The 72,089-nt window shown below is 44.1% G+C and overlaps 1 long non-coding RNA gene across 1 annotated transcript; it reads right to left on the reverse strand.

Annotated features, from left to right (window-relative positions):
- Positions 1 to 16,457: 16,457 nt before the first annotated feature.
- On the reverse strand, positions 16,458 to 46,204 carry LOC137335470 (uncharacterized). Its single transcript, XR_010966423.1, has 3 exons — positions 46,173 to 46,204; positions 39,995 to 40,044; positions 16,458 to 16,475 (listed from the first exon to the last, which is right to left on the reverse strand). It is a non-coding gene; the product is annotated as an uncharacterized lncRNA (long non-coding RNA).
- Between the last annotated feature and the right edge of the window lie 25,885 nt (positions 46,205 to 72,089).

Consider the following 72,089-nt stretch of genomic DNA (forward strand, 5'->3'; position numbering starts at 1 on the left):
TTTTTATTTTTGTTTTTCAGTAACCCAGATTGAACTTCAAAGCGTACAAGAACTACACTTCAGGCAGAACACTCCCAGCTCTTCAGTTCTCCCAAGTCCTTTGGCATATAGGTTGAAAACCTTATAATGGTTAGATGATATGTCATGTCTAAGTTTTATGTTATATACGCTGGTCCAGGTTCAGTTTTACTAAGAAAGTTAGTGATGTATTGCGTTCCTTATTATTTTTGTACATCTGAGGATGTGTAAACTAAGCATTCAGCAATCAAGTGAAATCTACTGTACTGATTTTCCACTGATGTCTACTTGCCACTTTTAATAAACCTGATTTGTAGTTTAAAGCTCAGGTCCGATCAAATGTTTATTCTTCTGTTTTTTGAAGAGTAGGAGAATACTAGAGGATCGTATCAATTTAATGAACTAATTATGGCAACAAAGGTTTCTGTTCAAGCCCCGAGCAATGCTATAATATAATACACTCAGTTCTAAGGTGTGAAGGAGAGGAAAAGTGACATTGGGTCTTCAATGCCTCTACATTGCCCAGGGATTTTCTGTGGATCCACTGATGGGGGTAGGGGTCAAATGCTTGTGCCTGGAGCAGGCGCAAGCAAGGGGCAGCCATGTAAATGAAGTGGGCAGGCTCTAAAGGAGTCTTCCACCTCATTTTGTTTGAGTTTCATTGGGCAGTCACCCAAATGCAGGGGCACCTGAAGAAGTTGGCAGTAGGCCTTGTGCCTGGCTCCCTCTCAGGTCAGAGGATCTAAGACGGACAGGTAGCAAGATTAGTGAGCCTAAAAAAGTAACCACTTTTTTTCCCGAGGTGCTGCACCAGATCCTCAGGGCTGGTGGGCTTCTGGCTGGTGTCCCACTGCTGCAGGCTTCTCGGACTTGCAGTGGCTGGCGTTGTGTCTCTGAATCCGGCTGCAGGCCCTCGCCAAGGGGCTAGGCCTGCGCCTGGGAAAGTCAGACCTTTTCAGATGGTCTGAACGTCGAAATCCACCTGTGCTCCACCCGACCTTATCCCAGAAGGAGAGGGGAGGAAAATCAGAGCCATTGTGCAGATAATGTAGTTCACTGGAAGAAAGAGGTCACTGCAGACGTCGTCTTTGCTGTAGAGCACAAGGTGAAGCCCTAAAAATGTAAAACTCTGTTATGTAGGGTTAACAACCCTGGTTGGACGTATTCGTGGAAGTTTCATAACATGACCTCCCATTTCTAACTGCCCCACCCAGTAAAACAGTCTTTTCCCCTCTAGCCAATATTTTTATAACTAATAAATGAAAGTGTTCAAAAAAATTGAAAAAAACTCAAGAGTTTTTTTAATGCCCCAATGATTTTTTTCGGGATTGCTCACAGAAGTCTCCAGGAAATTAATCTTCAATTCCTGGAGACTCCAGGGCAATCCTGGAGGTTTGGCAACCAATTGTTCAAGGACAAGAAAACCTACCTCTGATATGAAGCTTCTACATTTTTTTTGATTGCAGAGTCCACAGTCAGTAGACTGAAAAATTGTTAGCATGATACAACTCATAAGTACAAAACACTAAAAATGACTTAATCTTCTCCATCTTCTACTGGTTGGTAGACTAATGTCTTACAGTGTAGGTCTGCCAAATGTAATGCTATAAAGTGGCAGGTATTGGCTTTCATCATTTACAACAATCTTATATTACAAAGAATGCTCCTCGAAGTGATTGAGTTGGGATATATTTACATACATGTTGAAGCACTTCCTGTCGAATCTGTTGATTTGGCCTCTTCTGTTGAAAAATGAAATTCAAAGAGGGTAGGACATACATGATCCAAGCGCATGAAAGAAAGAACAAAAGAAAAAAGGAACGATAAAAAGAAAGAACTTGCAATTATACAGCACTTTTTGGAACCTCGGGACATCGTAAAGTGATTCATAGCCAACAAATTACTTCTGAAGTAGACTCACTGTGGGAAAACACAGCAGCCAATTTGAGCACAGCAAGGTCCCACAAACAGCAATGAGATAAATGACCTAAGATAAATGATCTGTTTTTCAGTGGTGTTGGTTGAGAGATAAATGTTGGCCAAGAAACCAAGACAACTTCCCTGCTCTTTTTCGAATAGTGCCATGGGATCTTTTACGTCCACCTTGGTTTTAAAATCTCCAAAAATGCAGCGCTCCCTCAGTATTGCACTGAAGTGTCAGCTTAGTTTATTATAAAGCACAAGTCAAAAATCTCTGACCTCAAAGCAGGTTGAATTTTCCTAATTGTTGCATTATGTTGCACTCTTAAAGTAAAACTTAAAGGAGACTACTGCTTATTCCATTTAATGAAACTGGCCCATCTTGTTTGTTAGGGCATCAGGAGTCTGTGTGGGCTGTAGCAGCAAAGGTCTTCAAAGGTAGTCCACATCTGTATCCATTTATCACTCTTCTTAAAGTGGTGCAGCGCATTGACAGGTGGAGATTAGAAGTCGTCAGTGAAAACTTTTCAAGCATCATTTGTAACAAGACTACATGACACAGATAGTGAATATTTAACAGGTGGAGGAGTTCCACCCTCAGGCACATTAGGATTCCCAGATATGCCTCCACGAGCACACATTATATATCCGTGATATATTTTAATTTATTTGGTCTGTGCCACAGTTTCCATCAGATTACTGCTGCAGCTGTGATTTTGATTACATTTTGAGACTCTGCTGCTGCATTTGTTTAACGTTAGCTCGGCTGGACGATATTTCCCGTTTTGTACTTGCTGCCAACCTTTTTTTGCTAAAGTTACGAGCAGGAGGGAGAGCATTTTATTCTGGCTTTACGAACTTCAATGTCCAGAGCACAAGCTGGACTGTCTCAGACATCAAAAAAGAGAATCAGAAAAACATGGTCTGCCTTGCGGCAGCCAGTTTATTATTATGGCCATTTCGATTTGAAGATTCCAGTGAAGTACAGGGCACCCTAACCAGATAGGAGCAGCTGTTTCCTTAGAAACATCGGCCTAGAAACTGGATCCCGTCTGATTTGGGTCGTGATCCCATTGCTGCACGTTTTGCGTGCGCCTAATGACACAGGCAGAAGGACCATGGCAAATTGACCCTCTGGCCTCATTCGGATAATACCAACGATCTGTGGGCACTAGTCGCGACCCCAGAGGCAGCTTGCCGATCGTGGGGTGGAGCAGGTTCGGCCAGCTCAAATGTTGGTCGAGGTCCTCAGGTGAGGAGGGGGAGGCCATCGCAAGGGGGCGAGGGGAGACCGGCAGCGGCCCAAGATTATAATGTAGAGGCGGGAGGGGCACTCCTGCTCTTCCGACTCCGCATTCAGGTAAGTAAAAAACTTTAAAACTTATCTTTACAGTGATAGCCTCCAGCGGTTCCTTTAAGGACCGCTGGTTTGGCTGCTATATGCCTGAGAAAACTGACCAAAGCATGCAAGGCACATGCTGCAGTCAGTTGCAAACAAATTTTACAAAGGGGCTTTAAACAAGTCCCTGATTTGAATAAGCAATGGGCCTAACACCAGTTTCAGGTGGGCACCCAGGACAACTACAGGGCTCCCTAGCCAATAAGGCGTGCAGCATACTTGCGTTGGGGATTGAGCACGCGTACGCCATATTGGGTCCTGAAGCGCTTGTTTCTCACCAGTAAAACGGGTGTTGTACGATCAAATTCCTAGGCCATATATTCTGAACAAAATTGTTTGTCTCCTTTCTGCAAAACATTGCTTTGAATAAAGTTGTTTTATTGGGGGTTAAATTGGATAAGGCCAATTATTGGGCGCGGCAATCGCGATCCGCGATTAACCCGCGCCTGATGGCCCCTGCACAGGCAGGTCGTGAACTTCACATTGCCTGCTAATTAGCATGATAGCTCTGAGCAGCCAGCGCTATCCGCGCTGCTGAGAGGCTGCATGGAGAATCAGGAAGTCTGAAATGGGGCGTGCTCAGCACACGTCATCGGCAGCCTGCACCTCTTAAAGGTGCAGGTGCACATTTTAAATGGCACCTGCACCTGGGAGGAGGGAAAGATGGCAGGAAGGATGGCAGGACCGATACCCAAGAACACGTGGCCGCACCATCTGAGGAGGAGGAGGAGGAGGAGGAGGAGGGGGACACTGAAGGCTCACCGTCACTCGATCTGACACTCGCATCCACCAGCTCAGAGACTCACATTACGTGTCCTTTAGGGGCTAGATTAGAGGAGGATTCTGCTTGTGGTAAGACACCGAGCACAAGTCTGCAGGAGCCGGAGCAGGGGGAACGGATACCCACAGGTGCCAGCTCGCCGGAGGGCAAGGTCGCTCACTAGTTCTGCTGCAGAGGAATCAGATGAGGACTTCAATGGGCCAGGCTACAGAAGACAGCTGATGGGCGTACACCACCAAATGCTTGGTGCATTGGAAAGCCTGCCAGAAAGCCTGTGCACAATGACAGGGGGCATGGAGGATTCCAGCTCCAACTTGGCTCAGGGCTTTGCGCAGAGTTTGGAGCCCATCCTTTCCAACATGGAACGGGTGGTCACCTCCATTAGCGCACCTGTGGAACCCACCATGACGCAGCGCCTGATGGCCGATGTCGAGGCTTCCATTGCAGCAGAAACCAATGTGATCAAAGGTCTGCCATCTACGGTTGCAGCTCAGACTGGTGCAATGGAAGCTCACACTGCTGCTTTCATGGCTCTGGGTTCCACTTGGAATGGGACTTCTGGGGCTCACGGCAGTCCAGCAATCTGTTCTCCAGCTGATCACCAGGATTGCTGAGGCATCGCCCCGTGCAAGTGGCAGTGGTGCCACAGCAGTCAGACCTGCTGTCCTCTCTCATGACCACAGCATTCTGCTCCCACCCCAGCCACTCTGCCAGTGCCCTTGTTGTTGCCTATCAGCCAGCCAGGCCAGACTGCTGTCGCCCATGCTGAGATGCTGTAGTCTGAAGCCGGGCCCTCCAGGTCCAGAGCTGCTTGAGGTCGTCCTCCAAGGCCATCAGCATGCTCCTTCATTGAATGCCAGCAGCCTTCCACCACCCATGCTCCAGCTACTGGGGATGCACGTCGTAGGAGCACTAGCATAGTGGATAGGTAGATAAGGCGGTTAAAAAGGCATACGGGATACTCTCCTTTATTAGCTGAGGCATAGAATATAAGAGCAGGGAGGTTATGCTTGAACTGTATGAAACATTGGTTAGGCCATAGCTTGAGTACTACATACAGTTCTGGTCACAACATTACAGGATAGATGTGATTGCACTATAGAGGGTACAGAGGAGATATATGAGGATGTTGCCAGGGCTGGAGAATTTTAGCTATCAGAAAAGATAGGATAGGCTGGGGTTGTTTTCTTTGGATCAAAGGAGGCTGAGGGGAGAATTAATTGAGGTATATAAAATTATGACGGGACTGGATAGAGTGGATAGGGAGGTCCTATTTCCCTTAGCAGAGGGGTCAGTGACCAGGAGCATAGATTCAAAGTAACTGGTAAAAGGATTAGAGGAGAGCTGAGGAGAATTTTTTTCACCCAGAGGGTGGTGGGAGTCTGGAATTCACTGCCTGAGAGGATGGTAGAGGCAGAAACCCTCAACTCATTTAAAAAGTACTTGGATGTGAATTTGAAGTGCCGTAACCTACAGGGCCACGGACCAAGTGCTGGAAAGTGGGATTAAACTGGATAGCTCTTTATTGGCCTGCACGGATGCAATGGGCCAAAGGGCCTCCTTCTGTGCCGTAACTTTCTATGATTCTATGATTCTAAGGCACACAAACAACACTAAGGGAATGCACAAGGGTGAATAGTCCAGTTTCCATAATTTTATTTGTTAATTGATAAATGTGACTTTGAATTTGCATTTGGTGGTGGTTTTTATTTGTGCGATGAGCTGAGGGGTAAACCAATGTTTAATCAGATGGAGGGCGATTTGATGGTCATGTGGGAGTGGACAGGCGGGGAGTGTAGAACTATTGGTGAGTTTGGGAATGTAGTTGAAATTACTGATAGTGGGCACGGATCAGGCAAGGCATGTGTTCGCTGTTGCACCCTTGCGTCTCACTTCCTCCTCCGGCTCCGCCCCCTCCTCCTCCTCAGCCTCTTCTTCTCAACCTCTTCCTCCTCCTCCTCTGGCTCAGGGTCTTCTTCGATCATCGGTGGCAAGGGCTGGTCCCTCATGATGGCGAGGTTGTGCAGCATGCAGCATACCATCACAAATCTTCTCACCCGCTCAGCGGAGTACTGGAGGGTTCCTCCAGAACGGTCCAGGCAGCGCAAGTGTTGTTTCAGGAGGCCTATGGTGAGCTCTATGCCATTGCATGTGGCAATATGGCTCTCATTGTAGGCCTGCTCTGCATGTGTGCGTGGATTCCGGACCGGAGTCATGAGCCACGGCATGAGGCGATAGCCCTTGTCACCCAGTAGCCAGCCTTTGACTTGCCGAGCTGGGTGAAAAATAGCTGGCATATTGGACTGCCGCATGATGAAGGCATCATGACTGCTTCGAGGGTAGCAGGCGTCGACCTCCATGTGGTCGCACACCAGCTTTCGGTTGACGAAGACAGCCAAGTTGATATGCGGGGCAGGCAGGGCAATGTGCATGCAGTCAGTGGCACCCTGCACCATGCGGATGCCAGCAATGCGAGCGAACCCCTGTGCTCACTCGTTCTGCTTGTCTCTGTCAAGAAGGAAGGTGATGAACCTGTTGCTCATCTCATATAGTGCGTCTGTGGCCTCCTTATGCAGCGGTACACTGCATACTAAGAGACATTGCACATGTCGCCAGCAGAGGCCTGAAATGATCCTGAGCCGTAGAAATTCAGCTTCACAGCCACAGGCAATGCTGTCCTTGCCCTGCTTTGAGGCTGTAGTTGTGGCTGCAGCAGTTGACAGCTTGGTGAACCTCAGCCATCGGATGCAATGCTCCTCGCTCATGTTGAGGTAAGAGAATTGGTCCCGGAAGGCCCTCATTCGATATGGCCTCCTGCTCAGTGCCCTGCGTCTCCACCTCCACCCTCTCCTCCCAGCTTGACCAGCTGTGCATGGCCTCTCTGCATGCTCCGAGTCGTGCTCAATGCCCAGCGGGAGCCTTAGCAAACCCTCCATGGTTGCCAGTAACGTTGTTCAACCATGGTTGTAACTTTCCGAATCGTAAGGCAGTACCTGCCAACCCACTCTCAAATGTACTCTAGGAACTCTCAGTAACTATAGGGAGTTTCAAAAAACACTTCCTATTCCACCAGCAGCCAGAAACAATAATCCAGCAACTAACCTGCAACACCTGCATGGTCCCTTTAAATAGCACTGGTGGGGCTCCTCCAGGTCATCTAAGACATGTTTAGGTGTGCATGGTTAAGACTGTGCATTAAGTTGCACTTTAAGTTCCAAAATGGTGTCTATCTCTTTAAATCAGCATTGCACACTGATTGTACGCATTTTGTCCCTACTTTACATTTTGCCGGTGTTCGGTATTTGCGCATGCGTTAATACCTACACCAAGATGGTGTCAGGCGCATGTCACATTAGAAATGTGCGTGCACATCCAAGACGCCATCTTGGCACTTTGAGAGGCCACGGAACAATGGGCGCTACATGGACCAATTTCTAGCCTGTCGTCTTTTGGATTAAATTTACTTTCTGTGTTTTAAAATTTGGTTAAGACTAGGTTAGTAAGAATAGTGAATAGGCTTGTTTATTAATGATTTCATATCTAGTCAATATAGAGACATAAATTTGTTCCTTTCACGCTGGCACAAAGTTCTTATGGAGCTGGGAATAATTGCCATATAGAGCTTTATATCAGTCCACCTAAAATTCCTATTTTAATTTTCTGCCTTGCACTAATGCTAGAAACTTGTGCCTTGATGCATTTGAGGGGCATGCCCGTCAGATCTAGGGTAGAGTGGTGATAATAGTGCCCAGGCCAGTATTTTATTTGAATAAATTTAAGTGCAACTTTCCCAAAACCATTTTAATCAGAGAGTTGCTACAAATGACTTTGCAAACAGAACAATGTTTACAAAACTTGAAGAAACAAGAATCAAAAAAGCAGGAAAGACTTTTTCTTAATTTTCTCTTGGGAGTAACGATGGCAAGACAGTATTCATTGCCCATCCCGAGCTGCCCTGAGGGCATTAAGAATTGATCACGTTGTGTGGGACTAGTGTGATTTGTAGGCTAGAGCATGGAAACATAGAAAATAGGAGCAGGAATAGGCCATTTGGCGCTTCGAGCCTGCTCCGCCATTCAATATGATCATGGCTGAACCTTTATCTCAATACCATATTCCCGTTCTCTCCCCATACCCCTTGACGCCTTCTGTGTCTAGAAATCTATCTCTCTCTTTCTTAAATATATTCAGTGATTTGGCCTCCACAGCCTTCTATAGTAGAGAATTCCACAGGTTCACCACCCTCTGAGTAAAGGTCATTAGTAAACCAGTTGGATTTTTACAACAATCCTGCAGCTTTCATGATCATTTTTTTCATGGTCACAAATAATCAGATCTATTGAATTCTATTTCACAACTTGTCATGGTGGGATTTAAATTCACAACCTCTTGGTTGTTAGGCCAGTATTATAACCACCAGGCTACTATACCCATATTAAAGAAAAGAGGGGCAACCCCTTTCCCTCCAGAGGAGGCGGTGGGGATTTCTTCCTGGCAAACCCTAAAGCATGGCTGCAGATGTCACACAGCAAGCTACTGTTGTATACAGTTCTAACGTTGCCCTGCAACATTACAACAGTGACTACACTTTAAAAAAGTACTTCATTGGCTGTAAAACGCTTTGGGACGTCCTGAGATCGTGAAAGGAGCTATATGAATGCAAGTCTTTCTTTATCACATTTACATTTAAATCACATTTTCTCACTACAGCACAGATAAAAATGCAATGCATTTTAAGTTGAGCTGATACGTTATTAGAATCGGAGCCTAGTTTTTGTCCAATACGTAGGTATAGAGAGCTCAGTTATTAACAACATCTTGCATTTATATTGCACCTTCATTGGAGATACAAGTCCCAAGACACTTCACAGAGGTCCCCAAGACAAAGAAAGAGAGATTAAGAAGAGCGATCAATATTATTCATATTTGTGTCAACACTAATCCTAACGCTGCATTAGGGTTAATGCAACCCTAATCCTAACACAAAATGGAACCATAACAAAATAATTATATTTTTGTTTGGTGCCGAGCCCTGGGCTGCATAATTGTAATTCTTAATGAACTGACTTCAATCCATTTCTTGTTTTCTCATCAGTGTGACAGAATTCTGACTAAATGATTGGAAGGAAATGTTTTCACATACCAGTGGAAACTTAACAGCCCTTTCTTCCAGTTACAATATGGCCAATTAACTAAGCATTACTCTCTATATTTATGTAAATCATTAATTTTTTGTCAAGTTTCACAATCATAAATAACATCTTGCTTGAGAGCGACTCTTTGGAATGCTCCAACAGGCTGTAACATGAATGGTGGGGTGTGAGCCAACGGCTGCAATTCCTCACCCAATTTCCCGACATTTTAATCCTGCCATAGTGTGGACTTGCCAAGTGTTATCTCCTTTGCTTTTTCTCACTGCAGCATGAGAGAGCAAGGTAACAGCACTGAATTCCAATTTCAGCAATAGAAAAGCAAATCAGAGCCAGACGAATGGAGCGATGCTGGAAAATAGGGCTGAAGGAAGTTGCAGAAACAGGGAGGGTTAAGACCATGGAGGGATTTGTAGATGAGGACATAGATTTTGCAATCAATGCTTTCGGGGATAGGAAGGCAATGAAGGTCGACAAGGACAGTGCTGATAGGGAGTGGAACTTTGTGACAGATAGGATATGGGCAGTGAAGTTTTGGATAAGTTGCAAGTTGTGATGGGTGGAACTCAGGAGGCCAGTTGTAGTAATTGAATCTAGAAGTGACAAAAGCATGGGCAGTAGGCAGTGTTTATGATGGAGAGGATATAGTGCCAGAAGCTTAGCTTAGGATGTCAAGGTTGCGAACAGTCTAGTTCAGTCTGAGACTGGCTGGGGAGGGAGATCGAGACACTGGTGAGAGTATGGAGTTTGTCCAAAGGGCTGAAGACAATGGTTTCCCAATGGTTAACTGGAGGAAACTGCAGCTCATCTGGATGTCGGACAAACATTCTCACAGCACAAAGGCAGTGAATGAGTCAAGAGAGATGGTGTTGAGATAGAACTGGGTGTCATCAGTGTACATGAGAAAGTGGAGCCCATGTCTGTGGATGATGTCGCCAAGAGGCAATAGTGAATGAGGAGGGAAGGGGGACAATGGCTAGATCTTTAGGAGACTCCTGAGGTAACAATGTGTGGGTAGGAAGAGAAGCCACGACAAGAAATGCTCCAGATACAATGGCATAGGTTAGAGTAGAACCAAGCGAGGGCAGTCCCACCAAGTTGGACAACAAAGGAGAGGTGTAGGAAGAGTAAGGTGTGGTTAACCATGTCAAAGGCTGCAGAGAGGCTGAGGAGGGATAATGCACCACAATCACAGAGAACGTTGTTCAGGAATTTGTGTACTCATAAAAAATCTTTTATGTGAAGGCTGTGGACTGTTCAAAATTTCTGAAATTACATTATGGAAAAGATTGAGGTTTGCTTGTTATCCTGTTCCATGTTGAATAGCTCAAAATCTTCTGATCTCTTATCAGAAAAACTCACTTCCCCATCACATCCAATAGGACAGCATGTTCCCTTTAAGTAGTTCAGATCCCCCCCCCCCGCCACCCCCCACCTCCACCACCACCACCACTTGCTTTATTTCACTCACACCACTGGAGGAAAGTGTTTCTACTATAATTACTGCCTCTTCACAGAGGGGAGACAAAACTGAACGGGGAGTCATTGCTAGATTGCCATTGTGTGCCACCAAGTAGGCAGCTGAACACCAACATTGATGGAAGTCTGGAACCACTCTATCATCTACCAGCCCTCTCACCCATTTATCCTTTCACCTGCCTACCCTCTCACCTATCTGTTTTCTCAATCACCATCCTTTCACCTGAGTGAGACGCTGCTTCGCTGGCAAGGTCTTAATGCGAAGAAAAAGGGAGCAAAATAAGGATTTTATACCTCCAAAATATTTGGATTTTAATGTCACTTTACGTTGAGGATTTGGTTGATCTTTGTACTTTTTTTTGTTTCTCTCTGATTGCTACTGCAGCGTCCTGACAGGAAACAAATGTTTAACGTGATATAGCTTAATCCTGTTGTGTATCTATTATTATTAGGCCTTTATTATACTAGAAGTGACTTGTAACTAGACTCATATAACAACTGATCATATTACATCTTTAATAATCTCATCACATCAATTTGCACTTGTATATCAAGAGTTGTTAGCTGTGCTCATGGATCTACAGGTGCATCCATTTTAATAATGTTGATCTGTGTACTCATTATGGTGATAGCTGACAGTGATGAAGAGTGGAATATTTTTCCACTTTGCATCTGCGGAGGTTATTTAGTCCTCATCATATGTTGGTCAGTGATAACACTAAGCATCTCTTCCATAGCTTCTTCCTCACTGCAGCAGATTAGTATAACATGACATTTCCATTTCTCATGTGCTTCAAATATTCCTTTTAGAACCATGAACAGTTTTACACTCTCATAGAGAAAAAAAGTGCCATAACAACTGCTTTACAAGTGTTTGGGTTTAATTTTGTTTCTCTGTCCCTTCTGTTCTGAACCATTTTCCATTCAGGATGGTGAATAGGACCCAGGCCTTCCCCAATACTGATCTTTATCCTGCTGCTGGGAGGTGTGCAGATGCCACACTGATTGAGCCACACTGGGCAATTTTTTCTTCTTTCCTGTATCGGCAATGGAGAGGATACAAATGACAAAGGGACATTTAATCCTGTCAACCCAGTCGCTGTCATGACTTCTCGTTTGGGTGAAAATACTGCAAAACCAAGAGACCGGGAAAATGGAGCTTCTCTGATAAGACAAGCTGTGATAGCAGCTACCCTTGTCAGGAGAATTATACCAGTACACAACTTCCAAATAAAAAGACCCATGCAGTAAACTTTGCAGGCCTGGGGCCCAATTGTAATGAGCATACAGCTTGGCGTAAACTGATGCATTTTCTTAAAATAGAATGAAATAAACAAATCTATTTGCTACATGTCAATTAGATTCAGACCCCTGGTGCTCGTTTTAATCAGTGCTCAGCAGTCTTCCTCTGAAGATGCTGTTGCTAGAGTTACTGAAAATTCCACCAGCTTCACTAATGAAAAAGAATCTCAACATCAGTACACCTTTTACAGATCAATTACACAGATTGTGATTATCAAATTCTTTTCTGTCTGTTTCTGCGGGATTTTTTGAATATGGGTTAAATGGTGAGTGTTAATGACATCATTCAGATACTGGCTTGAAGAAGTTACTGTTCTTGACAGTGTGAGGGAGTTGGAATCAATACACATAATTAAAATGACAAGTTTCCTGAAGCACCCTGAGTTAATGACTGTTGATAGTTAATGACTCATACCATTGGACTCAGTAACTCCTCCAAGCTTGTAAATGTCCAAAACATATCCGCTGTAACTCCTAACACTATACAGAAGAACTTTCAATATCCATTGGCTCATGTCTGCAACTGACTAAGGATAGATTTTGAATTAAAATTAAAGATTTGGGATGGGGAGGGAAGGGAGGCAGAAATGTTAAATCGATAAAGCAGTCTTGGAGCAAATGGTTTGATTACTTGTAGTCTAGTGGCAAGTATGCATCCTAATCCTGTCATGTAATGGGGAGAGGGATATTTACCCAATTCCTGTCATGTACTGGAAAGCTAGTCACCCTATTTCTGTTGTGTAATGAGAAGATATTCACCCAGCTCTTTGATTTATTGGAAGCGGACTTATGGACAGGCTTGACTGTAAACACCTAAATGAACAATCTGCCACATTCACTGTCACATCTGAAGAATGGTCACTGTGACAAGGTAACTAAGGGCTGCTATCCATGGACCCGTACTCAATATAGGTCACTACCTTCTGGAGAGGATTGTAAACAATTTTACAACACCAAGTTATAGTCCAACAATTTTATTTGAAATTCACAAGCTTTCGGAGGCTTCCTCCTTCCTCAGGTGAATGTTGTGGGAGGAAGCCTCCGAAAGCTTGTGAATTTCAAATAAAATTGTTGGACTATAACTTGGTGTTGTAAAATTGTTTACAATTGTCAACCCCAGTCCATCACCGGCATCTCCACATTCTGGAGAGGAAGCATGAAGGGAGGAAATGAAAGGAGAAAAAAATAATATATTGTGCATCTTAACCACTGCTCCCATTTTCTCGGACAGCAGGTTCTGGCAATGGAGGATGGCTGTACCAGAGCCACTGGGAGTGGGCTGGTGCTTGGGGTGGAAATCCCCTATCGGTACATAGCCGGTGGGGTGGTCTGCGCCCCTGGGGTCTACCCACCTTTCTCCGTCACATCCCTGGGCCACGGGAGCCTTCTCCTCCTTGCTAGATTTTCAAAGCTCCCCTCCCCCTCTGCTATTCTGTTGTAACCATTTACACCTCCTCTGGACCCAGCTTTTGTTTCTTTGCTTATCCCATTACCACCCCCTTTTGCCTTGCACCATATTCCCTTTTGTCATTTAATCACTCCTGCTCTCCACTCTATCATAGGCTTTCCCTTTTGTTCTTTCCTTCACCCCCCCCCATCCCCCCCCCACCCACTTTCCCTGGCTCTGTACTTGCTTAAAAACGGTTAATCTCTAACATCTACCAGTTCTGATGAAAGGTCATCGACCTGAAATGTTAACCCTGTTTCTCTCTCCACAAATGCTGCCTGACCTCCTGAGTATTTTCCAGCATTTTCTGTTATTATTTCAGATTTCTAGCATCTGCAGTATTTTACTTTTGTTAAAATGTTTTTCTACTCTATTTTGCCTTAAGGGATGATCATTGAATTATGATCCATAATTTAGATATGCACATATGCAGACCAGTTAAAAAATGCCAGTCTTTAAGCATCCTACATGGTTACAGATCAAATGCATCAGTCTGTTCACTTTTAGGAACATAGGAATATAGGAACAGGAGTAGGCCATTCAGCCCCTCAAGCCTGCTCCACCAACAAAATCATGGCTGACCTGTGATCTAACTCCATATACCTGCTTTTGGCCCATATCCCTTAATACCATTGGTTGCCAAAAAGCTATCTATCTCAGATTTAAATTTAGCAATTGAGCTGGTATCAATTGCCGTTTGCGGAAGAGAGTTCCAAACTTCTACCACCTTTGTGTTTAGAAATGTTTTCTAATCTCACTCCTGAAAGGTGTGGTTCTAATTTTTAGACTGTGCCCCCGACTCCTAGAATCCCCAACCAGCGGAAATAGTTTCTCTCTATCCACCCTATCTGTTCCCCTTAATATCTTATAAACTTCGATCCGATCACCCCTTAACCTTCTAAACTCTAGAGAATACAACCCCAATTTGTGTAATCTCTCCTCGTAACTTAACCCTTGAAGTCCGGGTATCATTCTAGTAAACCTACGCTGCACTCCCTCCAAGACCAATATGTCTTTTCAAAGGTGCGGTGCCCACCTTTTCTTAGTATAAAGTCTCAAATTTCATATTTGGAACTTTGAAAGCTAATTATTATGTATACACTCATTAACAAGATCAACAACTTACATTTATATAGCACCTTCAACGTAGTAAAATGTCCCAAGATGCTTATCTTCACATTCTTCACACAGGACTACTATGGTGACACAACATCTATTCCCAAATAGAGATGACTGCACTGGACACCAGTCTTATTTATGGTTAGGAAGCTTCAGGGGAAAGTAGGAAGAAGACAAAAGCAGTGAGTATGATAATCGAGACATGGGGCTAAATTTTTGTCTTTCTGGCGGAGTGGACTGCTGCCCATGTGACGAAAAATTTACCCCCATGTGCGACGAGGTGGCCGGGAGGTTGAGGCGATGGACTGCTAATATTTAAGATAATTGGAAAAAGAACCAGAGGGGAGATGAGGAGAAATGTTTTTACGTAGTATGTTGTTATGATCTGGAATGCACTGCCTGAAAAAATGGTGGAAGCAGATTCAATAGCAATAGTAACTTTCAAAAGGGAATTGGATAAATGCTTGAAGGGAAACAATTTATAGGGCTATGGGGTAAGAGCAGAGGAATGGGACTAATTGGATAGCTCTTTCAAAGAACCAGCACAGGCACAATGTGCTGAATGGCCTCCTTCTATGCTGTATGATTCTAAGATGCTTTGATTTTATGATAGTCTATAAAAGTTCGCATTGAATAGTACATAAATGTCATTATACAGTCATCTCTTTCCTAAAGTGCCTTTTTTGAATTTTTATTTCTCCAAGGAAATATTACATTTTATTAGCTAAGATACTGAAATAATATAATCAAAGTTGCATTACTAACTTCACCAGTAAGAATGTATGATACTTAGTTTATAACATGTTGGGGCCGATTTTAACCTTGAGCAGACTTTGGGCAAGCCTCATTTGCATGGATTTGTTGAGCTGTAAGCATCGAACCAGTGCTCACAGGCAACTTGCTGACTGGGGTGGGGCCAGCAAATCTGGTGGCACCGAGCCGGAATTTAAAGGTTAAAGGTGGAGGGGCAGGAAATTGTAGAATGGGGTCACGGATGGGCTGGCAGGAGGTGGGGAGATTTTTGTAAGGCCAGGAGGAATATTCATGTTCCTATGCCCCACAAAAATCTTTTAAAAGAACAACTTACCTTTGCGATTTTTGTCAGTGGCCTGCTGCGGACCCTTTAAGGACTGCTGGTTAGCCCCCTTCATGCCTGGTACCAGGGGGTGGAGGGTGCCTGGCGCCCATTTCTAGGACCTCTAGAAATAGCAGCGGACATATCGGGAGCAGGCATGGGGCAGTAAGTTTAGCACCGTGATTTATGGAACACTATTATGCTGATAGGGTTAGATGAGGTAGAGTGGGAGGAGGATCGTGTGGAGCATAATCACCGGTATAGGCCAGTTGGGCTGAATGGCCTGTAAATACTATGTAATTCTAGGTATTGCCACTTTCCCACCCCACGGAGGCAATGAAAATCGGCCCTGTTCATTTTTGAGAGAGTGGTGATAAACGGCCCTTTGCAAACAGGTATGTCATCCAACACAATATACCTTCTACACGTGCAGGGCAGCAGTTGGCATTAGAGGTTAGTGCTGATTTCAAGAAAAATCCAAAATGTGCTAAGGAAACCACTTAATAATACATTTACATATCATGTTTAATTTAGGCACACGTCACAGAGCAACATTCACCCCGCAGCCTGTTGCTGATGGGGAGGGGACTTTTTGTGAAGTGAGCACATTTAGGGTTAGGCTACAGAGTACACGTTAAAAAATGTGAAAATGAAAGATGTGTTAATAATGATTTATATGACTAAGCGTACATCAACAAGGTGAGGAGACGGAGCCCTGCCAAAAGGAAAGTTAAAATACACTTACGTAATAGTCTGGAGTGAAGCTCGTCTGAGACTGTAATTTCCTGTATATTACAAAGTTAATTGAGAAGGTGTGCAATATTGTCACTAATGACCTAGTAATCTCAGTTGCTATAAAAACAAAGACTTATTTTCAAAAACAATGGCCCCGAAATTCAGATGTTCCCATTTGTGTTCACTGGGCCAGAATGGTGAGGCCCGAGGCTCCCCAGATATTGTTCCTCGGACCTCATTATAATGGACCCAGGGAGGCACAACAGTCCACCGGTAAAAATCAGGTCGCGGCTAACGTCGCAGTAGCCCTCAGATAAATGGATCCATGGGTCAGGGATCGCAGGGGACGGGAATCCAGGGGCCAGGGATCAACAGACTGAGAATCGGGAGGCTAGGGAACGCAGGTTTGGGGAATAGGGGGCCAGGGAGCTGGGGTTCAGGGCCCTGGGAATCGGGGAAGAACGGGGTTCGGGGCTGGGAGCAGGGAAGAATGGGGGTCGAGGCCAGGAGCGGGAACTTGTGCGGCTGCAGGCCGTTGCCAGGAAGCCAAGAAAATGGTCCCCTGCAAGGTAAATCAGGGAGCGGAGAGCTCCGACACAATCGTGGTAGGGGGTGGGGGAAAAGCCTGGGGCAAGGGTTTCCTATGGGATCAGGAGGGCGGCCTCGATGTTCCTAAAAACCTGGGAGTTAAAATGGCGCAGGGGGGTTGCACAAATGCAGCAGGCACTCAGTGGGTAGAGCCTAGTTGCCCTTTTAACCCCAGTGTGTACCGTTCCCACTGTGTGGGCAGGGTTAAAATTGGGGCTAGTGTTTGGGTAGCAGTAGGAACATCAAAAATGTCAACACACTGTGCCATGCCCTTCATCTTAAAAAAGGTTAATTTTACAACAAGTAAGTGTCTAGTGTTCTGGCCAATAAAATGATGATTGATTGAAATGGTGTAATAATCTAATCAGCTTGATGGATGGGATAATTTCATTTTAGATCTGTTGGTATTGAACAGCAATTTGCCAGGTTTACCAACGTGTTGGAAATACCAAATGTCGGCAAATAATTTCTGCCATTATTTTCAATCCTTTGTTACATGTTTAACTCCGGCTGCTCAATAGGGAATAACTCGCGCAAGTTAGTAATTAATATCAAATGATTGACTTTATAACAAAAAACAGTTGGCTCTGATATCTCTGAGATTGTGTTAATATTGGTAGCTACAGAATCAATTTGCAGGCTGGCAGAATCCTATTTAAGTTACATTTTCAGGACCAGGAGAGAGCTCTGCACTTGCGCACATACACACAAGTACGGAGCTGCATTCCCAGCAGTAAATCTTAAAGTTATTGAGAGCACAGGCAGGAGTAGTCACATTCTCAAAACATTAAAACAACTTTGTATATATATTTATAAAATGCACAAGAGACCCAAGGAAACCCCTGAAAACCTTTTAAAGCAGGTTTGACGCTGCAGATTTGTACTCCATGCAATGTCGATCCCAGGCGGTGTTTACCTGCCTCACTAAAGGCCTCTCAGTCCATTTGAATTCAGTGTCAGGCCAAGAACAAACTCCAAAGTTATACTGTCACTTTCACGTCACCCGAGCAGTCAGTTTCAATTATCACTGTTTACTGCAACTGGCCACAAATGTATGCACAAAGGAAGAGATGGTCATGCAAATACAGTGCTGCATAATCATACTGACAGCACAATGCAGCAACCTCTATATTAGAAATGCCAGCTTAGAAAATTGAATAATTCAGATATATGACATTCTGAGAAATGAGACATGGTATTCTCCAAAAATTACTTCTATGATTATTGATTTGAAAGCAACTGAGACTTTTAGACTTGTTTGTTCTGTACCCATTTTCAATTTCATAAAATCAGCATCTAAACTTTTTGCATTAGCAGTTTGGTGTCATTTCATGGGGGCATTTTTAGGCCATTCTCTAAGGAAAGGTCAAGTAATTATTCTAGCCCACATTACTTTTGTGGCAGGATCTTTGGAATTTTTTTAGTTTTAGCTAGAACCTGTTAAAGCTGCTTTTATTTAACAGAATGTGCTCAGTCCAATCTCAGAAAAGTATAGCATGTTTATTATTATGTTCAGCTTAATCTCCTTCTAAGTTCTGAACATGTATTTGTAGTATCTTGCTGTATAATGAAAATATTGAAAATAAACTGAAATGCCCCTCTTTGTTTCATACAAACTTATGAAACAGAAAAATAATTAAGTTAAAACAAAAGCAAAATACTGCGGATGCAGGAAATCTGAAATAAAAACAAAAAATGCTGGAAATACTCAGCAGGTCAGGCAGCATCTGTGGAGAAAGAAACAGAGTTAACGTTTCAGGTCGATGACCTTTCATCAAAACTGAAAGAAGTAAAGATTTAACAGTTTTTAAGCAAGGACAGAGCCAGGGAAAGGGGGCGGGGGCAGAGGGAAGGGGAGGGAAGGACAAAAGAGAAGGTCTGTGATAGGGTGGAGAGCAGGAGTGATTAAATAACAAAAGGGATGATAGTGCAAGACAAGGAGGTTGGTAATGGGACAAGTAAAGAAACAAAAGATGTGTCTAGAGGAGTTGTAAATGGCAACAGCTGAATCATTACCAACACTTGCTGTCCAAAAAAATGGGAGCAGTGGTTATGATCTGAAGTTATTGAAATCAATGTTGAGTCCGGAGGGTTGTAAAGTGCCTAAACGAAAGATGAGGTGCTGTTCCTCACACTTACTTGAGCTTCATTGGAACAGTGTACAAGGCCAAGGACAGAGAGGTCAGAGTGGGAGTGGGACGGGGAATTAAAATGGCAAGCAACCGGCAGGTCAGGGTCACGCTTGCGGACTGAATGTTCAACAAAGTGATCTCCCAATCTGTGTTTGGTCTCCCCAATGTAGAGGAGACCGCATCGTGAGCAGCGAATATGATATACTAAATTGAAAGAAGTGCAAGTGAATCACTGTTTGGGGCGCTGGATGATGGGAAGGGAGGTGGTGAAAGGGCAGTTGTTGCATCGCGGAGACCGAGAGAATCGAGTGCAGGATCGGCGATAAAAGCAGGAGCGAGGGAGGAGACTGTGAGAGCCGAGTGCAGTATCGACAATAAAAGCAGGAGTGAGAGAGGAGACTGTGAGAGCCGAGCGCAGTATCGACAATAAAAGCAGGAGTGAGAGAGGAGACTGTGAGAGCCGAGCGCAGTATCGACAATAAAAGCAGGAGTGAGAGAGGAGACTGTGAGAGCCGAGCGCAGTATCGACAATAAAAGCAGGAGTGAGAGAGGAGGCCGAGAGAGCGGAGCACGGGATTGGTGATGTAAGGAGGAGTGAGAGAGGAGGCCGAGAGGGGGGAGCACGGGATCGGTGATATAAGGAGGAGTGAGAGAGCGGAGCACGGGATCGGTGATATAAGGAGGAGTGAGAGAGGAGGCCGAGAGAGTGGATCACAGGATCGGTGATATAAGGAGGAGCGAGAGAGGAGGCTGAGAGGGGGGAGCATGGGATCGGTGATATAAGGAGGAGTGAGAGAGGAGGCCGAGAGGGGGGAGCATGGGATCGGTGATATAAGGATGAGTGAGAGAGGAGGCCGAGAGGGGGGAGCACAGGATCGGTGATATAAGGAGGAGTGAGAGAGGAGGCCGAGAGGGGGGAGCATGGGATCGGTGATATAAGGAGGAGTGAGAGAGGAGGCTGAGAGGGGGGAGCATGGGATCGGTGATATAAGGAGGAGTGAGAGAGGAGGCCGAGAGGGGGGAGCATGGGATCGGTGATATAAGGAGGAGTGAGAGAGGAGGCCGAGAGGGGGGAGCATGGGATCGGTGATATAAGGAGGAGTGAGAGAGGAGGCTGAGAGGGGGGAGCACAGGATCGGTGATATAAGGAGGAGTGAGAGAGGAGGCTGAGAGGGGGGAGCACGGGCAGGGAGAGAAGCGAAAAAACACCTAAAATGATGTCAGCACAAGGGAAGGTGCTGATTGGCGAATAGCTGGTGAGTGTTTTTGTCTGGTGAGTTCTTTTTTAAGTCTTTAAGTTTATTTTTGTTAAATTTAGTTGACAATATAATAAATGGAGGCATGGCAGAGCACCTTAATCCTCTTGGATGCACATCCTGTGCCATGTGGGAACTCCAGGTCGCTTCCCATGTCCTGGACAACCACAGATGCAGGAAGTATCGTCAGCTGGAGGAGCTCGAGCTCCAGATTTCTGATCTTGAGCAGCAGCTGGCGTCACTGCATTGCATCCGCGAGGCTGAAGGCTATGTGGATAGCATGTTTGAGGAGGTGGACACCCCACAGTTTAAGACAGTGCAGGCAGAGAGGGACTGGGTGACCGCCAGACAGACAAGGAGGACCAGGCAGGTAGTGCAGGAATCCCCTGAGGGCATCTCACTCTCTAACCAGTATTCAGTTCTGAATACTGGTGAGGGAGAGGGTTCCTCTGAGGAGTGCAGCCAGAGCCAAGTCCAAAGCCACATGGGTGGCTCAGCTGTACGGGGTGGGGAGGAGAAAGGTCAGGAGAGCGATAGTGATAGGAGATTCAATAGTTAGGGGAACAGACAGGCGTTTTTGCGGCCGCAGACGTGATTCCAGGATGGTATATTGCCTCCCTGGTGTCAAGGTCATGGATATCACTGAGCAGCTGCAGAACATTCTGAAGGGGGATGGTGAACTGCCAGAGGTCATGGTCCATATCGGTACCAACGACATAGGCAGAAAGAGGGATGAGGTCCTGCAGGAAGAGTTTGGGAGTTAGGAAAGAGATTAATAAGCAGGACCACAAAGGTAGTAATCTCCAGATTACTCCCGGTGCCACATGCTAGAATAGAAATAGAAGGATAGAACAGATGAATGCATGGCTGGAATGATGGTGCAGGAGGAAGGGCTTTAGATTCCTGGGGCTTTGGGACCAGTTTTGGGGGAAGTGGGACCTGTACAGGCCGGACGGGTTGCACCTCAACAGAGCTGGGACCAATGCCCTTGCGGGAAGGTTCGCTAGTTCTGTGGGGGAGGGTTTAAACTAATTTGGCAGAGGGATGGGCACCAGGATGTAGCATTAGAAAGGAAAAGTATTGGAGAGACAGATAGCACTAGAGTAAGAAATAGTACGGTAATGGATGGGATCAGACTAAGAGAGAATACAAGAAGGTCTAAGGTAGGTTTACAGTGCATGCCTGTAAAAACACGAAGCATAGTAAACAAGGTTGGTGAGCTGCAGGCGCAATTAGCAACATGGGAATATGATGTTGTGGCGATAACGGAGACCTGGCTCAAAAAACGGCAGGATTGGGTACTAAATATTCCTGGATACAAGATGTTCAGGAAAGGTAGGGAAGGAAAGAAAGAAGGAAGGGTGGCAGTATGGATTAAGGATAATATTGCAATACTGGAGAGAGAGGGTATCCTGCAGGGGTCAAGGACAGAATCTATTTGGTTGGAGTTAAGAAACAATAGAGGTGCCATTACACTACTGGGTGTATTCTATAGGCCACCAACTAGTGGGAAGGATATAGAGGAGCAAATTTGCAGGGAAATTACAGAGATGTGCATAGAGTAGTGATAATGGGGGACTTCAACTATCTTAATATAGACTAGGATAGTAATAGTGCAAGGGGCAAAGAGGGGGAGGAATTTTTGACATGTGTTCAGAAGAACTTTCTTGACCAGTACGTTTCCGGCCCAATGAGGAAGGAGGCATTGCTGGATTTGGTTCTGGGAAATGAGGTGGGCCAAGTGGAGCAAGTGTCAGTGGGGGAACATTTAGGGAGCACTCATCATAGTATCATAAGGTTTGGAATAGCTATGGAAAAGGACAAGGACCACTCTAAAGTAAAAATACTCAATTGGAGGAGGGCCAATTTCAATGGAATGAGAATGGATCTGGCCCAGGTAAATTGGAATCAAAGATTGGCAGGTAAAACTGTAAATGAACAATGGGCAGCCTTTAAAGAGGAGATGGCTCGGGCACAGTCGAGATATATTCTGACGAGGGAGAAAGGTAGGGCAAAAAAAACAGAGCTCCCTGGATGACAAAAGAGGTAGAGAGTAAGATGAAGCAGAAAAAAGGGGTGTACGACAGATATCAGGCTGATAATACAAGTGAGAACCAGGCTGAATATAGAAAGTTCAGAGGGGAGACGAAAAAGGAAATAAGATGGGCAAAGAGAGAGTTTGAGATAGACTGGCGGCCAACATAAAAGGGAATCCAAAAGTCTTCTATAGGTATGTAAACAGTAAACGGGTAGTAAAGAGAGGGGTGGGACCAAAAAGGAGATCTACGCATGGAGGCATGCCTGAGGTACTAAATGAGTACTTTGCACCTGTCTTTACCAAGGAAGAAGATGCTGTCAAAATCACAGTAAGCGAGGTAGTAACATTCGCGCCAGACAAGTGCCAGGCAATGACCATCTCCAAGAAGAGAGAATTTAACCACCTCCCCTTGACATTCAACGGCATTACCATCACCGAATCCCCCACCATCAACATCCTTGGGGTCACCATTGACCAGAAACTTAACTGGATCAGCCACATAAATAATGTGGCTACAAGAGCAGGTCAGAAGCTGGGTATTCTGTGGCGAGTGACTCACCTCCTGACTCCCCAAAGCCTCTCTGACATCTACAAGGCACAAGTCAGGAGTGTGATGGAATACTCTCCACTTGCCTGGATGAGTGCAGCTCCAACAACACTCAAGGAGATCGACACCATCCAGGACAAAGCAGCCCACTTGATTGGCACCCCATCCACCACCCTAAACATTCACTCCCTTCACCACCGGCGCACTGTGGCTGCAGTGTGTACCATCCACAGGATGCACTGCAGCAACTTGCCAAGGCTTCTTCAACAGCACCTCCCAAACCTGCGACCTCTACCACCTAGAAGGACAAGGGCAGCAGGCACATGGGGACAACACCACCCGCACGTTCCCCTCCAAGTCACTGGTATGTAAGGTGCAATCGTCTGAAAAGATACGAAGGAAATGGAGTCACTGGGAGAATGGAATAGGGTCCTTACATGAAGCGGAGTGGGACGAAGTGTAATCAAGGTTGCTGTGTGAGTCAGAGGGCTTAGATTAGAGATTGGTTGACAGCCTAACCCCAGAAATGGAGATAGAGAAGTCGAGGAAGGGAAGGGAAGGGTTGGAGCTGGACCATGTGAAGGCGAGGGAAGGGTGGAAATTAGAAGCAAAGTTGATCAAATTTTCCAGCTCGGGGTGAGAGCACGAAGCAGCACTAATCCAGTCAACAACGTACTGGAAAAAGAAGTGAGGGAGGCGACCTGAGAAGGACTGGAACAAAGAATGCTCCGTGTTTCCCATGAAAAGGCAGGCAGAGCTAGGACCCATACGAGTTCCCATAGCGACACCTTTTATTTGGAGGAAGTGAGTTAAAAGAGAAGTTGTTCAATGTAAGAACAAGTTCAGCCAGGTAGAGGAGGGTGGTGGTGGATGGGGATTGGTTGGGCATCCATTCAAGGAAGCAGCGGAGGGCCCGCAGGCCATCCTGGTGGGGGATGGAGGTGTAGAGGTACTGGACGTCCATGGTAAAAAGGAGATGGTTAGGGCCGGGGAACTGGAAACTGTTGTAGTGGTGGAGGCCGTCGGAAGAGTCGCGGATGTAGGTCGGAAGAGACGGGATAAGGGGAGAAAAAATAGAGTTGAGATAGGAAGAAGTAAGTTTCGGAGGGCAAGAACGGAGTGCTGCAAGTTCAGACAGAGGTAGGTTAGAGTGAATGAGGGGAGTAGAGAAATTGAGATGGCCGATGTCACGCCGGCAATTCCCAAATAATTAAGTTACATGCCTACAGAGCGAGGCAGAGATCATGTTAAATAGAAACATATATCATTCTCTATGCGTTGTTTGACCTAATCTTAGAAAGACAGCTTAGAATGTTCTAAATAGACAGCAATTGCTCTTTGTTATGTGATGATCACATAATCAAATGAAAGGAACATTCTTAGCAAGGCCAAAAATGAATACATACAAAAGTAATGAAGTTGTGTCTTGAGGTTTCCAGTAATCAGACTGGGTTCGATTTTAACTCTCGGGTCGGAATGCGGCAAAGCGGGTTTGGGAGTGGTAGCAGGGAGTCTTGAACGATTTTAACGGCCGGACCTCATTAACATCCTGCTTGCCAACTTCCCAACCAGAGACTGGGAAGATTGGGTTTGTTTTCCTTGGAGCAGAGGAGGCTGAGGGGGGACATGATTGAGGTGTACAAAATTATGAGGGGCACAGATAGGATGGACACTAAGGAGCTTTTTCCCTTCGTTGAGGGTTCTATAACAAGGGGACATAGATTCAAGGTAAAAGGCGGGAGGTTTAGAGGGGATTTGAGAAAGAACATTTTCACCCAGAGGGTGGTTGGAGTCTGGAACTCACTGCCTGAAAGGGTTGTGGAGGCAGGAACCCTCACAACATTCAAGAAGCATTTGGATGAGCACTTGAAATGCCATAGCATACAAGGGTACGGACCAAATGCTGGAATATGGGATTAGAGTAGACAGGGCTTGATGGCCGGCGCGGACACGATGGGCCGAAGGGCCTCTATCCGTGCTGTATAACTCTATGACTCTCTATGACTCTATGAAGTGGGCAGGAAGCGACTGCCCGGCTGTTAAATTCGGCAACAGGAGCCTGACATCGAGGACCCTGGGGAACGGTCTCCGGCACAAGGTAAGTGCTCCAGGATGGGAATTACGGTCAGGAGAAGGGGGAACCTCAGGGAGGGGAGGCACAAGGTGGGTAATTTTACCCCCCAAGCATGGGTGAGCTGGGGGCGGGTGGGTAGTCAAAATTGTAGATTTTAGCAGTGCGACTGCAAGCCGGCTCACACTTCCGGGTTTAACCCAGGCGTGTTTGGATGCAGGCGCTCATCCAAAACCATAAGTCCTGTCCCCACTTGTTAAAGGGGCAATTTACCTCACTGAAATAGTTGAGTTACTTAATTTTTTGTTGATTCTAAGGCTAAAATGAATTTAACCTCATGTGCACGGGTTTCCCATGGCATCTCAATCTCACCGTTGAAACAGAGGCGAGATTCATGCAGAAGTAGATTTGTCCCTTTAAAACTGTGATTGACACATCACAATAAAAGCTCAGGCATTGCATTTGGTCTCTCAGGCAAACGTCCGGCTGAGAGTTCTTCTTGTGTTGAGGCCGAGAGTTGTTTGGTGAGACGGCTTTAGCAAGACTTTGGAGCCTCTCAAACTGACAAGATCAGGATGGATGTATTCCAGAGGACATCTGAGGAGGAAAGTGACCGTGCACTGAAGCCACGTCATGCCGTGTTGGGATCTGCAGATGCACAAGAGAGAGGGGCACAACAAGGACCTGCAGAACAGCAGAGAGGGGAGCAACAGAAGGGCTGAGGTCACAGGAGGCACTACCCACGTGAAAGGGTTTACAAGCAGAGGCTGAGCTTCCTGGACCTCTCGGAGGAGCAGTGCCTACGCAGGTTCAGATTGAGTAGGCAGGTGGTCATGGAAATCTGCAGCCTCCTTCAGGAAGAGTTGCTCCCTGGACCTGGTGGCCACTTATTGCCCGTCGCAGTGAAAGTAACCACTGCCCTCAATTTCTTCACCTCTGTGTCCTTCCAGGGCACCACCGGTAACATCTCCAGAGTGTGTCAATCGTCTGCACATAAGTGTACAAGGCAGGTGATGGATGGATTGTTTGCCATGGAGTCTGATTGCGTTAAGTTCCCCCACGACAACATAAGCCAGGATGAGAGGGCAATGGGTTTCGCCTCTCTGGCTGGCTTCCCACAGGTGCAGGGCGCAATCGATTGCAGACACGTCGCAATCCGAGGACCACCACATCAGCCAGGACTGTTCATAAACCAAAAGGTATATCACTCCATCAACGTGCAGCTGGTGTGCGATCGCTGGAAGAGATTTCTGCAGGTGTGTGTCAGATTTCTCGGCAGCTGTCATGATTCATTCATTTTGCACCAGCCCAACATTCCAGACAGGAGACAGACTTAAGGGCTGGCTCATTGGAGACAAGCGATGCCCCCTGCAAACATGGCTCATGACAGCTGTGAGAAACCCCATCAACGACGCACAACAGTGATGCAACCAAAGTCACATGACCATCAGGTGTGTCCTTGAGCAAACTATAGGCAGGTTGAAGATGTGCTTCAGGTGCCTGGATAGGTTTGGAGGAGCCCTTAAATACTCGCCAGCGAGGGTCTCCAGAAAAATTGTGGTGCGCTGCGTCCTGCACAATATAGCACAACAGAGAGGTTTAGAGGTGGAGGAGGATGAAAATGAAGATGGTGCACCCATCGCCAAACCATCCATGCATATTGCTGCGAGTGATGCCAGGGATGCCCTCACCTCCCACAGGTTCTCATAAAGAGAGTTGTAAAATAAAGACATTGAGACACTAAGGCCACCTGCCACAACCATCACCACCACCAATGCTGCCCCCCCCCCCCCCCACTCCCTTTGCACAAAACCTACAACCATGCATACAAAACAGTCCTACAACCATGCATACACCCATCGCCCGATGGGTAGCACCATATATTGGCACACACGATGAAGCAAATGAAAGGACGACTTAACACTTGGGACGTAATAATGGCCAAGACGTGGAAGTGGTGATAATCAATAAATTTAAGGTGCCAATATAAGAAAAAAGAAAATTGATCAACATAACATTTCTTCAAACACCCTTGTGCATGCCCTTGGTGAAGTGCAATTGCTTAAACTTACACTTTCTGCCGCTTCTATGTGGTGCATCCCCCACGGATTCAGCAGAGGTAAAGGCAGGCTGCTCAGATCGCTGCCCTAAGACCTCTGGGTTTTGGAGCCCGTGAGGGCTGCGCCAAAGACCGCTCCACCCGCACCTGTGCAGGGGCAAACTCAGCCATCTGGAGAGGAGGCAGCATTGAGGGTACTGGTTGAGGGGGGGGGGGGGCAACGGGAGAATCGTGGGAGTGCTTTGAGTGCAGTTCCCACTTCCATTTTCCCTTTCGCCATCATCCCTTTCACGGGCCAGTGCCACATCACTCCTACCACTCTGATGGAGAATAGCTTGTTGCAGATCAGTGACGCACAGTAAGGCCACGGATAAGGTATCCATCATCCTGTTTAAGGCGGCAGACATGTTGGCATCCAAAATCTGTACGGCCATAGTCATGGCCTGCATAGGCTCATTAGAGAGCCATGTTTGAAGCTCAATGGAAGCGGCCACTCTCTCCATGGCAGACATTCTCACACTTGCAGCAACAATCCACTAGTGTTCAAGTAGGACTCCTTCATCCTCTCCACTACGTGGCACATTTTCTAATACATCGCAAAGGTGTATCTGTACCTCAATCATTCTCCTTCTCAACGATGGCGCGTGGGGTTCAGCATCTGTGTTCAGCTCAGCAGAGTTTGGAGAGAAGTGTGCCCTCCAATGAGGACTCTCCACAGGTGCCCCTGCCACCAGTTTCTGCTCGTGCTCACTTGTGAGTGGTCAATCACCAGGTGACAGTCCAACTGACCGTGTAAGAGGACCCACCAAAGTGCCAGTATCTGCGCTGGTGCATGGCTGTATGGCATGTGATGGTACACCCTCAGAAGGTATGAGGTCCCCTGCGGAACCGATGTTGTCCAGCTCTCCCAATTCTTCTTCTATGCATGAAGGCCCTGGAAGATAATAGAAGGCGATATGAATTAGTCATAGCAATGTAACAATCTTGCATATGACCATACTCAGGTTTCTCATAGTTCACTCATTGATGTTTAAGTTTTCTCACCAGGCATCTGCGGGTTCCCAGTGTCTCCATCTCTGATGGATAGGGGGCAGCTATCTGACTTATCTCCATTGACTCCTCCTCTGAATTAACCAGCTGCACAATTTGTGGAGGGCCACCTCCAGTCCTTGTCCTCTCCCTTGTATTTTGCGCTCTCTTCTCCTACAAGAGGCAAAAGAACAGACCTGTGAGTGACTGAAGGTGCACCTGGAATACTGCATACAGTTTTGGTCTCCATACTTAAGAAAAGACATACTTGCTCTCGAGTCAGTACAAAGAAGGTTCACTCGGTTAATCCCGGGGATGAGGGGGCGGACATATGAGGAGAGGTTGAGTAGATTGGGACTCTACTCATTGGAGTTCAGAAGAATGAGAGGCGATCTTATTGAAACATATAAGATTGTGAAGGGTCTTGATCGGGTGGATGCAGTAAGGATGTTCCCAAAGATGGGTGAAACTAGAACTAGGGGGCATAATCTTAGAATAAGGGGCTGCTCTTTCAAAACTGAGATGAGGAGAAACTTCTTCACTCAGAGGGTGGTAGGTCTGTGGAATTTGCTGCCCCAGGAAGCTGTGGAAGCTACATCATTAGATAAATTTAAAACAGAAATAGACAGTTTCCTAGAAGTAAAGGGAATTAGGGGTTATGGGGAGCGGGCAGGAAATTGGACATGAAGCTGAGTTCGGATCGGTCAATGCCCTGTGGGTGGCGGAGAGGGCCCAGGGGCTATGTGGCCGGGTCCTGCTCCGACTTCTTGTGTTCTTTAGATTTGTGGTTGGGATCAGATCAGCCATGATCTTATTGAATGGCGGAGCAGGCTCGAGGGGCCGATTGGCCTACTCCTGCTCCAATTTCTTATGTTCTTATGTTCTTATGTTCTTATGTTCCCCCAATGGATGCAGTGCATTGGGTGAGGCTGACTATCAGATAGATGCATTAGAGGATGACTCTCAGACAGGTATATCACATTGCATCAGGAATGGGCTGAGTGGCATTGGTGGATGCATAAATGGAGAGGTGAGCAAGTACATAGAAAGTGAAGGATGGTTGCCGGTGGAAACTTAAGTGGATGTGAGGAGTGATGTGATGGAGTAGGCCTGCCATCACAGAGTGAGGGGGGGGGGGTGGTTCTTGCACAACACAGGATGTGGGTGAATCAGCAAATGTACTCACTTTTCCTGACTTGGTTAGGCCATTAAACCACTTCCTGTACTGCGGCCACGACCTGGGCACCGTGCTCCTGCTGCTGACCTCTTCTGCCACCTCCAGCCATGCCTTCTTGGTGGCAGAACCAGGTTTCTTCCTCCCAACACTTGGGTAGATCACCTCCTTGCTCATTCTTATTAAATCCAGCAGTACTTCCAGCGAAGCATCAGTAAACCTGGGTGCTGCCTTTACACTCCTGGAAGCCATTTATGTTTTTCCTCCTTTCTCCTCCAAAATCCATTTTTGCTTTGTCCCTTTAAAAAGTGGTCTTCCGATCGGATCATGCAGGTGCGCAGTATTCCCGCTGAGCAGCTTGGAGACAGGGAACCCGGAAGTACAAATAGGTGCCTTCCATTGAGTTGCAATCGCAGATTCCGACAGACTCAGTTTGCTTCTGGGTTTCCCACGTGATAATCTACACACCCGCTGAGTTCCTGGCTCCAGATAAAAATCATGCCCAAGTTTTCCTTGTGGGGCCCAAAGGAGAACTTCTGCTCTGTCTGGCCCACAAGAAAATCTGTAAAAAATTTCAAGAAACATGCCTAGCTGGGCTTCTTCTAGCCCTGGCTGCTGTTCCCGGTAGGTTTGGTCTGGCGGGGAAGCCACCACGACTTCCCCCACTCAGGCCTCAGGTTAAAATAGCAGATTGGGCCTTGATTACATCATCGGAGTCTGACCTGCATATTTAAAGAGCACCCCACTGGCTCGGGGAAGCTGCCCTTACCGCCTGCAATTTAAAATTGCAGTTGGCCAGATCGGGGCAGGAAAGGAGTGGATAAGTTCCCCGCTCCATTTTAACAGGCCCCCCCACCCATGTCCAGTTTCCACCAGGCGGGGGCAGTTAAAATCCCCCCCCCACCAATTTCAAAATTTGAAAAGGAAAGAAAGATGCTAGAGAGGGAGAGGAACCAAAACCATATCATTCAATATCTTGCACTGCTTACAACTCTGTCATTTGCACTCACCAGCCCAGATAGGTTGATTAGGGATGGTAAAGATCATCTAGACCAGGAATTGACATTGTGGGCTAGAAATTGGGCCGGGTAGCGCCCGTTGTTTCAGCGCTGCACGGCCTCCCGAAGTGCCAAGATGACATCTTGGCTGCGCACGCGCATTTCCAGCATGACGTGCACCGGACGCCATCTTGGTATAGATATTAGCCCATACGCAAATACCGAATGCCGGCTGCATGTAAAGTAAGGAGAAAATAGATACAATCAGTGTGTATCGCTGATTTAAAGTGATAGACACCATTTTGGAACTTAATGCTCAACTCAATGCTCAGTCTTAACCACAACCATCTGAACATGTCCTGAAGTACCTGGAGGACCCCCTCCACCAGTGCTATATAAAAGGACCATGCAGGATTTACAGGTTAGTGTCTGGATTATTGCTTCTGGCTGCCGATACATTTGTAATTGTTTTTGGAGGCATCCTATACTTGAATACTAGGACGTGGGGACGTAGCCTAACATTTAGAGCCAGGACGTGTAGGAGTGAAGTTAGGAAACGCTGCTACACACAAAGGGTGGAAGAAGTTTGGAACGCTCTTCTGCAGATGGCAGCTGAAGCTAGCTGAATTGTGAATTCTAAATCTGAGATTGATAGATTTCTGCGAACCAAAGGTATTAAGGGATATGGGGCTAAGGCGGGTATATGGAGTTAGGTCACAGGTTCACCATGATCTCATTGAATGACGGAACAGGCTCCAGGGGCTAAATGCCACTGCCTCCTGATATGAGCCACCTTCTCCTGCAAGAAAGCGGGACGTGTGTCTGGTTGTTGTGCCTTTCGTGGTTAAATAGCTGCCAGTGTGTGTGGCCTATGAGTTGTGGGTGGGCGGCTTGCAACAGTGGTAATGTGTAAGGGTGAGAGGAAGCATCTGATTGGAAAGAGTTTGTTGGTGTGTGGGTGATGGGGGGTGTAGTGCATGGAGCAGTGGAAGCGGCTAGTGGCGCAGTTGGTGGAAGATGCCACTTGACAGTTGACCTCACTCAACCACTTGTGTCAAAGCACTAAACCTCTTCCTGCACTGCATCCATGGTGTTGTGCGCCTGGTATTGACTTTGTCTGCCGCTGCCTCCTACTGCCTTTTGGGTGTATGTCTGGAGGGCCTCTTGCCCTCCCCATCCCGTCGCGGATATAGGATGTCCCTCCTTCTGTCCACCTGTTGCACCAAGGCCTCTAGTGCATCAGCAGAGAACCTTGGTGCACACACTCTCGCAGGCCTGGTACCAACTCAGATCGGCAGATTGGTGAGGTCTGGCATACAGATTGAAGGATGTGGGATTTAGTAGTGCACAACCTTTATTGAATGTTTTAACATAACTCGTCAGTTTGTAAACATAGGGACGGGACCTGCATCTGTGTTTTAGATGTGCGATGTCTGATTTCCGTTCAGACTCCGTGCAGACAGCAGACTGTTATTTTCAGCAAATAACAGGCACTGGCTACCTTTAAGAGGTTTTAAGAGATAGCCTGCCTTTAAGAGATTGGGGCTCCCCCTGCAGTGGAAAGTGTGAATTGCATTGAATCCTCGTATCAATGCTAATTTCCAACGCTGCTTGAATGTCAGTCCTCAGGCCGGACGAAAGTCTCGGCCTGCCTGCGCTGGGGCCATCTGGTGCGGGTTAATAGAGGATCACGCTACCCACACCCAATAATAGGCCTTCTCCAACTTTTTTTCTCCCCCCAGTATCGTCTATATTCAGAGCACTCCAAGGACAATTCTTCTTTTTAGCTGGCCTGGGAGGTTGGCAGTTCATCCACTTTACTATGGAATGCCCAAGCATGCCAGGAGACCAAGAAAAAAAGTTAAAACGAACAAATATTTACCACAGTAACAGTGACACTGCTAAATAAGATTTGTTTCCAAATCTCAGCATGAGTTTACTGTCTGAAAATGAAGGAATGCTCCTTCAGTTCACATGATAGCCATCTAATCCTTAGCGCATCTAAACATAAGAACCCTTTTATCAAAATGGTTTCTACACAGGTTTTTCTACCCAACTCCCCACCAAACCCTTTCATTTTCCAATATGTGAGCTTTAACTGTTCTCTTCAGAGGTCAATGTATTTTTATGACGTTAAGATCTTGCTGTAAGCTATGGTTTTTCTGTATACTGATTGACTGTTGAATGTATTACAAAGAGTCCAGTGTGTAACGTAAAAGGGAAAATGATACAGGATGTGCACAGATTGGATTCAGTTGTTTTTCAGACGCCACGTGAATGTATTTTTTAATTTTAAAAGAATGACACAGAGTATGTAATCAATAGTAACATTAAAACCCAATTAGCTATGAGAAATTAATTTTCACTGTGGACCACTTTAGGCTCCAGTAAATTTGACTGGGCTCCTGGGGCCTAAGAATAAATGTTGAGGAGAGGACGGAAATAATAAATTCTTTGAAAGAACAAATTAATACTGGCTCCTCAAGTAGTTAAAATAAAAAACTGCTTCCACTTCTTCAGTACCCTAACATTCCATTTTTGCTTGCAATTTTACAGAGTAATGAAATTGAGAAACAATTCCCCAAAACCGTGTTGTAAAAAAGATATCTGACCCATGAGGCCTTAGCTAGAAACAGATTTCATGTTGCTAAAGCATTGTGTTTTTGGAAACAGTGACCAGGCTTCAAACCATTATCTCCGAGCCAGGGAGGCAAGCAGAGCTGAACAATAACAAAATGTTACCAAGACTCAACAGCAGTCATCCCACTAGTCAGCAGCTCAGTCCATAGGAATGCATTAAAGGAAATCAATCCCTAGCAGGTCATCCCTAGTGAATGTCCCATTTACGTGGCATCTACTGTATTGTGCCCAAGCTTCAAACAGTTATCCCTCCAAAAAACATTTAACGTAAGGAAGTTTACTTTGTCATATGAAAGTAAAACTGCTTGCACATTGGTTTTGCTTTAAGTCCGATTCTAAGACGCTGTTACATGAGAGCCAGCTCCCACTGTTTATATTGTAAAACCTGGTTTCAGTAAACTAGCAGCAGATTTAAAAGAAAACCAATGTAAAAGGCCCTAAAAACCTTAATTTTTATAACACCTTATCACTTCCCTTACTGACATTTCCATTTGCTTCACGTACGGCGAATTACTTACTTTGAACTACATTGGTTGTTGTTATACAATGATTGTTATCTAGGTAATCACAGCACAACCCCACAAATTGCAGTGGGCTGAGAAACCCAGTTTACCAGTTTATCAGTTTTTGGCTGGAGGAATATTGGCCAGGACACCTCTCTGCTCTTCTTTGAATTGTACCACAGGGTCTAATTAATGACCACCAGAACCAACAGATTGCACCTTGATTTAACCTCTCATTTAAAGAAAGGCACCTCAGACATACAGTACTCGCTCAGTACTGCACTGGAGTGTCAGCCTAGATTATGTGCTCAAGTCTGGAGTGGGGCTTAAACCCACAGCCTTCGGACTCAGAGGCAAGAGTGCTACCCACTGAGCCAAGTCAGCAGATATTGCAGCATATTGATATGTTATCATTCAATTTTCCTGAACATGTGCATGCTTGGACCACCAAATACTGTGACTGACTCTGTGAGAAGCTAAGACAACAAAAAATATTATCCAAACTAAACTCCAGAAGGTGGTGTGAAGACAAGCAGATAAATAGAAACAGGTTATAAAAGGTGTAGAGAAGGTGTGGAATATATGCTGTGCATAACAGCCTTAAAGTTATTACTATGAATATTGCTAAAGATGGGAGCGAGAGCACAACTCTGGAGTGATTTTTTCCTTTACAATAATGATAGCCTTTCAAATTGTTTAGCTTTAAATGTTCAATTTACACAATTAAACTTTTGCCACTACTTTTATACTCCAAAGTAGGCATTTAGAGTTAGTTAGTAATTAAATAAGTCACATAGATAGCAACAGTCTGTGGCAAATTCCAATACATTCATGTGTCCTTCACAATGGCCACGTACAACATGTCACACATCAGTAAGTCAAAGTCCCTTTAAATTTAACAGATCCAGGTGTGGCGGTATTGACCTCTTGGGAGGTTCCATTGGGTATCTGAGTGACCTCTGCATCTGGACAGCATTCACAATGGTGACAGGAATTTTTCATACAAAGCAGTCATTTCCAGTGACTTATTGGATCTGAGATTTCCCTATTTAAGCAAATGAGTGATTTTTTTTCCAAATACAAATCTAAGGCACTTACAACCCAGCAATAATCTGCAGTGTTTTCCCCCTGCATGATGATCAGATTAAACTTTTATTTTTATAAACTTTATTTTTATGATGGCATTTTGGATAAGTTTCCCCATTTTGTTTTGCATTTCTCGTCTTCATCACTTGGCCTGTGCCTGTCATCGTGCTTCGTCCTTCGATCTCGAAGAAGACAGCCAATGGTACTTGCATGCGAGATTGATTTAAGTGAGCGAAATTTGCGCAAAGTTTGCCTCACTCTCTCTGCCCTCCACATTTGAATCCAGTGGCAAGATGAAGTCGAGATATCTGGAGATGGGAGGGCTGCAATGGATAGCCTGCAGCATCTGATGCCCCCAAATGAAGACCTGATCTTTCCAAAGAGCCTTCATAATTGGAGAAGTTAGCAGATCAGCCCAGTCCACCTAATTCGCCACAGCATTCCTTGTGCACTGAGGAGATGGGTGTTTCTCTATCACCTGGGACACAAATCTGCGGATTACCCTCACCTAGTTTAGCCTGCGAGCCGACACAGCATCCTAGGGTGTGGCCGCCGTCATGAACAAGCAACTACTTGGAGCCACAGGGGAGAGTTGTGTAAGCAGAGAGGACCAAAAATTGGGGACCATCTGAGGGATGTGGCAATCCATCATTCAGAGGTATTACCCCTTCTGCAACACTGTGCCTGTAGCTAAGAGGGCAAACACCTGGTCTGCTCCCCATTCACTTCATCTTGAAGGGCCCTCTCTGCTATAAACCCCAAGGCACTATTTTTCTCATGCCTGTGCCATCGAAGGGCAGTTACCACATAGGTACAAAACCATTTTTTGCTTGCCTGGACAAAAATGGTATTTACCCATTACAAATAATTTTTGCACCTGAGTCCTCAGGAGAGAATCTGGCTTATAGCCTTTAGTATTATCTTTATAGAGGGCAGTGTGCTACCTCAGGATCTATTCAGGATCAGCTTCTTTGTACAAAATTTGTAACCTTTATCACACTTCAGTTATAGCAATAACAAAGGGAAGTTTTAACCCATAAAATACCAAACTACTAAAGGGATGTAAAAGTCCATCTCTATAACAATGCTGATAACATTCTGCCATCTTAACTGTGTCTGTTTGTTGGGTTTTTACAGGATGAACGCAGATAATAGAAACTTCCAAGGCATAGTACTTCAGAAACCATTAATTAATTTTGACTGGTTTTATGATAAAGCAAGTCTGGTTTCATTTTTATTAATATTAATGCACTGAGGTTTTTACTGTGGTTACACTCCTTGTCTGACCAGATATGTTATCTACTATAGCATGTCTGTTTCAACTGAAGCAAAACAGGACACAGTATAATGTTCACACTCATGTACATATGGCTTAATGGTGTGGTGCTGTGTCATACAGACCAGGATCCCTGGCCTGTGGTGAATTTGCTGATCACAGTATGTAGCAGGTTTTGCAATAATTTCAATGTCCTCAAGACTAATGCAAAGGGAAAAAGAATATCAGCCTGGGTTCCCACTACTGGTCTCAATCCAGTAACCCTACTAGAAACCTCAGAGCCTCAGTGAGGCTACACTTCAGGTATGGTTTGAAATGTATTACTAGAAAATTAAGAATAGTGCAAATTGGCCGTGATGATCTCTGCTGCACCCAATTCTCTGATCCGTGTTCCCATTGAACAAAGCTCCTTGCTGGGAGTGTAGCGTTGCTGAATTTACCCCTTTGTGTAATGTACCTGTGCAGGAAAGAGCTAGTCTCACAACACAACGTAAGGTCAGATCATTTACATAACTTACTGACACTCCAGCCGCGTCTCTCACGATGCACTGGGGGTGCTAGGACCACATTTACAGGTGAAGGCTGCTGCTGGCTCCCCATTATATTTTCCACTGTGGGGGATGAGCAACATGAAGCAGGAGGAGCAAGGGCCATGGGAGAGGGTGGGTGAATGGGATTGTGGATATCAGAAATGGCAGGCACTGGTGCCAGGAGGCCAGAGGTACAAGGGGAGCAAAAGGTAGAGGTGCACAATTTTTTGTTTCACTTAAAGACAGCTTCCTCTCCAATACATGTTCCAGTCTATCATAGGGCAGGTGCCTAATTTAAATGAAATTTAAGGAGCCAAGTGCACAGCAAGGCCACTTGGACCCCTTTGTGCTTGTTGCCTGCACTGGGGCATGTTGAGGACCTTGGGCACATTATAAGTCTCAGGCCTCTGACCCTACTTTCCAGGGAGTGTGCGCCTGATGTGCTCCATCACATTGAACCATATTCATGCATGATATACCACCTTCAGGGAATATTTTTTTAAATGTGACAGACTAACACAAATGGCATTGTTTCAGCAAGTTTCACATAGGGCACCCTAGCAGAGGACTAGCTAAAGCTGTTGTTGAACACCTGAAACACTTTATTTTCTTGCAGGGGAGTTTGGGGGAGTGAATAAAGAAAAAACTTACATTTATATAGCAACTTTCACGATGCCCAAAAGCACTTCACAGCCAATGAATTACTTTTGAAGTGTAGTCATTGTTGTAATGTAGGGAAATCTGGCAGCTAATTTGTGCAGCATTGAAATAAATAACCAGATAATCTGTTTTTGATAAATGTTGATGAGGACACCAGGAGAATTCTGTCCCTATTCATCAAATAGTGCTATGGGATCCTTTATATCCACCTGAGAAGGCAGACAGATTCTCAGTTTAACATCTCACCCAAATTACAGGTCCTCCAGCAGCACAGCACTCAATACTGCACTGCAGTGCCAGATGAGAGTTATGTGCTCAAGTCTCTGGAATGGGGTTTAGAACCCACAACTTTCTGACTCAGAGGCACAATTGCTACCACTGAGCTAAGGCTGGCACCTAACTACTAAAGCATTGGGAAAATGTTCCATTTTACAATTAATGGAAAATTCCACACTCTAAATCACTTATATATCTCAGAATTAGTTCAATTTTATTATTCCATCTACATAGTATAATCAACTGCCCAAATAGATGTTTTCCAGATACTGAAAACAGCCATTATTGCTGCCGAGAGATTGATAGCAGCCTTGAGTCACCAGATCATGATGTCACATTGCTGGCTGCTGGATGAAATTGTGTGAACTGACCAGGAAGTCATTGGCTTTTACATTCATTTTTTTTCCCCACAGGAGTGCAAAATAGCTACTTACAGCCAGAAAACTCATCTACTTAAATCACTGGTTAAAAAACAAACTCTTTAAGAAATTTCCTAATTAAAAAGCTTTGGTGACACTAATAGTTTTGTGAAGTACTTTAGCTACAGCAGCATGCATCATCTCGGGACGAAAGAGTGGCTCCAAAGCAGTAAATAGCTGGCCTCAGAAGTGGATATCACTCACTTTGAAAGTTGCTAACAGGGCTAACAAATATAACACGGGCATGTGGAATAGACTCCTGGCTAAAGCAGTTAATGCTGTGTTGATTAACACATTTAAAAGCGAGCAGGATGAATACCTGGCTAGGAATGTGATTGTTAGTTATACAACGTTATAATACGGAAACAAGCTGTCTGGCCCATCAAGTTTTACTGCTATTTTTTTCTCAATATGAACCATCTAGTCAGATTCCATTATCCTGTTTGTTCCTTGTACTTTTTAATAGTGTCTCTATCAAATAAATATCCAATTTCCTTTAAAAAAATTACAAACTCTGTTGTTAAATGAGGAGCAGGCTAGAGCTGCTGGAGGTGAGTGATGCAAAATAAAACTACCACAGAACATTGAAACCAATTGCAGAACCCTACTACTAGTTAGACTGAGATAAGCTAATTCAGCACAGACCAGGAATCAAACCTTAAAGGGCCTCTAGCTTTATGTAGCTCAGTCTTTACCAACTGAGCCATTAGGGGAGTCTAGTTTTCTCACTTTTCTAGTAATGTTATTAAACTCAGTCAGGCCTATCATCGACAAATGGGAAAATATCACAATTAAACTGAGCAATCTTCAAAGTAAAAAGCAGAAACAGATTGGCTATGGATGAGAAAAGAGAAGAAAACTTGCCTATAACTTCAGGCAATCCTACAACTGGAAATAAGTAAAGAAAGATAAAGCAAGACTTGCTTTGATATAGCGCCTTTCACGACCTCAGGATGTCCTAAAGCGCTTTATAGCCAATGAAGTACTTTAAAAATGTAGTCACTGTTGTAATGTAAGTAATACTGAAAGATTAAGTGGATGTCAAAGGCCATATCAGGTGAATAATAATCATTTATATCTAAATGATTAATATGTTCTTAAATAATATTGGCCCAGAAATTGCTTAAAAAAGAACTGTTGTTAATGGCAAAATTGAGGAGCAAATTCCAGCATTTGCACATGTGCAGTGAAATGCAGAAATCTGGAACTTGCTCCTCCTGATTTGCCGGCAGTATGATAGCTTCGAATTAAAGAGATATCGCCGGCTGCAATCAACAGAATCAACAGACTAACGCAACTTGCTCTTCTGCCCAGCTGGAAAGTAACTAATTACATCACAAAACAGGTATGCTTAAAAATACCAGGTCTAAAATAAGTTTTAACAGCGGGATAAGTCTTAATGACTGCCAAACAATTAAAAATTAACTTTTAAAAAGTGGAGTCTCATTACTCTTTTTTTGATAGTTTTTGGTCATTAAAAAATGTTTTTTTTAATTAAAAAATTTAATTTTTAAAAACATTTTCCTTTGATCTCTTTTATTTAATTCGATTATTTCTTACCCTCTCTTTTTTTCGCTGTCTAATTGTTTTTACAAATGATTTTAGTGTTGTACCTTTTACGTTCTGGATTTTATGTTCCAGCTTGCAATCTGATTGGTCGAGGGGAGAGAGTGATCCTCTCGCTTCTCCCATGGGTCCTAGCTTCGCTGGAGCAAACACTGGGCTCTTCTCCACTTCCTATTAGAGGAAGTGAACCCAGTAAAGACAACGGTAAATTTGTGGGTTAGTATAAATCTATGGAGCAGCGAGCAGTGTTGGTTCACCGCTCAGATTAACTTCTGGGCCAATACTTCAATTTGATATGGACTGATGAATTCTCTAGATAACACATGAAGCTTCATTCTAATTATTTTAGTATATTTAGATTATAGAGTGAAGCACCAACTACAGAATGATAAAGAATTAAATGCAATCAGATAAATGCTAACATTCTCAATTTTCTAATTGCTAATCATTAGCTCCACCTACTTTTGCTTACATTCTGGTCATTTATGTTCAGCTGGTTCTAATAGAGTGAGTAAAGTTTAACACTGACATAATTCGACAGACTTTGGAAATAAGGCCAATATAGCAAAATGCAACATGGCATAATTCATAATGACAGAAAGTGCTAAAAAAAATAATACTGGAAACAATTAGATCTGGAAGGTTTCACTACAAAGTCCAGATTAAGACTAGCCGAAAGCTACACTCCAACTACTGAAATATTTCTGATATGACTTCCTACCTTAATTTTTAATCCTGCCTCCTTGTCAGTTCTGGTGGATGCACAATTACCTGGGAAGAAAGAGCTCTGTACATAAACATGCTTATATCTATTGAACCAAATATCTTGATGAATGTCAGGAACAGAAAATAAACAGAGGGATCTGGAGGAAAAATGCATCACAGTGGAAACTCCCAGAGTTCTGCTGACTTCACTATGGAAAGGTTAACAAAATGCAAGTCAATATTGATGCGGAAGGATTCAAATAAAGCAAAGAAAGTCATGTGCTAGACCAGATCAACAATCATGCTGCATTCAGAAAGGGTATATTGAGGGTTCTGTCTCTCCCACCCGTAACCTATTGTGTGAAAGATTATGCAATTAGAATTTTAAAAAGATAATAACATCAACTTGCATCTATATAGCACCTTTAATGTAATAAAACGTCCCAAGGAGCTTTACAGGAGCGTTATCAAACAAAATTTCAGGACAGGTGACCAAAAAGCTTGGTCAAAGAGGTAGGTTTTAAGGAGCGTCTTAAAGGAGGAGAGAGAGAGATAGAGAGGCGGAGAGGTTTAGGGAGGGAATTCCAAAGCTTAGAGCCTAGGTAGCTGAAGGCACGGCCGCCAATGGTGGAGCGATAAAAATCGGGGATGCGCTAGAGGTCAGAATTGGAGGAGCGCAGAGACCTCGGAGGGTTGTAGGGCTGGAGGAGGTTACGCAGATATGGAGGGGCCAAACCATCGAGGGGTTTGAAAACAAGGATTAGAATTTTAAAATCGAGGCGTTGCCAGACCTGGAGCCAATGTAGGTCAGCGACCACAGGGGTGAGGGGAGAACGGGACTTGGTGCGAGTTAGGATATGGGCAGAAAAGTTTTGTATGAGCTCAAGTTTACACAATTTAAGTATGTGCTTTCGGACAAAAAAAAAATCAATAGAGGGAATATATTATTTTGGCAGGTCCACCATGTTGGATAAGAACTACAGGCTACAGAGTGAGCAAGATGTCCTATCTGTCATTTCCCCAACAGTTCACGTGTGATAGGCTGACAGCCAGGTTTGACATTGAACCAGATGCCAGATAACCTCAGATTGACAATCTTATTGCTGATTTTTTTTGTAAGCAGGGTCGATGGAAGATAAGGAAGGATGATTCATTTATTTCAAGGTACATTGACTCTGGAATATTTTGTTTTAAATTACAGGAAAGAAACTTAAAAGTGAATGATTCTCAATGCTATTTACCTATATAAGTTTATCGTGCATATTTGAGGGAGGTTTTTCAAGTTTGTAATTCTACAATGAATAAAAAAAAAAGTTAAAGGACCACATTTAAAATTGTGAGAATTTAATCCTTTCTTTTCCATAATTTGCTGTCATATTTCTTTCATGCGCAAGTCCAGCCATATCCCCATGACTGCACTGCCACAAAACGAAAACAGCAGCACCCATATTGGCAGATAGTATGCAATAGTATGCAATAGAATTTGTGATCGGCGACACTGAGACGGCATATTTCTTCAAGTATCCATGTGATTTAGATCTCTGTGAATTAAAACCAGTGTGTTGCATTACTGTGAGATCACAATTTATTAAAAAAATGTAATTTAATTTCACTTATACAAGTATTTGTATTATACACGAAAACTAATATATTTAAAGGATTACTTCATGGGACAATCTTTGGTAAACCTTTGTTTTCAAAAAGCATGATACAAAGATATAAATTACATGATTGAATCATTTCCACATGAAAATATTGTGATGAAAATTATGCAAATTTCTTTCTTTTTGTTTTTTCTAGCAAAAAAATCTTTCCTCTCCAAGTTCTCACTTCTCCTCCTCCACTTCTCCCCCGAAGACATTATTTCCCTAATAGGATACAGTTCCATGGCTTCCAATCATCCTCCAGAACCCCATTCATATGTGAATACATGCAGGCTATCTGACAAGAGGACATCAAAACTAAACCCAATCCTGTCTTAGAATCATATAATCATAGAATCTTACAGCACACAAGGAGGCCAATTGGTCTGCCATGCCTGTGTTGGCTCTTTGAAAGAGCTGTCCAATTTAATACCACACTTCAGCTTTTTCCCCATAACCCTGCAAATTAGACCTCTTCAAGTACATGTCCATTTGCCTTTTGAAAATTCCTATAGAAACTGCTTCCACCACCCTTTCAGGCAGTGCATTCTAGATCTTAACAACCCTCTGTGTGAAAAAAATTATCCTCGTTTTCCCTCTAGTTCTTTTGCCAATTATTTTACATCTATGGCCTCTGGTTACTGACCCAATTGCCAGAGAAAACAGTTTCTCCCTATTGGCTCTATCAAAATCCCTCATTATTTTGAATACCTGTATTAGGTCTCCCCTTAACTTCTCTGCTCTGAGAACAATCTCAGCCTCTCCAATCTCTCCACATTACTGAAATCTCTCATCCCTGGTATCATCCTGGTAAACCTCCTCTGTACCCTCTCCAAGACCTTGACATCCTTCATAAAGTGTGGTGCCCAGAATTGTACACAATACTCCAACTGAGGCCTAACCAGTAATTTGTAAAGGTTTAGCTTGACTTCCTTGCTTTTACAAAGCCAAGGACCCCATATGCTTTCTTAACCGTCTTATCAACTTGCCCTGCCACCTTCAAAGATTTGTGAATATGCACCCCCAGGTCCCTCTGTTTTTGCACCCCAGTCAAAATAGTACCATTTAGATTATACTGCCTCTCCATGTTGTTTCTCCCAAAGTGCATCACTTAACACTTATCCACATTAAATGGCATCTGCTATGTGTCTGCCTATTTCACCAGTCTGTCTATATCCTCCTGAAGTCTGCTACTATCATCCTCACTATTTACTATGTTGTCAAGTTTTGTATCATCCGCAAACTTTACATTTTTATTCCCTATACCCAAGTCCAGGTCATTTATATGTATAAAACAAGAAAAGCAATGGTCCTAATACCGACCCCTGGGGGCCCCTCTGCAAAATTCTCTCCAGTCAGAAAAACATCCGTTCAACAGTATGCTCTGCCTCCTATCCCTTAGCCAATCACGTACCCAAGTTAGCGTTGTCCCTTTAATCCCATGCACTTCTATTTTCCAAATAAGTCTGTTAAGTTGCACTTTATCAAATGCCTTTTTAAATTCCATATATACATCTACTGCACTACCTTCATCAACCCTCTCTGGTACTTCATCAAAGGACCCAATCAAGTTAGTCCAACACGATTGCATTTAACAAATCCATGCTGGCTGTCTCTTATTAACCCATGCTTCTCCAAGTGAGAATTAATTTTGTCCATGACAATGGTCTCTAGTAGTTTTACCATCACTGACATTAGACTGACTGGCCTGTAGTTACCAGGTTTATCCCTCTCCCCTTTTTTTGAATAGGGGTGTAACATTTGCAATCCTCCAGTCCTCTGGCACTACACCCATATCTAAGGAGAATTGAAAGATTGTGGTTAGAGCTTCTGCTATCTCCACCCTTACTTCCCTCAGTAACCTAGAATGCATCCCATCTGGACCGGGTGACTTTTCTACTTTGAGAACTGCCAATCTTTTATGTATCTCTTCTTTATCTATTTTTATCCTATCCAATATCTCTACTACCTCCTCCTTTACTGCTACAATGGCAGCATCCTCTTCTCTAGTGAAGGTGGATGCAAAGTATTCATTTAGTACCTCAGCCATGCCCTCTGTCTCCACAAGAAGATCTCCTTTTTTTGGTACTTAGGGTAATTGAAGTCCCCTACTATTTCTGCTCTATTATTTTTACATTTCTCTGAAATTTTCCAACAGATTTGGTCTATCTCCTTCTCACTATTTGAGGCCCTATGGTAAACACCCAGCCATGTAACAGCTCCTTTTCTGTTCCTTAACTCTAACCAAATAGATTTACTCTTTGAACCCTCTAATATATGTAGAACTGTAATATTATCCTTGATCAATACTGCTACCCTCCCCCTGTCCTTTCTTTTTTCCTTCCCTATCCCTCCTGAATGTAATAAATTGGATAGCTCAGTGGTGAAGGATAGAATACTAGAGCCTGGTCTTCAGTTGCTTCCAAGTCTTTATTCACAGAGATCAACATTACCCACCATGCACCCCCTAGATAAGCTTTCATATAAATGGATACAAGAGAATCCCCAATTGATACACACCACCTGAATACAATTAACACTAATTGATATAAATCATATGGATACAATTAACACTGAATACATTGTAGCCAGGAATGTTTAGTTCCCATTCCTGCCCATGTTTAAGCCAGGTCTCTGTTATAGCCACTATATCACTTTAGCTATGAGGAAAGATTGGATAGGCTGGCATTGTTTTCTTTGAAACAGGGGAAGCTGAGGGGAGATTTAATTGAGGTGTATAAAATTATGAGGGGCCTAGACAGATTGGGTAGGAAGGACCAATTTCCCTTAGCAGAAAGGTCAATAACCAGGGGGCATAGATTGAAAATAATTGGTAGAAGGATTAAAGGGGAGTTGAGGAGAATTTTTTTCATGCAGAAGGTTGTGTGGGTCTGGAACTCACTGCCTGAAAGGGTGGTAGAGGCAGAAACCCTCATCGCATTTAAAATGTACTTAGATATACACTTGAAGTACCATATCCTACAAGGCTACAGACCAAGAGCTGGAAAGTGGGATTACGCTGGATAGCTCTTTTTCGGTCAGCACAGACACAATGGGATAAATGGCCTCCTGTGCCATAAATTTCTAGGATGATTCTATAACATCATGTAGCAACTTGTGTCTGCAGCTCATCAACCTTATTTGTAACATTGCTTGCATTAACACAGATGCATTCCAACACCATGCGAGTCTGCTTTGCTTTTTTCCTCCATCTGATTCCTGCTTTTTCTACACTATTCTTTATTCTGTTGCTATTTGTCCCTCCTAGTTTTCTATGCACCTTGTCTCTCTTCTCTGCTGCTACGTGGTTATCCTCCCCCTGCCAAATTAGTTTAAACCCTCCCCCTCAGCACTAGTTAAGCATCCCGCGAGAACATTGGTCCCAGCCCTGTTCAGGGGCAACCTGTCCGGCTTGTACAGGTCACTCCTGCCCCATAACTGATCCCAGGTATCTGAAGTCCTGTCTCCTGCACCACTTCTCCAGTCACACATTCACCTGCACTATCTTTCTTTTTCTGTACTCACTAACATGTGGCACTGGGAGTATTACCACCCATCCTTACCCATTGTCTACACATGCACAGTTCCATTAGGGGTTGTTTTATAGCAATTAGGAGCAGGAATCCTGGCTGACTTTTCCTTCCCTAATCTAGGGTCTTGTAAACTGTAGCTCCTCTACCTCTGCCCCAGCACTTTATTCAGCGTAGATGGGGGACTGAATAAGAAAGATTTAAGTGAACACTTTTCATGCATATCTGACCCTGTAACATATACTTGTTAATACTGTCTCCTGCTCAGTGTGAGTACTTTTTTTTACAAAGACCAGCAGAATTTAAGTTAATGAAAATATTTGGTAAGTCTTAGGTTTGTTATAATAGATAGCAAATATATAAACATTCCAAATGCAGGATGTTTCATGAGGCTAATGTGCTCATTTACAGCACTTAGCAAAATTTCGAGTGACAACGTTTTTAACCAAATTGTATGAAAAAAACAGCCAATCAAAATACACCTGTAATAATAATCCTGTAATGCTCCTTACACACCTAATGAGGCACTTAACCAGTATAAGTGACAAAAAGTAAATTAGTCCAGCAGTTCAGCATGTAATGGTTATTCATAATAACAATGAAAATTAAGAAAAGCCTATTTATCCACAACGTCCTACGTATTCCCTTTCTTGGTCATCTATTTAATTTCATACCAAATTTATCCATCCAGAAAACAACTGACCCAGTCATCTCTTTTCTGTTTCAGCTGCAATTCGTATTTTAAAGTAAAGTTGCATTTGGAGCATAGATCAACTGTATATGCTTAAAGTGGAGACAGTGTGTTTGTATGATAAACCAAACACTTCCATCTTTTGTCTCAAGCATCATTTTGAGGAGGGGGGTTGTTTCACTGTAATAAATGGAGTTGCTGTATAGAGGAGGAGCTTAATTCAAGCAAATAGATAAGATTGGAGAAATTGGATTGTTTCCACTTTCAGAGTATTCACTCGGTCATTGCTGTGGTAGTACGTCACTATCTAGCTTTGAGTTCAGTACTTACTTTTCAACTGTCTTGCCTCGTCCCCAGCTGGAAATTTTGCACACGTTGTTCATAATTAGCCTTTAATAAGGCTTTAATAAGCAAAAAGCTGACTTTAACGTTTTGTCAATTTTCATGAACTCATTGCACTAAAATAGCAATCAGAGAAAGGGGATTAATTAGAAATAAATGGGAAATATAGTGGCATTAAGGCCAACTGAGATTAATTAGGTTAAAAAAGAACAGACAGTACTCCCTTAAAGAAAACCAATCTGGCATCATCCTGTGGATAAATCCCACGATCCTGTCTGCCACCAAAGGCTTAGCTTATCTAAAACTGTCCACTGTTTAAAATAGACAATGAAAAATAGAATTTCGTGTAATTTGTGCCGCATCTGTAGTTTATCTAGAGCATTTCCAGTTTCCAAAAGGATGTTACTGGCATCTTAGAACATTTGTGCTGCACATTTTGTTTCTATTATAACTCCACAGATGTCGGGCTGATGTATGGTTTTCAGGCCGTGCTGAAGTACTGCTTTTTCTCCCCTGTATTTTCTCCCCCTTATCCTGCAGGCAGTGACTCACACTGAAGTAAAGTTCCACACGCACTGGCAGCTCTGCAATATCATGCCCAACTGATAGTTCTTCATATGCGAGCATATGCAGCCATTTTCCTAACCAGTTAAAAACAAGCAGAGAGCAAATGCACATGCAAATATCATACCACGGAAAGATGTATTTTTTCCCATTATCTCAGAGAGTCAATGAAAGCATGTGCAAGGATGTGTTATAATACTGTTTAGTAAAATCAGTAAGCAAGAACTCTAATTCAAATGTTGTCAAGCATTTTAAATATAAAGATTGTCTTAAGGCAAAATACCATCAATACATCAAAATGGCCCAAAGGTTCAGCTGAAGCTTCATTTACAAACGCACTTGAATTCCCAAATTAAATTGCTATTGAAGGAGAGTTTGAAGCAAAGTCTGAAGCATACACTCGGGATACAGACAACAGACGTGACCGTGGGAGTGCTGCTTATGAATGATACTCAGCAGAGTTGGGCTGTAAGATGCTGAATTAAGCTACATATGGCAGGGAATATGATAAGACTCCAGTTCAAATAATTGAGGATCTGTGAGCTGTATAAAGCTCTATCGGGGCGATTTTCCACCGCCTACTACCCCGTTCATGCTGAAAAATGGGGTGGTAGGCACATGTTTTTTTTTAAAAACCTACAACCATAGGCCTGAGGCTGCCCAAGTCCTGCCTGACACAATTTGTGAGCCGGCCTCAAAATGGCCAATTTAAATAAGACCCGGCTGTGAAAATGGTTCAGGTCTCTCGCTTGTGCCATCGGGCAGGCGATCGATCCACCCACCACCTGCCTGATGTGCGCTTTATAATTGAAAATCAGCCCCTGTGTGTTTAGTTCATATTAGCCAAAGGTGAGTGCTGTATCAAGTGAATTATATAGTTCTGCTTGGCTTTAATTTTTTTTAAATTGTAAAATTATCGATAGCTGTTTTTATCCTTAAGTGACCAAAACTTGAGTCTTCACAAACTATAGCAAAAATTAGACACAAGTAAAGAGTATATTAAAGTTAATAATTTCAAATAATTTCTTCTATAATTTCACCTAGATATCAGTCACAAGTTTGATTTGGGATCAGAAATCTCATAGGGCCGAACACCACTTTTTAGTTATATCTATTTTTCCATTACGTTTAGGGAAGGCGGGAACTTTGGCCCCTTAAATGCAAACTAGAGGGTGAATTTTCCAGTCAACAGGATGATTGGCGCTGGCATAAAACAAGCAAGCGTGGGCCAGAAAATCAGGCAGGATCCATATCGTCAGATCGTCGCCTGAATAGTGCAACAGTAAATCTTCCAGCTGGCCTTTTAGAATCATGGAATTTACAGCATAGGATGCCATTTGGCCCACTGTGCCAACGCCTCCACCAGTGCTACCTCTTCAACTAAACCCACTCTAATCCCAGTCTCCTGCCTTTTCCCTGTATCTTTTCATATTTTTCTTTTTTCAAATACTTATCCAACTTTTAAAAGGTCTAAACTACTCTCTCACATTCTGGGTGATGAAGGCCAGACAGGTTCTGGATTGTTGAGGAACTGAGCTCTTAAAGCTGTATTGCTGGATTTTTCATTGCTACAATCTAAATTCTTAAAATGGGTATTAAATTGAAAGAAAGGAATGAACGATGCTAGGCAGATTTGCTTGCACCAGAGGTGGAATGAGGTGGAATGCCCGCATATGCTCATAACAAAGGTGTCAGCCTTTGCTTAGTGGTAGCACTCTTGCCTTCTGAGTTAGAAGGTTGTAGGTTCAAGTCCCACTCCAGAGACTTGAGCACATAATCTAGGCTAACACTTCTAACAGTGCTGTCTTTTGGATGAGATGTTAAACCCAGGCCACATCTGCCCTCTATGGTGGACTTAAAAGAGCCCATGGCACTATGTGAAGAAGAGCTGGAGAGTTCTCCCTGTTGTTATGGCTTATATTTATCTCTTAACCAACATCATTAAAAAACAGATTATCTGGTCATTATTTCATTGTTGTTTGTAGGTGCGCAAGTTGGCTGCCCTGAATATTTAGATGACACACAAGGATCAATTTCTAGTGCTCCGCAGGCCTCCACCTTTGGGCCCAGGGATTGTTCCTGGTGCCCAGTCCGTGCCAGCTGGCCTGTGCTATGCAATTTCCTGAATATGCAGGCCCAATATTTCTTCTTCCTCCCAGGCCCTTTATAACTCTCCGGTCTAAACATGAACTTTGGCGACTTTAAGAACATAGCCCCTCAAGCCTATTCCACCATTCAATGACATCATGGCTGATCTGCATCCAAACTCCATCCATCCTCCTTGACTCCATATCCCTTAATACCCTTGACTAACAAAAATCTATCAATGTCAGATTTAAAATTATTAATTCAGCTAGCATCTACTGCTTTTTGTGAAGAAATGTTTCCTAACTTCTCTCCTGAATGGTCTGGCTCTGATTTTCAGGTTATATCCCCTTGTCCTAGAAACCCCACCATTCGAAAAAGTTTATCTCTATCCACACTATCAATTCCTTTCAAAATCCTAAAAACCTCAATCAAATCACCCCTTAACGTTCTATATTCAAGGGAATACAAGCCTAGTTTATGTAATCTCTCCTCATACTCTAACCCTTGGAGCCCTAGTAACATTCTGGTGAATCTGCGCTGCACTCCTTCCAAGGCCAATATATCCTTTCTAAGGTGCGGTGCCCAGAACTGCACACAATACTCCAGAAATGGTCTAACCAGAGCTTTGCATAGCTGTAGAAAAACTTCATCGCCGTTATATTCTAGCCCTCTAATTATAAAGACTAATATTCTATTAGCTTTTTTGATTATTTTTTGTACTTGACTGCTACATTTTAGTGATCTGTGTACATGGACCCCTAAATCTCTTTGGACCTCCACTGTTCCTAGCTTTTCAACATTTAAAAAATACTCAGATCTATTCTTTTTTGGTCCAAAATGGATGATCTCACACTTACCTGAATTGAAGTCCATCTGCCACAGTTTTGCCCACTCACTTAGTCTATCAATGTCTCTTTGTAATTTTATGCTCCCTTCTACACTACTTACTATGCCACAAATCTTTGTGTCATTGGCAAACTTGGATATATGGTTCTCTATTGTGTTATCTTAAGTCATTAATAAATATAGTGAATGGTTGAGGCCCCAGTACAGATCCTTGTGGGACACCACTAGTCTCTTCCTTCCAATTTGAGTACATACCCATTATCCCTACTCTTCATCTTCTACCGCCTAACCAATCTCCTAACCATGTCAATAATTTACCTTCAATTCCATGAGCTTTAATTTTAACTAACAGTCTCTTACGTGGAACCTTATTGAATGCCTTCTGGAAGTCCTCATAAACTACATCCATAGACATTCCCCTGTCCACTACTTTAGTTACTTCCTCAAAAAATTCAATTAGGTCTGTTAGACCTTAGTCTAAAGTTAGACTTTAAACTTTAGTTTTTTCTTGCTTGTTTCTCCCATTCACATTTTACTTTGCTCCCTTCTATTATGGAGTTGATTTACTCAAGTTTTTAATACCTTTTTTGCATTCTGGCTGAAATGACCTTTGCATATCATTCAGCATTTTTCATCTCTTCCCAGTTTAAAAAAAAATCCTTTCATAGACAATTAGACCCATTAACTGCTTCTTTGTACGAGTAGTTAGCATATTTTACACATAACTTTTACCTGATGATCTCCCCTCTTCATTTTGCCCTTATTTTAGATGGTGACAGACCTGATGTGTATTTCCAGCAATTTCTGCTTTTATTACTGATTTTCAGCATTTGTGTTTTTAAAGATCGAAGTTTTGACTAGATCTATCTGTTTAAAAGATCATGTCATGCATGCATCCCTGTGTGTCCTGCCATACATGTCACACCATCGTGGCTTGTGGTGAACAGCCACCTGCTGTCTCTGGAGTCAATGCCACAAAAGTAGATTTTTTTCCTATTATTTAGAACTTTCATATCTGCTGACCTACTATGGGAGGAGCATTCAAACCCTCTAATCTAGTGAAAGGTGTCCAATTCCTGGCACTCTAGTGGTTGAGAATGTATCATTTCCTTGTTCTACTGTTGTGTATATGTCCATGTCCTCTAGAAATTCTTGTCATTATTGTGGTAGATTTGCGTCCAGTTTCTCATGGTGCAGTAGAGATGGAGAAGAGTCACTAGTGAGGCAGTCCAAGCATTTAATCCCTGGATGGGTTGGTGGTGGGAATTTGGTCCATCTATATTCCCTAGTACTGTAGGATGGATTATTCAGAATGGAATTCAGTTCCAGTTTCAGGTTCATGAATATCCAGGTTTGAGGGACAATGAAACTGAAATTGAAAAATGTAACTCACTCCTGGTAACCAAACTATTCTTTAGGGCTCCTCTTTCTAGAATTGAATAAGAACTGATTTAAAGAGATAAAGTCATTCTGTAAGGGATTCAGTACTTAAGAAGCTGTCAAATGTGAAGCCTGTCCAGTTCGTTCATAAAGAGCCAGGCCTGGTCTTTGTTCTATCAATTTCCAATTATTTCATCCAGACATAATTCCCTCATCCCATCGTATACAGAGGAGAACGTCAGGTCTCAGCAACAAATTAAGATCAGGATTTTAATTAAATCCCTATGATCATAATTGTAGAACAGGAAATATTTTATTTTCCCTCAATTTTATCCAGCTTGTTAGAATATGAATAGAATAATTATATTAAAAAAAATCTCCAAATGGCACATGATTTTCTATTATTAAACTAAGCTATTATTTAGAAAAGAAAATATTCAGGATTAGTAAAAATCAGGCAACAAAGTAAAAGAGAAGGGTAATAACTTTTACTGCACTGCCCAGTAATCAGTTACCATGAATAAAAGTCCTTAAAATTTAAAAAGACTTTATGATGCCATTGACTAAGAGACAATCATTCTAGTTTGCCATTCAAGGTTTGTATTTCTTTGATCAAAAAACAGCTGATGGATTCTGTCTTACATCACATTTGCAAAATTTATTTTTGCCTCCAATACTATATTGGGACAAATAATATATAATTAGTACAAAACACTGACATCAATACACTTGTGCCTGTTCCTTGTTTTGGTCAGTTCAATCCAGTATGTTGCCAATATCAGTAGCCGGTATTCTGTGCAAGTACAAAGCAGCAGCAATTAAGTTGATCTTAACCAGTGAATCTGCATAACCAACTTATTTATATCAAGTGTTCCTCGAAAGCTTCTTCGACAGCACCTGTCAAACCTGCGACCTCTACCACCTAGAAGGACAAGGGCGGCAGGCACATGGGAACAACACCACCTGTACGTTCCCCTCCAAGTCACACACCATCCCGACTTGGAAATATATCGCCGTTCCTTCATCGTCGCTGGGTCAAAATCCTGGAACTCCCTTCCTAACAGCACTGTGGGAGAACCTTCACCACACGGACTGCAGCGGTTCAAGAAGGCGGCTCACCACCACCTTCTCAAGGGCAATTAGGGATGGGCAATAAATGCTGGCCTTGCCAGCGACGCCCACATCCTATGAACGAATAAAAAAAACTGATGCCACCTTTCTAATATTTGTTGCGCAATATATAACGTAAACATGATATCCTAATCAGGTTAGCAACAAAAATGTACAAACCAGCACAACAAGAAACTGCCATTTAAAGGAAAAGGCCATAATTATGACAACTAAGAATCAGGAGAGACAAATTATAAAACATTTACTGTGTGGGTTAGATTTCACTTTGTGGGAACTGATTCCCATTTGACCATTATGTGATTCAGTAAGCATTGCTTCAAGTCCTACAGTGCAATGCAATAGAGATAGCTGATTTGTTGAAAATCTGACATTATGGGCCTCAACTGCAAGCTGTTTTCAATCTCCATTTCACTTTAAATGGAGAGTTTCCATCTCAAGATTAAGAGATTAAATCAAACATGATTTAACGCCAGCCAAGTGCCTTCCCAGTGTTTATTCTTGGCTTTCACTGAGCATGTTAAGCTAAAGTTTTCCAAATAGTCATGGAAAGGCAGCTATAACTCATCAGCCTACTCCAACACAGTGTATTGCAAATGTTTTACGCCAAATTTATATTTGTTGCTTTGGAACAGAATGCATTGCTTGGCTTACATCTGAAGACACCATTGGGCCCAATTTAATATTTTTTGCAGCAGCTTTATCTATTTTTGTGATGAGTACTATGTAAACAGCAAAAAACATAGGCCATTTTGCGCAGTGCCTGTTTCTCGGGTGGCAAACAGTCTTCTGAGCCTCCAATATGGCAGGCAGGAAGCATACGCTCATTACGAGCCAGATGTGTGCCACCCGCCATATTGGTATAGGCAAAAAAAAGGCGTCCGGAACCCGTGCGTGAAACAGGCGTTAGGCCCTTTGCATATGCAAATAAGGGGCCTAACGCCTGTTTGAGGCCCCCTCTGTAAAATTGGGTTGCCCTGAGGCAGCCAGCGCCAGCTCCATTCAGGAGAACCAAGTCTACACGCGGCCTAACAGGTGGTCCTTAAAGGGACCACTGCACCCCTGGCAAAATGGTAAGATTTTAAAATATACTTACCTGAAAGTGGAGCCGGGAGCAACAGGAGTGCTCCTTCTGGCCCCACATTAAGACCATGCAGGCTGCTGCCAGCCACTGCTCACCACCATCCCATCGCGAAGTTGACCGCCCCCCGCAATCACCGCCGCCACCGTCCTCAATCACCACCAATACCCTTCTCCTAATCCTCACCAATGCCGCTCTCCCGAGAACCGACCATGCCCCTCTCCCCTTCTCTACCAATGCCCCTCCCTGATCCCAACACGCCCCTCTCTCGACCCCAATGATGCCCCTTTCCTGATAGTTGCTGATGCCCCTCTCCCAATCCCCACCCATGCCCCTCTTTCAGTCGCACCTCTCTGCTGATCCCCTTCAGTATCTTACCTGAGGGCCGCTGCTGACGGTGCAGTGGCCCGATCTTCGAGTCCTCTTCTCTGGTGAGCTGCCTGGGGACAACTATTAGTTGTCCATAGCTTGCCGGTTCAATGATATTGAGGCCCAAGGCCCAATATTAAGTGCCTATCCACTCAGGTGTAGGAATTGTCCCATGTGCTCCCTGCAGCCCTCTCGTTCAAATTTCTAGGCCGTAGAGTGTATTCAATATTCAATATTCATGTGGCATGAGCAGATTGAATTTCATTGTTCTTTGGGACATGTCTTGTTATTTTCATTTGAGTGTTTGAAGTTTGAGGGGTGAATTGTCTAAAGACTTTAACATCAACTTTAACAAGACCAAAGAGTGGTTACAAGCATTACTTGGGTGCAATTTTGCAAGAATCACTTAATTTAATAAATTCTTTTAAAACTAACCTTTTGAGCTCCTCAATGGATCAGTGAGTGATGCTGGGCTATTTGGAGGTCATTGGACTCCTGGTTTGTATTCAGATTGTGGATCTCAGCTGGGGCAGTGGTGGGAACATTACAATTGGTCTCAATGTCCTTGGGCTAGGAAGGAAATACAAATAAACCAAGGTTCCCACATATGGTTGCTATCCAGTGATTCATGCTTGAAAGTGTACACTTGCATGCGTAACAGTCACTGAACTTTAAAGTTTGTGCTTTCAAATGTTCGGAAAGAAATAATAAGGTGCTACAGTGAGGAGGATAGTGATAGAGTTCAAGAGGATATAGTCAGGCCGGTGGAATGGGCGGACACATGGCAGATGAAATTTAACGCAGAAAAATGCGAAGTGATACATTTCAGTAGGAAGAACGAGGAGAGGCAATATAAACTAGAGGGCACAACTCTAAAAGGGGTACAGGAACAGAGAGATCTGGGGTTATACGTGCACAAATCGTTAAAGGTGGCAGGGCAGGTTGAGAAAGCGGTTAAAAAAGCATACGGGATCCTGGGCTTTATAAATAGAGGCATAGAGTACAAAAGTATGGAAGTCATGATGAACCTTTATAAAACACTGATTCGGCCACAACTGGAGTATTGTGTCCAGTTCTGGGCACCGCACTTTAGGAAAGATGTGAAGGCCTTAGAAAGAGTGCAGAAGAAATTTATTAGAATGATTCCAGGGATGAGGGACTTTAGTTACGTGGATAGACTGGAGAAGCTGGGGTTGTTCTCCTTGGGACAGAGATGGTTGCGAGGAGATTTGATAGAGGTAATCAAAATCATGAAGGGTCTAGACAGAGTAGATAGAGAGAAACTGTTCCCATTGACAGAAGGGTCAAGAACCAGAGGACATAGATTTAAGGTGATTGACAAAAGAAGCAAAGGTGACATGAGGAAAAACTCTTTTCCACAGCGAGTGGTTGGGATCTGGAATGCACTGCCCGAGGGGGTGGTGGAGGCAGATTCAATCATGGCCTTCAAAAGGGAACTGGATAAATACTTGAAAGGAAAAGATTTGCAGGGCGACGGGGAAAGGGCTGGGGAGTGGGACTAGCTGGATTGCTCTTGCGTAGAGCCGGCAGGACTCGATGGGCTGAATGACCTCCTTACATGCTGTAACCTTTCTATGATTCTATGATAAATGCAAATCTTTCTTCCTCGCCCAACACTTTCCACCATGAAAACAAAGAAAAACATTTTATATTGCTGTATTAGTGGGACCAGCTCCCAGCAAGTGGCTTTGCTCAGCAACCAGAGGATGCGAGCTAGTAGAACTAGTTTGACACTTAATCCAATATAAAAGCAGCTTTTCCTTTCTTTTCCTGCTGGAAACTGTGCATGTCTGGTGAGAACAGGGTTGGACTTAGCTGTGATGCCCCCCACATTGAATGGCACACTGATACTCGCCATCTCAGCTCACACATGAAGAATGCTCACTTGGGTGAGGTACCTGAGATCTGCCAGTGCCCGTGGAATCCTATCCCAGTGAAATTTAGTGTCTCCAAGAGAGATAATTGGAAAATTAACACTCCTGTGTTTAAAAGAACAAGAGTAATAGGAAGTGCTAAAAGTACTACAATTTTTTTCAAGAATTTATTGAAATAAGGGTGGGAAAAGGCCCTAATACACCTGCAGCATCTGTGGCTAATCTGCCGTAGTGTGGCACTAATTGTGATAAGTTTGGTGGTTGCACCTTATGCAAATAGGTACATTTCATATCCCCAGGACAGTAAATCTGTGGCTGCAGCATGAGCTCATTCTGTAAGAGCTGATTTGCTGCCCCAAAGGATGTAGCCAGGAGATTGCTACCGTCCTGCTTCCTCTTACTCTTCCCATCGCCAGTGGCAGCTGCAGCCTGTACCTGATGATAGACTGTAAGCAGGAATTTCTGGTCTTGAGGGACATCAGGACTTCCTGCCCGCAGCACAGTCGTCCCCTGCTGGAGTGAACAGCAGCACCAGGCAGGAGCTGCGGTCGGGCCTAGCAGTAAGAAGATCACCTGGCTTGGGGGGAGGGGGATGGGGGGAGAGGAGGGAGTGGAGTGCCATTGTGAATTTAGGGGTGTGGTTAGAGGGCAAGAATACCCCTGTGAACCTGGGGGTGTGGGAGATTTAGAGGGATTGAATCTCTGTGAGTAGGGGTGGGCCGTGGAATACGATGGGGTGCAGGAGATTAAGTCTTCAAGCAGCTTTTGGAGAAGTGATGGTCAGGTTGGTATGTTGAATATAGATGAATCCAAATGTCACCTGTTTATCCTTGTTTTAGATCAAAAATCTATCAATTGTGAAATAAAAAGGTGCTTAAAAAATAAGTAGAATGCACCATTCTTCAAGTAAAAATGCTAATTTTTACAAGGGTAGCATGCCCCAGACCCCAGAGAAATGTGTGTGTCAGTGTGTAGAGAAGGCAGTATTTGGAATGAGTGCGCATCATTGTAAATGTTCTGCCTGCACCCCGTCAGTCCCCCTAATAAATTACTGTGGCCTAACCACAAATTTCCACTGTAGTAAAAACTAATTATGAAGCAACAAATTATTCTACCACTCGGCCAGCAAAACTATAAAGCAAAGAATACCAAAATTAAAGCAGATCATATCAAAATATTAGTTTGGTTTGGATGCGTATGCAGTGTTGGGATTCTTCTGTTTCCAATCATTTTTATTATGAAAATGTCCAAGCTAAAATACCAGGCGCTAAATACCTGCTGTTGAGAATTTTAATGAAAAAGTTGGATTCCCATTTTGTACTCATGCTGACTTTTTCAGTACAAATACAGTTGGAATTTTAGCCCTTGGGTACTTAAATAGTGGCTTTGTTAAATACACCACTGTAATCTGAATACTTCATTTATGGTAGTAAATGACAGCTGGGGATTGGCAAAGAAAAGCAATTGTGTGTGTGACTTATTAGCATAGCAAGTTCAGTCCATTTGGAAGAAGTAAAATTTCCCTTTTTGGTGGGTTTTATCTATCCTGAATGGACTAAATGCAGAGTCCCTGTCACTATTGATACTGTTGGGCCCCAACAATTATTCATGCCAGTCTAAACATAAAGACATCACCACATCACGGGGCCGATTTTAACTCGCTGGAATTGGTGTTAATGGAGTGGTAACCACCTCAAAATGAGGTCGGTAGACTTACCGGCCCCTTAATGCTGTTGCTCTAGTCGCCGCCATTTTTACAAGGGCTTACTGCTGGCGACTGAAGCCCTCACATTTTAGGCAATAGGCTCCTTTAAATATGCAAATCGGGGTCCTATAACATTCATAGGACTCTGATTGCCATTTTGCGACAGAACTGGTAAGAGCGTGCGCCGTGGACTCTCCCACCAATTTTACCGGCAGTAACGCCGAAGAGGTAAGTTTTAAATTATTTCTGCAGGGCCCAGAGGAGCAGGAGTGCAGCTCTGGGCCCCACAAACATAATCTGGGCTGCTGCCACCCTGAGGTTCTACCCCCACCCCCCAGATCTTATCATGCTACCAACCGGGGGGGCCTGAATCCCGAGAGCTGCATCAAGATGCCCATTTGACACCCACAGCTCACTGGTTCTATTTAAGCGAGGCCCGGGCCTCAAAATGGCTCTGGCCCCTTCGCTGCTGGAACAGGCAAAGGCCAAGAAGTTAAAATCTACCCCCATCTGTCTCCTTGACAACCACTTCTTGCTTAATGTCTTTAACCATTCTTATTTTTAACTGTCCTACATATTAAAATTGTACTGCATTGATGCTTCCACTGATTTTATTTTTCCCCTTCCTGCATTTTTTTCATATGCTTTCAATGATTTTTATGATGGCTAGTAGAGAAGATTAATTTAAGGTAAGAACGTTTAAAACCATTAAGCAGAAGGATGGGATAATAGCAGGAGGCAGACAGTCTGGCAGCAGCCATGCATTTTCACCACCCAAGCCATGTGTTTTGCCAACTTCTGTTATTAAAGTGCTACCCAATATAACTGAGCGAGGGGTATTTTCACTGACGGGAGGCAATGCCTCCAAATGCTTTGGCTCCAAATTCTGAACAAGCACCGGATATAACAGGAACACAAAATATCAAGTTAAGTTTACTTGCGGCTGTGTTTTTCTGCTTATTTATACCTCTGTTTTAATTTGGCTTAATGAGTGATCCAAGAATGTCAATAGGAACAACCTTGCACAAGATTAACATTTGCAAGCTGGAGGAGAGAGGTTCAAAAAGCAACATACTGCTGATGTTGGAAATCTGAAACAAATACTGAAACTTCTGGAAACACTCAGCAGGTCAGGCAGCGTCTGTGGAGAGGGCAAGAGTCGACATTTCGGATATAAACTCTTCCTCAGCCCTTTTGAGGAAGGATTGGTACCCGAAATATTGACTCTTATCCTCTCCAAAGACACTGCCTGACCTACCGAGCGATTCCAGTGTTTGCTGTTTATGTTTTGGTGGAGAGAGGTATTTGAAGGAAAGAAAAAGCAGGAAGCTTCACGCTTCTAATTATAAACGATTACAATTATGTGGATAAATACTCAGCCAAAGAACTTTCTTTGAAGTGAAAATGGAACAAAAAGTTGGGCAAAAAAGCACAGATCCTAACATAACCCAGTCAACTGGAAACTATTATTACCATATCTTAAAGCTGCATCATTACATAATATTTTATTTAAATTCACCATTAAATATTGAAAGAAAGAGTAACCAAAATCATCACTTGGGCTTTTAAAGATGATTTGCAGATCCACTTTATTTACTCTGAAATGGAAGGTCCCTCTTACACCCCTCACTCCCCATGGAACTTGGTACCAATCGTTGGTGTGCTGTGCGATGACATCATGGTTAAAGACAGTAATGCCAAAATAAAAAATGATTCCTTTAAATTAAATTTAGTAAACTATCCATTTTAATAGCTGTAAAACAAAATCAATTTAAAGCAAGAGTATTGGAGGTGCGACTAATTCTGGTGAATACTATGGATGTGAGATAAAACATATCACATGCCTTTAACCTTGTAAAAAAGATCTTAATATGTATTATTACATAGACTAGGCTAAACTAGAGCAGAAATTGCAACTATATCCGTGTTCCTGCAGGGTCCTGTTGTATAAAATGCAAACTGCACTTTTGAAGAGATGTAATAAATGTCGATAGAACTGGAACAATTACACATTCGGGGCCCGATATTAGGAGGGCAGCGGATTCACAGCGGGGGGGTCGACTGGGCGTGTGGGTAACGCGCCCAGTGAAATCGGGGCGCTCCGCACACAATCGCAGGCTAATTGGAGTCACTTACCTGTGCTTCCTGGTTTCGCGCTGAAAAGCTGTACAGCGGGCGGACTGTGCAAGCGCAGCATAGGCTGTCAGCTGGAGGAGCCCTATTTAAAGGGGCAATCCTCCACTGACTGATGCTGCAGGAAATAGGAAAAATTACAGCATGGAGCAGCCCAGGGGGAAGGCTGCTCCCAGGTTTAATGATGCCTCACTCCAGGTATCATTAGATGGGGTGGGGAGGAGGGGGAGGACAGAGATCTTCCCCCTGGCGGGCAGGAGGAAGCGGCCTGCCTCTGTCACCAAGAAGGCCTGGCTCGAGCTGGCAGAGGAGGTCACCAGCACCACCAACATATCGCGCACCTGCATACACTGCAGGAGGCACTGCAATCACCTAAGTAGGTCAGCCAAAGTGAGTACACTTACTCATTCCCCTACACTCCGTCTGCCACATCACCACCCCCACCCCACATCTTGTTCTGCACTGCCAACACTACTCTGTCACATCACCCCTCACACCCATTCAAACCTCATCCTCATCTTACCTGCACTTACTCACCTCGCCAGTACTCATCCCACCACTACCACTCAACCCAATCCTCATACAATCTCATGGCTCTATCTCATACTCACACTCTCATGCATCTCTTTCACAGTCAGCCTCACTCAACCTGCCACTACCTGTGCTGCAGCCACAGGGCATGCATCACATATGTGTAGTAGGAAGCGTAAGGCAAACGTGTCATGAGCATGAAGGGGATGCACAAGGGTGTTTGAGGATTTCTGATGGTGTTTACCTATATTTAATTTCTGATCAACTCACATAACATTATATTGTCACCACTACTGCCATGTCTTTGCGAATCTTGTCTGGTTTGTGCAATAATGCCCTTTCCCGAGGATCACTATGAAGACCCACAACTGATGCCACCCATTGTGTCACTGCAGAGTGGGTGTAGGTGTATTTGCAGGGCTCTTTTGTGCAGACGACTGAGAGATGTTGACGATGTCCCCGGTGGCACCCTGGAAGGATGCAGAGGAGAAGTTGTTGAGGGCAGTGGTGACTTTGAGAGCGACAGGTAAGAAGATGGTGCTCAGACCAGCCGGGAGCAGCTCGGCATCAAGGAGGCTGCAGATGTCCACGACTACATGTCGAGTGACTCTGAGCCTCCTTGTGCACTGCTCCTCACAGAGGTCCAGGAAGCTGAGCCTCGGTCTGTCCCTGTGGCGAGGATAGTGCCTTCTGCGACGCATCTCTCTCTGCATTTGCCCTCCCTCCTCCTGTGCAGGTGGATGTGTCACAGCACTATGTTGTGGGACTCCACGTGTCAGAGGTGGACAGCGTGGCCGACGAGGCTGGTGGTGCTGTTCGCCCTCCGAGGAGGTCATGACTGTAGCTACAGCGGCCCCCATCCGGAATATGTACATTTGAGGGGGTCCGCAAGGTAGGTACATGTGTCCAGACACTGAGGTAAGTGTGCAAGTTTGTGAATTTTATTGTTAGGAGGAGGGTGGTGGAGGCCAAACTTTGTCCAAAGTGACAGATTGGTCTCCTGCAATGAGTGAGGGTCTTCCCCACCCCCACCTGTCAAATGGACCTTTGCAGCTGCCACAGGCTGATGGCTGCAACACGTCCATTTGAACTGGGAGTGTTTCCCCAAGTACGGGAAACAGTTCAGTTGTTTGCAAAATCCCACCCCTCCTAAAATGATATGTTGATCAGGTCTCTAAATGACCTGAAATACCTTAATGAGTACTTTAAGTGGCACCCCGCCGGCTTTAATTGCCGGCGGAAGTCCCACATGCATTTCAGCGCATCACTGGGGAACCCGGAGGTGGTTGGATCCGGGCTCCAGACCCGCCCCGGGAATCCCCGATTTATGCAGCCCCCCCACCACGAACGCACCCGCTCGGGGGTGCGAAAATCGAGCCCTCAAAGTGTTGAATTTCCTTTGCAGCTTTCATAATGTTTTCTAGAATGTAACTCCTCCAAAATACTTTTGCTGCTGTACATTTCTAATATATGAGTATGAGAAATGTAAATAACTGTAAATGCTTCCTCTTTGATTGCATAGAGAGAATAAAGTGAATCTAATGCTTTCTAATCATATTAAAGGCTCAAGACAATCTGCAGCTTGCCTGTTATAAACTCTTGCTCTGCAGGAGGTGTGATGATGCAGCCTACTGGAACAGGAGTGGATAATGAGAGACAGAGATTTATTCCCCCAGCTAACTGTGCTGCTGATCTCAGCCATATTGCTGTGGGGAGTCACCGAGCAAGAATCTGGTGTATCCCTGCAGAGCGGAGGGAAAATCAGATGTAGAGGCATCCGTTGTCTGCTCTCACTCAAGAATCACATTGGCAGAGGCCCAGGAGCAGGCCACATGCCAATCTTTTTGCCATCGATGATGCATGGCCCAGAGGAGACGAAGGGCCTGGGGACTAAATAAAGGAATTTGTACTTAGGGAAAAAAATCCTTACGTTAAATGAGCTTGGACACTATCAACCCAGTTCCTAGAGGTTTATGTGTCCAAAGTACAAAACTGGCCCTAATTTGGCACAAAAGGGCAATGTCTCAGAGAGGCCATAGGATGCCTGGTGTAGGAAATGGAAACATCTATGTTGGTAAAGAAGGGGATTGCTCTTTTGAGGTTAGGGTTCAGGCATATTGTTGTGCAGTGCAGAGGGACCTGGTTATACTATACCAGACCTGGGGGTGCTTGATGGTGGCACTGTGAACCTAAAATGTTTCCTAGAACTGATATCTCTCACCTTGACTAGCACAAAGTTAACCATTTTGTTTCACTACAATTCGACAAATTTTAACAAATTGATTATATAATTTTCTGAAACAAATGAATAACGTAATATGTTTGATTAACTCCCATATTGCAAGCTTTCCTGTGATTACCACTTGTAAACGGGATCATATTTGTAAACCATGGAAGCAGCAGTCTTATTATGCAAGCCCTTTGTTACAGTAGATTTAGATTTAATATCTTTAGACGTGCTTCTATGCATCATGCAATGATTTAACAGAGATGTGAACAATAAACAATATTCAAATATAAGGCCGTTGTTTCTTAGCTCCCTTTTCTGAAACATTTTCTCCCTTCACTTCTTCTCCTGATGGGACTAAGTCCAAATTGGGGTACTACCTTATAGTAGTTCACCCAAGTGGCCATTATTCATGTGTTAGTGAGTGTTAACTGATTATTCAGCCATTGAGACCACACAGCCAGGGCCAACACTGCCATCACCCAGCATACACACATGCATACGTCTAGAAGGAATCAGTGGATAACAATCAGGCACAGAAGCCCTGGTTAATTTTCCCCTTCCTAGCCCAGGGACACCGAGGTCACTTGTAGCATCCCTACAACATCCCATCTGCGATCAACTAACTCAATACAGGCCAAGGGTCAAATCTGGGATTTTCCTAGTCTATGTGGCAGCTACTCAGTGGCTTAACTCACTGAGACATCAAGGGAATGAATACAGCATACTTTATATAATTACTGAAAAAGAAACTACTTATATATTTTTGTACCTGCCCCTTTAAGAAATTAGATTTATATTTGGGCTGTACAACAGATGCTTGGTGAAATCTTCCCTTCTGTTTTCACAGACACACATTCAGCGATATAAACGGTGTGCAGAAATTCCATTTTTGCCTCATGCGCACCGTGCACAATTAATAAGGCAATTTAAATATTGAAATGAATTTCATGCACAGTTTGGCTCCAGTTATGGCCATTATTCTGAAATGTGCACATGATGCAAGTTACCCCCAACAGATTATTTTTACTCAAGTTCTTATAGATAAATTTTCCACAGGGATCAGGAAGTGGGCTTTATTTCAATGTGTTCTGGGGCTTATTTCTGCCAGAAAATGTTTTTTTTTATTGAAGTCCCACTTTCAGTGTGTATACAGATCTTGCTCGGTTCCCTCAGGTCTATTTGCCCACAGTTGATAGGAAATCAGGTGCATCATGCAAACACAATCAATTTGCACTTTTTTCACCCAACCATGAGATTGACTCAAAGGTCATGTTATCGATCTTTGCCCGAATATTCATTCTTTATGCTTGAGCCTGGATGGTGTGTGTTAGTACAATATTTGATCATAGAATGCATTATATCTGAGCTCAAACCTGTCCTCACTCAATGTTTACATGTGCACCACTGGATGGCAATTAGGAGTAAGAACTTGGCTGATTTTTTCCTTCCTTGGCCTGGCAGGGAAATGTTGAGGCTAATTGTAGTGCAACACAATGGCCTCCATTTTAGCACCCGCTATCGGGTGCGTTCCTGGCGGGGGGGGCTCCGAAAATCAGGGAATCCTGGAGCGGGTCAGGAGCCCGGCTTCAACCCGCCCACTTCCGGGTTCCCCACAGATGCACCGACGTGCGCGCGCAGCCCCCGCATGTGGGACTCCCGCAGGCAATTAAAGCCAGCGGGGTTCCACTTGAGACTATTTACCTAGGTATTTCAGGTCATTAACAGACCTGATTAAGGGAATATGTCAGGAGGGGTGGGATTTTAGAAACAACTGGCAGCTGCAAAGGTCCATTTGACAGGTGGGTGGGGGAGACCCTCACTCATTGCAGGAGGCCACTCTGTCACTTGGGACAAAGTTTGGCCTCCACCACCCTCCTCCTGACAATCAAATTCACCAACTTGCAAACTTACCCCGGGTTCCAGAGACATGTACCTACCTTGCGGACCCCCTCAGATGTACATTTTCTGGATTGAGGCCGCCGTAGCTGCAGTCATGACCTCCTCGGAGGACGAACACCATCACCAGCCTCGCCGGCCAAGCCATCCACCTCTGACACGTGGAGCTCCACAACACAGTGCTGTGACACATCCACCTGCACAGCAGGAGGGAGGGCAACCGCAGAGAGAGATGCGTCGCAAAGGGCACTACCCTCGTCACAGGGTCCACAGACCAAGGCTCAGCTTCCTGGATCTCTCTGAGTAGCAGTGCATACGGAGGCTTGGAGTCACTCGACATGTAGTCGTGGACAACTGCAGCCTCCTTCATGCCAAGCTGCTCCCAGCTGGCTCGAGCACCATCTTCTTACCTGTCGCTGTCAACGTCACCACTGCCCTCAACAACATCTCCTCCGCATCCTTCCAGGGTGCCACCGGGGACATCGCCGACGTCTCTCAGTCGTTTGCACAAAAGAGCCCTGCAAATACACCTACACCCACTTTGCAATGACACAATGGGTGGCATCAGGTGTGGGTCTTCATTGTGATCGTCAGGGAAGGGCATTATTGCACAAACCAGACAAGATTCGCAAAGATGTGGCAGTAGTGGTGACAATATAATATGTGATGTGAGTTGGTCAGAAATCAAATATAAGTAAAAACCATGACAAACCCTCAAACACCCTTGTGCATCCCCTTCATGCTCACGACATGTTTGCCTTACGCTTCCTACTGCACATATGTGATGCATGTCCTGTGGCTGCAGCACAGGGAGTGACAGGTTGAGTGAGGCTGACTGTGAAAGAGATGCATGAGAGGGTGAGTATGAGATAGAGCCATGAGATTGTATGAGGATTGGGTTGAGTGGTAGTGGCGGGATGAGTACTGGCGAGGTGAGTAAGTGCAGTTAAGATGAGGATGAGGTTTGAGTGGGTGTGAGGGGTGATATGATAGAGTAGTGTTGGCAGTGCAGAACGAGATGTGGGGTGGGGGCGGTGATGTGGCAGATGGAGTGTAGGGGAATGAGTAAGTGTACTCACTTTGGCTGACCTACTTAGGTCATTGCAGCGCCTCCTGCAGTGTATGCAGGTGGGCAATATGTTGGTGGTGCAGGTGACCTCCTCTGCCACCTCAAGCCAGGCCTTCTTGGTGGCAGTGGCAGGCCGCTTCCTCCCGCCCGCCGGGGGGAAGATCTCTGTCCTCCCCCTCCTCCCCACCCCATCTAATGATACCTGGAGTGAGGCATCATTAAACTGGGAGCAGCCTTCCCCCTGGGCTGCTCCATGCTGTAATTTTTCCTATTTGTTGCAGCATCAGTCAGTGGAGGGCTGCCCCTTTAAATAGAGCTCCTCCAGCTGACAGAGCTTACTGCGCATGCGCAGCCCGCCCGACGCGCAGATCAGTAGCGGGGAACCCGGAAGAACAGGTAAGTGGATCCAATTAGGCTGCGATCGCACGCGGGGCAGACTGATTTCACCGGGCGCGCAATCGACCCCCCGCAGCCCTGGTAACATCGAGCCCAATGACCCTGACTCAGATCAGCTAGCTCAGCACAGACCACGTGTATTAGCCCACTGAGTCATCTGGGGAGATTGCTGCATATTTCATCATTTATTTAGGAACATAGGAACGCGAGTAGGCCATTCAGCCCCTCGAGCCAATCAGTTAGATCATGGCTGATCTGTACCGCAACTCTATTTGCCTATCTTAGCTCTATATCTCTTGATACCCTTACCTAACAAAAATCTGTCAATCTCAGCCTTGAAAGCTCTAATTGTCCCAGCATCCATAGCCTTTTGGATGAGAGAATTCCAGATTTCTACTATCTTTTGGGTGAAAAAGTGCTTCCTGATTTCCTTCCCAAATGGCCTGGCTCTAATTTTAAGACTATGTCCCCTTGTTCTTGATTTCTCCCATCAAAGGAAATAGTTTCTCTGTATCTACCCTATCAAATCCTTTTAACATTTTAAAAGCATATACTTTTATTTCCAACTCATCCAGGCTGAACAAATGCAGATTATACACACAAGCGCATGGCCAGTCAAGGTGAAAATGCTAGTGTACATGGATGGAATATAGATCTACATTTCCACACATTAGATGGGTAATTATCAGCTGACCGCTGGAGTGTCGAACTGATGGTGTGTAGTGGGCTCCCGTTACAGAATCCGCCTGACTGTAATCAATGGGAAGGAAAATCAGACGGGTTTTTTGCTGCACCAATCAGTTCAAAATGACCCACTATGTTATTTGGATTTGCAATAGGGAAATGGGACTTTGGGTCCATCAAAGCTGCAGTGCTCCAGAACCAGAATTTCTCAGAATGGAGAGCTTCACTGAAAGAAATCAGTCTGTTTAAAATCACGCAACAGGAGCAGACACAAAGGGCTTCATTTTAGCACCCGCTATCGGGTGCGTTCCTGGCGGGGGGGCTCGGAAAATCGGGGAATCCCGGAGCGGGTCCGGAGCCCGGCTCCAACCTGCCCACTTCCGGGTTCCCCACAGACGGGCCGCCCCCGCATGTGGGACTCCCGCAGGCAATTAAAGCCGGCAGGGTGCCACTTGACAGTATTTATCTTGCTATTTCAGGTCATTAACAGACCTGATTAAGGGATTACGTGAGGAGGGGTGGGATTTTAGAGAAAACTGGGACTGTTTCCCATACTGGGGGAAACACTCCCAGTTGAAATGGACGTGTTGCAGCCGTCAGCCTGTGGCAGCTGCAAAGGTCCATTTGACAGGTTGGGGGGGAGACCCTCACACATTGCAGGAGGCCACTCTGTCACTTGGGACAAAGTTTGGCCTCCACCACCCTCCTCCTGACAAGAAAATTCACCAAGTTGCACACTTACCCCGGGGTCCAGAGACATGTACCTACCTTGCGGACCCCCTCAAATGTACATCTTTCGGATGGGGGCCGCCGTATCTGCAGTCATGACCTCCTCGGAGGGCGAACAGCATCACCAGCCTCGCCGGCCACGCCGTCCACCTCTGACACGTGGAGCTCCACAACACAGTGCTGTGACACATCCACCTGCACAGCAGGAGGGAGGGCAACTGCAGAGAGAGATGTGTCGCAGAGGGCACTACCCTCGCCACAGGGTCCACAGACCGAGGCTCAGCTTCCTGGACCTCTCCGAGCAGCAGTGCACACGGAGGCTCAGAGTCACTCGACATGTAGTCGTGGACATCTGCAGCCTCCTTCATGCCGAGCTGCTCCCGGTTGGCCCGAGCACCATCTTCTTACCTGTCGCTCTCAAAGTCACCACTGCCCTCAACAACTTCTCCTCCGCATCCTTCCAGGGTGCCACCGGGGACATCGCCGACGCCTCTCAGTCGTTTGCACAAAAGAGCCCTGCAAATACACCTACACCCACTCTGCAGTGACACAATGGGTGGCATCAGTTGTGGGTCTTCATTGTGATCCTCAGGAAAGGGCATTATTGCACAAACCAGATAAGATTCGCAGTAGTGGTGCCAATATGATATGTAATGTGAGTTGATCAGAAATTAAATATAAGTAAAAACCATGACAGACCCTCAAACACCCTTGTGCATCCCCTTCATGCTCACGACACGTTTGCCTTACGCTTCCTACTGTACATATGTGATGCATGCCCTGTGGCTGCAGCACAGGTACTGGCAGGTTGAGTGAGGCTGACTGTGAAAGAGATGCACGAGAGGGTGAGTATGAGATAGAGCCATGAGATTGTATGAGGATTGGGTTGAGTGGTAGTGGCGGGATGAGTACTGGCGAGGTGAGTAAGTGCAGGTAAGATGAGGATGAGGTTTGAGTGGGTATGAGGGGTGATGTGACAGAGTAGTGTTGGCAGTGCAGAACGAGATGTGGGGTGGGGGTGGTGATGTGGCAGACAGAGTGTAGGGGAATGAGAAAGTGTACTCACTTTGGCTGACCTACTTAGGTGATTGCAGCGCCTCCTGCACTGTATGAAGGTGCCCGATATGTTGGTGGTGCAGGTGACCTCCTCTGCCACCTCGAGCCAGGCCTTCCTGGTGGCAGAGGCAGGCCGCTTCCTCCCGCCCGCCGGGGGGAAGATCTCTGTCCTCACCCTCATCCTCACCCCATCTAATGATACCTGGAGTGAGGCATCATTAAACCTGGGAGCAGCCTTCCCCCTGGGCTGCTCCATGCTGTAATTTTTGCTATTTCTTGCATCATCTGTCAGTGGAGGACTGCCCCTTTAAATAGAGCTCCTCCAGCTGACAGAGCTTACTGCGCATGCGCAGCCCGCCCGACGCGCAGCTCAGCAGTGGGGAACCCGGAAGACCAGGTAAGTACCTTCAATCAAGCTGCGATTGCATGCGAAGCACCCCGATTTCACTGGGCGCGTTACCCCCCGCTGCCAACCCACCGCCCTCCTAATATCGGGCCCAAAGTCATTTAATTTTTTTGAATGTGTGTCGATACTAAGGAGAATGCTGATGAAACTAGCAAAAGTCTGAAGATAAAAGACATAGGAGATGAGAGAAAAGTCAGACCAAGGAAAGGAATAAGGGTAACATAAACTGTCAGGCAACAAATACAGTTATAGCACATAAATATAACATGACTGTTAAAAATAAAGTAAGGGGAACAATTAATAAAAAAATATTAAATTGCCTGTACAATAATGTGCACAGCATCCGAAACAAAATGTGGGAACTGGAGGCAATAATCCATAGCGAGGAGCCAGATGTAGTAGGGATAACACGGTTACATAAAGTACAGGAGTGGCAGTTAAATATTGCAGGATATAACGTATTTAGAAAGGATAGGGAAGGTAGGGGGTGGGTTAACTGTACTATTTAGAGACAACATAATGGCAATAGAAAAAAGGGACATAAGTAACATTAAGATAGAGACAGAATCCATATGGATTGAGACAAAGGATAAGAAGGGATCGATCACATTAATAGGTGTATTCTACAGTCCATCTAATAGTAGAAGGGAAGTGGAGGAAGAAATATGTAGACAAATCTATGAAATGAGTAAATGACATTGAATAATAATCTTGGGAGATTTCAACTACCCTCAAATAAACTGGCAAGAAGAGGCAGGGAAAGGAGAAAAGAGAATGGAGTTTGTACAGTGTGTATAGGACTCCTTTCTTACCCAGTATGTAAGAAGCCCAATCAGAGAGGAATCACTGCTGGATCCAGTAATGGGAAATGAACCAGAGCAGATAATAGAAGTAAGTCTAGGGGAATATTTAGGCAATAGCGATCATAAAATAGTAAAGTTTAAAATAGTAATTGAGAAAGACATAAGTAAGACAAAGATCAAAGTAGTAAATTGATAAAAAGCTAATTTTGAGGGGATGAGAATGGATCTAGGTAAGGTAAACTGGAAAAAATTTTGACAAAGAGATAGAACAGCAGTGGGAAATATATAAAATGGTAATCAGTAGCGTTCAGGAGAAATATATTCCTCTAAAAACCAAGAACAAACTAGCCAATAATGAAACACCATGGATGAATAAAGAGATAAGAGTAAAATTGAAACTAAAGAAAAAGGTATACTCTAAAAACATGGACAATAAAAGAGAAGATGACGAAAGGGAATACGAAGAGGTTAGGAAAGAAGTCAAAAAAACACATATGAAAGCAAAGAGGCACTACGAGATTCAATCATCAGGGAATATAAAAATAGTAAAGTATTCTACAGACATCTAAATAACAAAAGAAAAATCAGAATAGGGATAGGGCCACTAACGGATGCACAAGATAAACTCTCAGGTAATGACAGCGAAATAACAGAAATATTGAATAATAACTTTGCCTCAGTATTTATCAGGGAGACTAACAAAGTGGGCAAGACATTAGAAGAAGAGAACAAAAATGATATAAAGATATTTAACATAGAAAAGGGGGAGATAATTGATAAACTAATTAAACTTAGGGAGCATAAAACCCCCTGGTCCAGAAGGATTGCATCCAAGCATATTAAAAGAAATTAGGGAAGATATAGCAGAGGCATTATTACATATTATAAAAACTCATTAGAAAAGGGAATAGTGCCAGTGGACTGGCGGACAGCTAATATGATTCCTATATTTAAAAAGGGAGATAGAACAAGTCCAGGGAACCATAGACCAGTTAGCTTAACATCGGTGGTAGGAAAGATAATGGAATCTTTACTCAAAGATGTAATTGAAAAACATCTAGAAACCGAAAATATATAATAAAGAATAATCAGCACAGATTTCAAAAGGGAAGGTCATGCTTGACCAACCTTATTGAATTCTTTGAAGAAGTTACAGAAAGAGTGAAAAAGGGTAATGTAGTCGATTTAATATATTTGGATTTTCAAAAGGCCTTCGATAGGGTACCACATTATAGACTCATGACTGAGGTTGGAGTATGTGGAGTCAGAGGACAGGTAGCAGAATGAATTGCAATCTGGCTACAAAACAGAGAACAGAGAGTAGGGGTTAAGGGTAGCTACTCAGATTGGTAAAAGGTGGGAAGTGGTGTTCCACAGGGATCAGTGCTGGGACCACTGTTGTTCATAATTTACATTAACGATTTGGACTCAGGAATCAGAAGTACAATTTCAAAATTTGCGGATGACACCAAATTGGGGAGTGTAGTGAACACAAAGGAAGAATGCAACAAAATACAAGAAGACATTAATGAACTTGCAGAATGGGCGTGTAATTGGCAAAGGAATTTCAATATAGACAAATGTGAGGTGGTGTATTTTGTTAGGAAGAATAAAGAGGCCACGTACTGCTTGGATAATAAGAGCCTAAATGGGATAGAGGAGCAAAGGGATCTAGGGGTAAACATTTACAAATTACTAAAAGTAGTGACGCAGGTTAATAAGGCCATTAAAGAAAGCAAACCAAGCACTGGGGTTAATTTCTAGAGGGATAGAATTGAAAAGCAGAGAAGTTATGTTAAACTTGTATAGAACCTTGGTTAGACCATACTTGGAGTACTGTGCACAGTTCTAGTCTCCATGTTATAAAATGGATATAGAGGCATTGGAGAAGGAGCAAAAAAGATTCATAAGGATGATACCAGAAGTGAAAGGATATACTTATCAGGAAAGGCTGAAAAGAGAAGGCTGAGGGATGACCTGATAGAGGTCTTTTAGATAATAAAATGGTTTGATAGAGTAGATGTAAATAAAATGTTTCCACTTGTCGTGGGGTCCAAAACTAGAGGTCATAAATATAAGATAGTCATTAATAAATCCAATAGGGAATTCAGGAGAAATTTCTTTACCAAAAGAGTGGTAAGAATGTGGAATGCGCTTCCACAAGGAGTAGTTGAAGCAAAAAGCGTAGATACATTTAAGGGGGAGCTAGATAAGCACATGAGGGAGAAAGGAATAGAAGGATATGGTGATAGAGTTAGATGACGAGGGGTGGGAGGAGACTCGTATGGAGCATAAATTGGGCCAAATGGTCTGTTTCTGTTTTGTAGATTCAATGTAACTCAATGTAACTTACAGTGCTGGTCTGCACATAGGGACAGTAAAGGCTCGCGATCTGCCAACATCAGAGAATGTACAGTACAGGCCAACTCTAAGTCAAGAATCAGGAGTGTTAACTTCATCACAGAGTGGAGTTGATGGGTTGAGTGGACAGCAAGCAAGTTTTTTGCAAAAAGCTGCATGATATCCAATATCAATGAACAAAAGGACATGAAAACAGCTAAGATGGTGAATAGCATGGGAAATACACATGCAAAAATATCCGTCTAAACAGATTGGGGGTAATGTTCAGCTTTACCACCTGGTCAGTCATCTGGTGGAGCACATTACAGAACCTTTTAATGGGGAGACAATGGGGCAGGTTCTATAAGAGGCGGTCGATCGGCTCTGCCAAATTACTGCCCAGGCGGTGAAGGTGAAAATTACCCCCGTTACACTTGGAACACTTTTTTTTGCTACTTTTTTTGCTAAATACTTCTCGTGGTTCTAATCAATAATAAATATTTTTCAAAAGTGATTTTTCAAACAGATCACCTGATTGTGTAGCTTTTTTACCACACCGTGGTTTAGAGTGTGAGG

Source organism: Heptranchias perlo, chromosome 19 (genome assembly GCF_035084215.1).
Source record: "Heptranchias perlo isolate sHepPer1 chromosome 19, sHepPer1.hap1, whole genome shotgun sequence".
NCBI classification, from domain to species: domain Eukaryota; kingdom Metazoa; phylum Chordata; class Chondrichthyes; order Hexanchiformes; family Hexanchidae; genus Heptranchias; species Heptranchias perlo.